This window comes from Tetrao urogallus (genome assembly GCF_951394365.1).
Source record: "Tetrao urogallus genome assembly, chromosome: 4".
Classification (NCBI taxonomy): Eukaryota; Metazoa; Chordata; class Aves; order Galliformes; family Phasianidae; genus Tetrao; species Tetrao urogallus.
This window is the reverse complement of record NC_136817.1, coordinates 19,553,770-19,622,462: the sequence shown is the minus strand read 5'-3', so window position 1 is coordinate 19,622,462 and position 68,693 is coordinate 19,553,770. Positions and strand designations below refer to the sequence as shown.

Below are 68,693 nucleotides of genomic sequence, written 5' to 3'. Positions count from 1 at the left end.
CTTGCAGAGTGCTCCAGAAGAGCAATACATGGAACTCTTCATATTCTAATACTCATTTTTATTTTCTCAACTTTTGGTAGAGACGAACAAAACTAACACACAGTCATTTACTGTTGTGCAAAGAAAGCAGATTGTAAGGCTCTTTACAACTACATGAGAGAAGTAAAGAAGAATATTAAAAGTTAATTACGAATGGAGAAAACTAATTGCTAAAATAAAAAATATTTTTTGTACAAAGGGCTACTTCTGTAAAATTCTCTGAGTATCTGAATGTCTATAAATGAGGTATAATGGTCCAGAATAAAAGTGAATGATAGCCATTTCTTTTGACTATTAAGTGATACAGACACATTTGTACAGTAGAAAACCAGCAGTGGTCATTTCTAATGGACTGCAGATGAAATTTGAGTACTTCATGTTGATGGGGCCCTGGCAATGACTCCTTTTTAGCAAAGGATGACAGTACTTGTTCGGCGGGTGTACAAAGGTGTTGCTGAGGGTAAACAAGCAGCTGAGAGGAGCAGTGTGTGGCAGTCCACCTCACCTACAAGATCGGCGTTTCCATTTGCTCTGCGAATTAGTGTGTCCATCAGATTATTTTTTTTTAATGTTGTATGTTTGTATGCATCTTGTATGTGTGAGTTGCAGGCATAACTGAGTTGAAGCTTTCTTGAAAACGTAGAAAAGTCTGCGTGATTTGTCAAGGATGTTTTTGTGCTTTTCTAACTCTTGGTACCTAAGGGAAGTGAGCGATTGCTGCACTACTCTTGTAGTGATGGTGTGGGAGTGTTTTGCAAAACAGCTGCCCAAGAGTAATTTCTAACAGTATTTTTGTTAGAGAGCTTTTTTTTTTTTTCTTTTTTAAACTTTTGTGCCTGTGATTCATCCCTTTCAGAACCCGAGTTGCTCAGACAATGTGCATTATACTGTTCAGCTTCTCTATGCCTCAGACTTAGATATCAAGATAGCTTTCTGCCTCATCTCACACGGTTTAATGGATTCAATTAAATGTACTTAAAAGTTTCTGATTCTTAAAGGTGGCATTGTTTGGTGAGCTGCTCAAATGCTTTAGGTACAGACATAGGTATGAAACATCTTTTGTTCTCTTCTATCTGTGGTCTTGTGAGAGAAAGATGGGATGAATTCTTGATTAAAATAAAGCTAAAATGCAGCTATAGAATTTATTCTTATACTGTCTCGTATGGGGTTTTACCTGTGGAAATGTTTATCTATTAAGTTACTCAGAAGTATTGGCTAGACTAAAGATTAGAACTGTTTAAAAACTTCCCGAGAACTATTCAGGTTACCAGGTGTATCAGTTGTTTTATAAAGATATTGTGAAGTACATAAGGATGTAGCAAATTAAATGCAAGTAGATAAGAGGAATATTCTTTCTGTTAATGAAAATTACAGTAATTACACCTGAGGTTTTATTACTTAGTCCCTGGTTATGCAAAAATCAATGTGATTTTTTTTCCAGCTTAGTCAACCCCCCTTCCAATTCTTCCTAGCACAGACTTTCCAGTGCAGTATTCTTTTCAAAGTTTGTCTAATTCTCTCTCTACTAAAATTACTGATTTTTCTTCATGTTCCAAAGGTATTGATTCAAAAATAATAATCTCGTGTTTCAGAAGCTCATCCATTCTGTCCCTGAAAAGCCAACATTCATCTTTACAATTAATCTGAGCGCTAGGTCTCAATGAATATTTAATTAAATCACTTTCTCTTGCTGTTTCTAAAATGCTATCCATGAGATTTTCATGGCTATCTGATAAGGCATTAGGAAAAGACTCACTTCTTTCAGACAGGAATCTTTTTCCAGTCTGTTATGTTAGATGAGTTGTTTATTTCTTATTGTGGTGCTGGTTGCTTTATTGCATGTAGCTCCCCTCCCCCCCAGATCTGTGTGTTCCAGTTAAATGATGGTCGTTCAGGCAAATCATACTCTAGGCTTTCCATTTATGTACTTTTGTAGAGGAGCAGTCGTGTGGATTAAAACATTCCTTGAATCTATGTGGGTCACCTCGAAAGTAATGCCTCCTATTTATTTCCATGGAAACTCTAACAGACACAAAGAGCACAATAACACTGTCTGATAGAGCAAATTCTCAGCTACAGGGCACAGAACTACCTTGCTCTGGACTGATGCTTTTATTTCCTATCATATGTCTGTTTTGCTTTTGCTTTTCAACCTGGCTGTACTCTCTGTGCAGCTCCGTGCTGTGTAGTTGGCACTTGTGAGGACAAACTGTCATCACCTTGGTGATCTCTGCTGTATGCTCAACTCTGACATTGAAATACCTATGATTTAACTCATTTGTTACATAAGTCTACTTCTACAGAATGCAATATTATTTACTAGAATATTTTAAACGTACAAAATATCGCACAGCTAATAATTTGTCAATTATTACTTAGTTTTTTCCACAGTATTTGCCTTTTTACCATCCTTACCTTTCCAGTCTTTTAATAGATAAAATCTTTGGAAAGATCAAAGAAGCAGAAAAACAACAACAAAAAAAGTTAGAAAAAGAGCCAGTTGAACCAGGACAGATTGCTGGAGCCTGATGAAATCTGGAGTCTCCCTTTTGGCCTGGGAGATACTCTTCGTGTCCTTAAAACAGGGAGTTCCCTGTGACATTTTTATATAGCTGCAAATTCTGTAACAAAATAAGGTTTCTACTATGGGAGTCTGTAACAAATATTTATGTTTATTTTATTTTGGATCTAATATACACCATGTTAACTGCTCATTCAGGCAAATCAGACTTTCAAGCAGTGAAAGCTGGTATAAAATTGCTCAGGTAAGAACTATTGCAAAGCAGAAGGGAATGAATGGAGTTTCCTACTTCAGTTCAATGAGGACTCTAGTGGTCTTTGAGCACAAAGGCAAATGAAATAAAAGGAGCTGCCAGTGGAAGTTATTTGATGAAGACTTGTGGTTAATGGCCATGTCTGAGAGTGTGCTTACTGCAGTCTACTTGTATTTGTGTTAAAATGGATCCCACAGGCCCAGCAGAGATTGGATGCCCATTGCACTAAAACTGAAAAGAGCACCTTCTAATATTTTAATCTAGTATTTGTCGTGCTTCAAGAAAACATGTTTTTCTCCTGAAATTTTGAAGCCTAACAGAAATATTTAGAACACAAGATAGAAACGGATCATAACTTGCTGAACTGAATGTATGAGCAAACTAAGATTTGTATCCTTTTTACCACATTGTTCACTTAGGAGTGCAGGGGGGGAATGAAGTCAGATTTGTCAGGCATGTTCTTTGTCAAGAATTAATCATAAAAAAAAAAGATGCAGAAAACACTTTATCAGATAGATGTTAGTCAGAATATTCTTAGGATCTATTTTTGACTATGCCATTTTATTGGTTAACTTTTTGTGTATACAGCATCTTTGTTATTCAAATCCATAGCTTTAAATACTGATTATATGGCCTGGAAGCCATAAAGCCTCCTTAGGCTGCAAGACAAATGTCACTTTTTTTTTCCCTTCATTAATTACTATTAAATATTTTTAGAAACAATTCCATAAACCTGTAGCTTGAAGAAGCTTATCGTCCTTCAACGAGAAATGTCCACAGGTAAGTATTCAGTTCCATCCTTAATGCACATCTATTTCCAAAATGTCATGAGCTTTTGAGAATAGGCTGTTATATTTCAGATAACATTAAGACTTCTCTGTGAACAACCGTTGCATATCAGAAAGACTTTCCTCTTTCAGCAGATTACAAAATTTGAATAGTTTAGAGGAAATAATTAAACTCTCATTAACAATTGGATACTAGAATTGCTTTTGTGTTTAACCTTTTTCTTGTTCCCCTTTAGAAATTTTTCTGTAACCTATAGCTATATAATTATAGCAAGTTTTCAATTTCTGTGTAAATGAGTGCTCTGGGAGCAAACCTGAGAAAAATCTTGCCTTCTGCTTTCTTGCTTGTATCTGAATGAATAAAAACGAAACTGTAATGAAAATATTGTTATTTTTGCTGAGAAGCAGATCTTGCTCAGTTATGTGGGAGAGCAGCCAGCACAACGTAATGAACTTTGTTGCGTGCAATTAAAAGTAATACATTATTTGGTCATAGATGCGCTCTTACAGATCATCTTGTGAATTCAGTGTTAACTTTGCAAGGAGAGAGAAGGAACTGTATTTTTCCAGTGAGAGAACGAAGAGACATTTTGAAAGCTTTATATGGTAATTTTATTAGCAAACCTGTTTTCATCTGCCTGTCACTTCTTGTATTACATGTTTTTTTTAAGCTGCATGTGAAGCATGCAGCACAGTGAGTCTAGCTGCATGGCGAGAAATCAGGCAATGCTGCTAATGTGAGGGAAACAAGTACAATGTTTTTATGTTAAGATTATAAAATAATTTTTCTCATACTTCCATCTGTGAGGTGAGCTGTTAATTCCCTGTTGCAGTTTTCAATTACTTGTTTATCCAAGCACACAGTTTTAGGTATAAAAAGGAGCGTCGCTGTTAAGTATTTTTGGAGTTCCTATTGTTTTTCTGTACTGGAAGGATACCAGTATGTTTAGTTCAATAGTGTTTGGCTGTAGAAGGCTGGGGAGTGGTGGTGGGGAAAGCTTTATTGGCAATTGTAGAAAGTCAAGTTAAAAAGACATTTGATCCTTATTTATGCCTTTTTTTCCTGTTTCTAGTAAAAGCTTTCGTGGTGTGTTCATTGAGGAAAATGGTGAGCTCTAAAAATTGTACACTTATCAATTTCTGCGTCTCAGAGAATGAAAGTTCAGTGTCAGAACAAGCAAGATGAATGCCTTTTTTCTACCCTTTTCGACTTTTTGTTTTTTTTTTTTAAGGTCTTTGAAACAATAAAAAGTCAAAGACATTTAGATTAATCATTTCAGGGCACAATGTACTTCTGGGAGAAAAACAATATAGATGCATAATAGCAATCATCAGCTGCTTTTTCTTATTAGGTACCGAGGTATCTTCTGTATATCTCAACTTTTAAGATCATGAGCTCACTCCTGTTCCCATCTGGCTGCTTGAGCCAAGACTTGTTACAGAGAAGAAGAGCTGGAGACTAGTGTTTTTCAGTTAGTGGCCTTACTGTAAAGCACTCTTCTTATTTAAGTCGCAAACTCAGTAGGACCACTTTCAGGCTTCTTTACAAATAGTGTCTTCATATAGTAGCCAATAAGAAGAGCAAGGAAAAAAAAACTGGAGAGCATGTGGAATTTATGGCAAAACATGAAACTAATAGCATTTGATCTTTTGGAGGAAAAAAATGGAAACTTGGATATTGGCAAGGAACTGTATTTTATCACTTCCCTATGCTACAATACTTTGATTTAATGAAGCACTCATGAAACTGTGAAAGGAGAAGATTGCAAAACACACTATTGATTATTAATCTCATGGTAAAACCTGGTCCTGTGCATAAGTTGCTTGTTATAACAAAGTCATTACAAATGCTAATTTAATTTGTGTGCACAGTCCTGGGTCTTCAAAAGCACACAGCTGGTACTCAGCTGCGGTAAGTGGCAGCTGCTTGCAGGATTGTGATATCCCTTGTAAGAGCTGGTCCCAGCATAGGCAGAAAAATTGCGTTCCTCTTCAGCATAACTAAATGTATGCCAGAAGAGCTGGCATGTGAAGCTTCCTATTAGTTCAGGAAGGATCTCTACAGCATCACTTAAAAAACGAGGGGGGGGGGGGGGGGCAGAAAGAAGAGAGGCATTGAGAATTGTTAGCATCTCTATGGCTGAGAACACCAGTTAGATGAGTTTGCTTGTAGTTTGCTTGGCTGTCTGCCAGAGAGAAGTTCAGCCTTGGGCAGAGTTCTGCACGTTGTGAATCGGTGCTCTGTAGCATGTAAGCTCCTCGCAGTGCAGCCTGGAGAGATGCATTAGAATTGATATCGTTGGTGTTCCCCAATGCTACGCGTCTCCATTGTTTGCCATGGGCAGCTCTTTCCAGAATTTGAAATCTGTGACTGAGTGGCGAAGGATCGCTTCTTATTCCGATCCATTATATTCTGTTTTGCTGTACCTTCACCTTCAGGTAGGTGATCTTATGGAGTTAACAGGTACAGCATATGCTGTGCCTCCTCTGCAAAGTTAAATTGGTGTTTGACCTTAATTCCTAATGGCTCTGGCAGTGATTGGATCAACTAAAGACAGCACTATGTCACTTAAAGCATCAAGAGCTGTCCTAATGTGCCCAGAAACACATGATGGCTGGTGTAAGAGGACATTACTTTCATTTCTGCGTTCATTTACTCCTAAAGCCAAGGGCTCCTAGATGCTTTGGTATGTGACCCAGAAGCTCTTCTGTCCTCTCAAAAGAATTAAAGCTTTTCTGTGGTAGTCAACTATCAGGCCACATATATCCAGCAGAATACAAACATACGAAAGGGTTCTGAAATATGAATTTTAAAAGTAATAGTTTAATAATAACTCATGTTGTGGACTGTAACTACCCATCCATTTGCTGGCTTTCATTGTCCAATGTCATTCACAATTCAGTCTCTCTGTTCATGCCTGTGGGCATATCCTCAGCCTATTTGTCTGTTTTCCTAGTTCCTGTATATCCTCCAATTGTTGGGTAATTTGTACTCTATTTCTCATTAGTTTTGGAATGCAAGGTTTTAAAAGGAAAGCACTAAGTAATGAGGTGCATACAACCGGGTTATCAGGCAAATTAGTTAAATCCTCCTGAGCTGTGAGCTTACAGCTTGTATGGAGATGTAACAAGCAGACTTCCAGTTGATCTTACTATTGTACTGAGTGAAGTTATGTTGTCTGGGAGTGGGATGTTTGTAAGTTAGCTAGGTCTCTTGAACGCTGCTTTCTGCAGAAACTCACATTAGCCCAGACAGACTGCTTTACTACAACTTCATTAAAGGTGAATTCCCCATCAGCCAGCCTGATACTTAACAATGCAGGCCATCAGTGCTCAGGCTGTTTGAAGACGTGCTACCTTCAAAGATAAGTAGCAGAATCGTGTGAGAACCTTTTACAGGCTCTTGGACTTGTCTGATAATTATTTTTATTAGCTGTTTACGGTATTTTATTTCTAGTTTAATACATTTATTTTAAAATGTTTCATATGTGCTAAAATGCTTGCAGTTTGTTGTTTCCAAACCATTTGAATTACTGCTTTTTATGTTCATCGTAGGTGTTCTTTTGCACAACAGAGGTGTGAAAAGATGCTCCTAATAAGCCTGTAGACATATAATAATTGATGCCAAAATTCAGAGCATTATTTGTTTGTGAATTCAGTGTTCAGATGACAAATAATGTAACTTCTAAGAGGTAGGGTGATTATTTTTCCATGTTTGCAAAAATACTAGTGAAACTCTGAGTTGACAAATTCTGTTTATCAGTCTAATTTACTTATAACTGCTAAATCTGGGCTCAGAATATGGGCTGTTGTGTTAGATGTCAAGCATGTTCAAATAGGATTTTGTCAGGAAATTAACTGCTACACAGCTGCTGATTTTTTCTATATATTTTTCTAAGGATGAGATATTTCAACTAAATAATCACTTTAGTTGATACTCAGTGACTAAATTTTTATGCTGTTTACTTAAACGCATTGAAAAAGTGTTCCCACCTGTCAACCTTTCAGAACCTGACTTGTTGATTTGGGTCTATGTTATTTTACCTCATTTTTTGGCTACTCTAAGTGCCAAGGCAGAATACATTGTGGTAGTTTTCTACCTCGATTTTTGGCATTTCGGGGCTGAAGAGACTGTTTGCACATGTTGAGAGTATTACCTTACCTGTTTGAGAGTATTTTTGAATTTCTGTACAAGGCATGGAAGGTGCTAGTATAATTAGAGAGATTGCAGAATAGATGAACAAGCTGATAACTAAACAAGCTAATAACTAAACTTACAAATGATGTCTATTTTAAAACTGTTTACCTGAATAATTATTTCTGAATGTTCATTTACTGTCTCTGTGGGATCTCTCTTCCATGAGATTTAAAGCAGCTCTATCTCTTCCTTGGTCGATGTTAAGCACCTGCAAAAGCAATGAGGCTATGGCTGCACTGATTGTAGGTATACTGTAAAGTCAAACGTATAGTATCATCATAGTACAACATATCAGTGGCCTGTAGTTTCTTTGGTGAAAGCTTATTCTGTCTTTCAATGATGCCTGATCCATGGTGCTGATGAGGAAGTGCTAAAAGAGGTTATTTGACCAGTGGCACCAAACAGATGTTATGAGGGCTGACCTCATTTGTGACTGGGGAATGTCTGCTGTCTCTGGAGACCCTCCAAAGTTCCAAATGGCAGAGTGCTCTGATCACGTTAACATGAGAAACACAGAGAAGCTGGGTTATGTTAAGTGAGCAGAGGTTACCTCAAAGAAGAGGCAGCCCGCTCAGTGCCTGCTATTTGTGTCTCATGAGCAGGCAAAATGAAGGGAATGGGAGCTGGGATCTTAGGTTAATATGCAGAAACCACTGAGGAACCAAAGAATCTAGTAGAAAAAAAGAGTTACAACAGCTTACTGTGAGAAGAAATATGTCTCCTTTATGTGACAGAAGTTCACAGTAATTTGGCTTTCCCTGATTATTCGAGTTGTTCAGCCAAGGAGAAGATCATAGAATCATAGAATCACCAAGGTTGGAAAAGACCTAAGAGATCATCCAGTCCAACCGTTCACCTATTCCCAATAGCTCCCACTAAACCATGTCCCTCAGCACAACATCCAGTCTTTCCTTGAACACCCCCAGGCTCGGTGACTCCACCACCTCCCTGGGCAGGCCATTCCAGTGCCTGACCACCCTTTCTGAAAAGTAATACTTCCTCATGTCCAGCCTGAATCTCCCCTGCCGTAGCTTGAAGCCATTCCCTCTGGTCCTATCACTAATGACACGAGAGAAGAGGCCGACCCCCAGCTCACTACAACCTCCCTTCAGGAAGTTATAGAGAGCAATGAGGTCTCCCCTGAGCCTCCTCTTCTCCAGGCTGAACATTCCCAGCTCCTTCAGCCTCTCCTCATATGGCCTGTGCTCCAGACCCCTCACCAGCTTTGTTGCCCTCCTTTGAACACGTTCCAGGGCCTCAATATCTTTCTTGCAGTGAGGGGCCCAAAACTGGACACAGTACTCGAGGTGCGGCCTCACTAGTGCTGAATATAGGGGAACAATCACCTCTCTGCTCCTGCTGGCAACACTGTTTTTGATGCAAGCCAGGATGCCATTGGCCTTCTTGGCCACCTGGGCACACTGTCGGCTCATGTTCAGCCGAGCATCAATCAATACCCCCAGGTCCGTTTCCTCTACGCAGTCCTCCAGCCACACCGCCCCAAGCCTGTAGCGTCGCCTGGGGTTGTTGTAGCCGAAGTGCAGGACCCGGCATTTGGCCTTGTTGAAACTCATCCCATTGGCTTCGGCCCAGCTCTCCAGCCTGTCCAGATCCCTCTGTAGGGCCTTGCTACCCCCAGGCAGATCCGCTTCCAGCCAATTTGGTGTCATCTGCGAATTTACTGAGATATTCGATTGTGTTTGAAAAGGGCAATTTCAAGGTTTCATTTGTTGTTTTTGGTATGTCCCATTCACTTGCAGATCATGCTGCAGTGATCCTCTTTGTGTGAACCTCCTTGGGCTCAGGGTGATCTGGAGGCAGACAAAGAGGAAGTGTTTCGTGTAAGAAGTGTGTGATGAGCATTTTTTGAAAGAGATTTGCTAAAATGGCACTAGAGAAGTGGAATTGGAAATGTTTGAGAGCATGGCAGGTGGTAGAACTGACTTTTTTTCCTTATACATTAGGATAATAAATGCTTTGTAACGTGGACTTAGCTACATGAACTCTGTGCATATGTGTGTGATTCTGAATATTGGAAATAGTATGGTAATTTTGTTTTCCTGTGATTATTTGATAGCTTGGTAATTTCAAGGTGAATTTTAGCCATTGCAGAGCCCTACACTGGCATGTCTGTGCTGTTTTTTGTACCTAAGCAATCTGCTGCTTACTGTGAAATGTTTTTAGATCCTACTGGTTTGAGGAAGATTGAAATCCTGGCAGCCTACTAGTAGTGTTGGATCCAGGGACAAACTGCTTGGCTTTCTGTCTCTTCTGGTTCCAGACTCAAACAGAAAGTGAACATGTTAGACATATTTTGTAACACAAAGCTTCCTTCATCTACTGTAAAGCTCTACTGAGTAGAGATGCAATGATCGGGTCAAGGAGATGCAATGCCTTTGATCCTTATATTTTTCTAGTTGCAGTTTGTTTGCAGTTAGCATCCAAGGGGTGGGTTTCAGTACTGCAAACGGAGCAGAGCTGCTCTTTGGGCTGCTCTGTAAAGTGCTTTGACACTGGAACCTTTCCATTCCTTTGGCTTGTCAGACCTCATATCACAGAACCTCTGCATGACGCTCCTCAGGAAATCTCCCTTCCATGGGAAAAGAAGCTTACCTGAAAGTTTTATGTGTATTGTATCTACAGATGTGGGCCAGTTATTAATATAACTTGCGTATGAGTTTGTGAGCAATATTGTAGAAAACCTGCTGAGTATTTCAATTGTAACATTGGTTTGCAGTGTTCACTTACTGAATGCTTACTGATTAAATCAGTCATGGGTTGTTTTTTTTAAATATTCTTAAGCACATAGGTGTAAACAAGCTGGGCAATACGAATTTTCAAAATGAATGAGTTTTACAAATACAATTAATGTGACTGATGTTGCTGCCCCTGCATGTTTGCATCAGAAATATTGCAGTGAAGAATATACAGCTGGGAAACTCTTGGAAATAGTGATTCTATAGGCAGTGTTACTGAGTGCTTATAATGGGCAAGCGTGGTATTTTTAAATGTAATGATTTGCTTTGGGAAATCTGATTCTAGCTGTGATTCAGTGGGTACATTTCAGTGTTATAGCAAGGAGGGGTGTTGACATGTGGAATAAAGAGCAGTTCAATGAGGCAGTAACAGTACACCATGTTATATAAGTAGCCATCTGAAGCAGTATGAATTTAAGTACTTAGCGCAACTGCTCATGGACTGATAAAGAATTGTCCTTCAAGGACTCAACAGATCATTTTGAATAATGAGAACAGAACCGTTTCAGTTGTCTCAAGAACAGGAAGAGCCTTACTGAACTATATGAGCTAGTTAATGCCAGGAACTCAATCGACTTGTAAGCAGATTGTTTACTATTGCCACAGAAATTCACTTCTATTAAAAAAGAAATACCCATGTCCAAAACATACCCAAATGTTTTTATCTGTACTAAAAAAAGATGGCATCTAAAGCTTGAGTTTTGCTCTTCTTTGTGCAAGATCTTGTACACTATTTTTGGAAAATGTGCACTAGCAGTGGTTAGTGAATTTTCTCAACGGACAAAGTTAGGAGATATAAATGTGCCATGAACAGCTCATGTTCTGCTCTACCAATTCAGCCAAATATTTCAATAAAACTTAAGTGGATTGAGAGGGCAGCTGTTGAAGAAATCTGGCCAAATAGCTGCATGCTGCAATCTGCCAAAGACATCCTACATAAGTAGCCTGAGCATTCTTTGAGTTCAGTTTTTGTCTCAACATCATGCTTTCATGTGGAGGACTTGTGGTAAAGATGTGATAAGTATCAGGGGAGACTTGAGAGCAGCCTTTCAATATCTAAAGGGGAGCTGTAAGAAGAAAGGGGACAGACAGCAGGATCTGTTGTGGTAGGACAAGGGGAAATGGTTTCAAACTAAGAGGAGAGATTTAGACTGGACATGAAGAAGAAGTGTTTTACACTAAGGGTGATGAGGCACTGGTGCAGGTTGCCCATAGAGCTGGTGGATGCCCCATCCCTGGAGACAGCCAAGGTCAGGCTGGAGGGGCTCTGAGCACCTGATGGAGCTGTAGGTGTCCCTGTTCAGTGCAGTGGGTTAGCCCAGATAGCCTTCAAGGTCCCTTCCAACTCAAATGGTGAAAAGAATTCTCAAGCTTTGTGTTTAAAGTCAGTTGTGCTTAGGGTTGTGGGTTTGGTTCTTTTTTTTCTTGGTTTTTTTTTTTTTTTTTTTTTTTTTTTTTGTTTGGTTTGGTTTGTTTTTTTTTTTTTTTAAATCACATTGGCTTTTTTTAAAAATGAAAGCATAGTCAGTGTCAAAGGAATGGCAGAGAAAACTGATGTGGAAGATACTGTCTCTGGAGATCGAAGAGTTAAATGTCAGATAAACATTTTAAGAGGCAGACTCTGAAAGAAGCCTGGGCTGAAATACTAGGAGCTGTTTGCATGAGTACTCATGTCTTAGAACACATTGAAGATCAGAAAATCTTTCCTGTTGCTGTTGAATTTTAGCTGCCTTTATAGTACTATTATGCCCCTTTCAGGAGGAAGCTAGCTCTGTATCTGCTGGTTTACCTCTCAGCAGAAGTAAAGAATGAGAATTGAAGCCTGGAGCACAGAGGAGAAACTGTATCAGCAGCCGCATGGAGGGGCATGCACTGCATGCAGGCTTCTATTTTGAGCAATATTATTGACACAACCTTAAAATGATCTGACGACTCTACTGTTAGTGAAGGGTATTGGGAGGCCTATAATAAATGTTATAGGGAGCAGGGCATTTGCTGAAAATATTTTCTCAGAAATGGTTATTAAAATGCAGTCTGCTCTGCTGTCAGTCACAGTTTTTGCTGTCCTAGTGGTTTAACTCTATAATGTTTCGTGCTTTTAGAGGTAGAGGCTGGGAACTGGATTAGTACTATATGCAAATGTCAAAAAAACAACAAAAAAAACTGCTGATGAGCATGGGCTTCTTCATTTGTTGAGTACCACAGTATTCTTTCACTACAGGATCCACAGGAATGCTGAGGATGTTCTTGGATATGGCCATCCATGTATAAGGAGATTATCAGTAAATTAGTTGTCTGTAGGTCACATCCTAAAGCACTTGAAGAAGCTGTTTCTCTGTTACTTCATTAAAAAGAAAAGGGGGGCGGAGAAAAAAGAAGTGAGAAAGCTGTCATTTCTTCCTAATTATTCATCAGTCAAGGATCATAAAACTTAGGTGTGATGTTTTGTACGTGAAGTAAGCTCAATACAGTCATATCATTCGAACTTACATTCATATATTGATTTTTATCAACGCTGGTTTTGTAATAGATGCAGTTAGAAAAGATGGAGTGTAACAATTGCATGGTGTGGGTGAATCACAATACAGATGTGATTCTAATTATTAGTCACTATCTCTGCTCACCACAGTGATGGTGGGCATCTCCTATTGCTGGAAAAGCATATATGGGTTGAAGCTCAAGCCTTGCATTCTTAAAAGTTCTCTGTATTTGCTCATCATTTATACTGTGTAGGTATCAGCCACGTGTACACTCCCACAACGCTGTCTGTGACTCAGGAAGACATTCACAGTGTTTTCATTAAGTTTTGATTAACTACTTGAGGGCCAGTGTTTGCACAACCAGTTGATCCATGCAACTGATTCAGCCATTAATGCAACCAAGCCCACGGTCATTTAGGTAAAACTGAGACTGCACTCTGGTCATCTTTGAGTTAGGATCAACTTTCTTTGCAACAGTTGTTGTCAGTCATTCCCTAAATTCCTAAATTTCTTGTTACAGATAGAGATGAACTTCATCTTGTCTACTTGCATGGGGATAAAATTAAAAAATAAAACAACTGAGTAGATTTGTGTCTCATTACATCTTTATTGTAAAGAAATATTTCAGATCTTAGATAGCTTTGTTATTGTCAAATTAATGCACTCAAGACAGAAGACCACCTGAAGTTCATTGAATGAAGGAACTTGTTACATTTCAGTAAATGTCACAGGTCAGAAGCCGAAACAATGGGTTTTGTGCCTTTAAGTTGTTTCAGGCAATCCTTACAAACAGTGCTGTATATGAGGTGTAACCATGCTTTTGGACTAACGAATAAGTATGTCTGCAAATTCCTCTTTCTCTCCAAAGCACAAAATAAGGTGGTATTAACAGTTTCATGATACCTGTAGCTGAGGTTCGACAGTTGAAAATATTTTTGTTCTCCTGGGGAATTAACATCTAGTTCCATAGTAAGTGAGCGTTGAGTCTTGCATGTCCAGTGTCTCACAAGTGTCACCAAGAAATGCTTAGGAATAATCATCTCCTGCTGTGTACAGTGAACTGACGAAACTTGAGGCTGTGGAGACAGCCTTGGAATTCCTCCGTGAACAGCCATTGAAACTTGTATTCCTTGGAGCTGCTTTTTTCTTGCGACTGGGATGGGAGTTGTCTCCATCATTGGTGTCGAGCACTACTGTTGTGCTGGACTCCATTCTGGACACAGCATATAGACTGCTTTGCCGGGTGGGATGAAACCTGGCAGCCTTGAGCTCTAGTTCATCATGACTGGACAACTCAATGAAGGGGCACCAGCGGAAAGCTCTCTTGAAGCCAGCTCGGAACCTGCGAAAAAAGGTACTTGGTGAGAGACTGTGCATGTGAGAGCCAGCCATGAGCCTTCGTCTGAAAACATGTACGGTACTGCCTTAACATAGGGACTCCGCTGATTTCTTTGCTCCTAGCAATGTCTGTGGGGAGGTCACTGGAAGTTCCCTTGGCTAAGATCAAGGTAGGAAAAAATGAAAGTGATAACAGCTGTTTTTTGTTTCTGATATTATTTATTTTCCCTGCTTTGTGACATTTTCCTGATAATCAATTTCTCTTCCTTTGCCATACATAAAAATAAGGATGTAAACAATTAAATGTCAGCTTTCTTAAAGCTGTCTTCATAGAAATTGATCTGATTGACTTGTAATGAAACCCACGCCTGTATTTTGTCTTTCCTCAGCAGAAACTTTGCAGCATCCTATCCCTTGCTCTAAAACAACAATTCAGCTTCAAGATTCCACTATTTCTGTTGTTTCCTTCTATCTTAGAGAGGCTTGAATGAGATTTATGTAACGACTGATAATGATTCACATAAAATATTTGGAAAGTCATTTGCAAAGTCAAGATCCGAGAAAGCCTGAAAACTGAATGTGAATGATGTAGAAGCAGGAAAGAATGTTAAGGCTTTAGCACATTGGTTCTTGCAGCATTCATATGTGAGTGCTTTTTATCAGTTCAAATCATAGACAGAGATTAAATAGCAGGACCATTATAATTTTTTGGGTGTAAGCCGTTGCATCATAGAAATGAGATACCAGAAAACAAAACAAAACCAATTCACAGTGTATTTGTGTAACCTGAAAAAGAGCATCTTTTCACCTAGACCTAAAACATAATGGACTTCTTTCGCTTCTGCTGGTTTTATTTCAACAGTGTTTCTGTGTTGCTTATTGTCTGTAAGCTTTTTGTAGCAAATGGTTCTGCTACCACAGTGATAACTACAGATAAAAACATCTATGAATTTTTCAGTGAAAACTGATCTCCCAGAACTAATTACCCTTCCTCCTCAGTTTTTCAGATGCAGATAAATATATAAATCAAAAATTGTTTTTCCATACTTTGGTACGGAGTTGTCACATGATTACAAATGACCATGTAGCATGCTATTCATCATTCCACTGATTATATGCAGTCCAAATGTAGAGGTAGTAGCAAAGTAAAGAATAAACCCCTAATGTAAATAGGTTTAGTGTAGTAAGCTGTAAAACCCAAATATCTTTAGACTGTATTTTTTCATTGCACTTTCTATCCTCTTTCATATTTAGGGTTTGGTTTTCTCCCTCTTGAAATACTGCTATCTTTAGGTACATTAGTAATGTCCTAGCATGGAAGGTGAGGCTGGGGATAGCTATTATAACCGTGTCTGATACCAGATCCAGCAGAGGTAACAAACACTGCTGTGTGAATAGACCTGACTCCCAGCAACAGGGTTTCCTTTTCCTACTGTATGAAAAAGCAGCGAACATTCAGGCTTCTTAATTTAAATACAAAATTTAGTCATAATTAAACTGTCACCAATTTGGCATTCTTGCATTGAATATTGAACTAGGATATCTTTATTGTGTCTCAGAATTGCAAAGAATTTTGGTGGATTTGCATTCTTTAGTCTAGGTGAACAATTTTGCAGTGTACAAGTGTCAACATATACTTAAACCACATAATCAGTATTATTTTTTATTAATAATGTCTTCTGTAGCTGCCACCAGTGTTTTTGAAGTAAACGGTAGTGTTTTAGAGATGATGTGGTAGTAAATAAGAAAATTTGAGACCTGGTTCTTTGGCTTTGTTTTTATGGACACTAGATGTCTTGTGATGTCTGGTCTCCATTTAAAGAAATGGGAAATTTTCTATTTGAATTAGAATTTTGGTCTGGGATGCTAAATAGTTAGTTCTTGTTTAAACAATTGTAAGCATATGTGATTAAAAAGGATCAGAAAGCTTTAAGAAATCAGGCATTGATATTTCAAAGGACGGAATGTTAAGCATTGTAGGCTACTCCTGATTATGAAAAATGGTTACTTATTCAAAGGAAATTTGAAATAATCTTTAAGATTACTTATTTAATACTGATTCATGCTGACTTTGTTGACTATTTGATTGTTCTTAATGGTCTCTATTCAGTAAGACTAGAAGAAACACTGAACAATAGGACAGCTGGGATGTTGCTTGGTTGGATCCTGGTCCTTCAGGATGAAATGAAGAACAGGAACTGGTTCTGCAGACCACTAGTCTTGAATTGCCAAATACCCATAACATTCAACAAGGTCTGTGCCTTTTGAAATTGAAAACATAATGGTACCTGGCATTTCTTGCATCGCCATCAAGCAGTACTGTAATATAGTACAGAGTAACAAAAATATAAATATCTGTTTTGTTAGCCTGCTACAGACCTCGGAGTTCAGTAGAAATCAAATGTTTATGTATAAAATATGTAGTAAGTAGCATTTTGTTATATCCTTCCATCATTGCAAATAAATTTGTTTACAGTGTGGAAGTAAACAGATTGTACTGTACTTCACAAGTAGCTTGCATTATTTCTTTACATTGCAATGTATTTGCAAGCCAAAAAATAGAACACTGCTACAGATGTCAAATATAGCAGTTGAAAACAGAAAACATTAGTCTCTAAATACTGAAGATTCCTCTAAAACTTCATTTAGAGCAACCTGTTTACTGGAAATGTGCACTTGGTTCTTTAGGTTTGTATCTGATAGGAATCCAAAGGAGGATTTTTTCCCCCCAGGAACTGAAAACTGTTGAAGTGAAAATTATTTCTTTTACCACATTTAAGCCATTTGTTTTCTCATAAAATGCATACATACCAACTCTTTTGTAACTGGTTCTTACCTCTTATTAAGGCAGCAGTAAATAATGGGGTTGTACATGGTAGAACTCATGGCAAGCCAAAAACTGGCCAAATAGATTTGCTGAATGTATTTCCACCGATTCAGTTGTTGATAGATCCCAGTAACTATGAAGTAAGTGTGGTAGGGCAGCCAACAGATGGCAAATGTCATCACAACCACAATCATCATTTTTACCACCTGACGGAAAGAAATAAGAATTCTGTTTTATAATATGTTTCACTCTATTAAAAAAAAAAAAAATCTGACTGGAATTTATCTTCAGTTAACTCTTATATTCTTATATTTCTTATATCTTCCTTTTCTTAGACAAAATAATAGGAAAAGTTTCTCCAGCATTATCTCTATTAATTCTTACAATAAATACATTTGCTTGCTTATATTTGGCTATTTAAAATATTACTTGATTCCTTCTTAAGATCTTGGAAAAGGTCACAGGTTGTTTCACTTAAACACCATACTCTGGCTTTTATTGACCTTGGTGTCATTTTCTATTGTGGTCCACAAGTATATTCCTTGCTCCCAATTAGTAGATGTGATTTATGTAAACACTTGATTGTAGGAAATGAACAACTGCAGCATCCTCTTTAATTTTGGAGGATAACAGTTTCCTTGGCTGGTGCTTACTGCTTGTTGCATTGTAACAATCTATCAGCTTCTGCAGTTCCTGTTAAATAGGAATGAAGAATAGCTCCATTTTGTGCATGGCACACGTGAGGAAAAGTCATCATTATAAATTTCACTACTTCTTCCTCTTTTCAACTTTGCCAACTGCTAGCGCAGCTACTATTTCTGGTGCGATGTGTCACAGTCACACAGCAGATTATCTTTCTATAAATACAATAAAACCAGTCATGAGAGGGTTGTGCTGAGCATCCTCTTGTTCATTTATACTGTGAATACTGTGGAATACCAGAGATTGCTCTCATCAGTTGCTATCATTTCTCTGTACAAGGCACTGTTTTCTGTTGTTAACAGGTTTGTCAGAAGAAAACAACCACCCAAATAAATGGAGACCTGAAATTTCCTGTGCCTACATGTCCTCAGCTGATATACTTAGAAAATATCAGCTATCATGGTTAAATCAGTTTACACAATTATCATGATACATGATAATTGATGATTTCTTATAATCTTGTTGAAAACATAAAGCAATTTAATATCTGGCACCAATTTATAAGCTTCTTTGCAGGCTGAGTCTGTATTGTGCAAGGTAAGAATGTTATTGAATATTGACAACTTTTGCATTTTTAGGTGATGATTGATACATATTTACCTTTGTGCACACATAAAATGACATTTCTAGTTGTTTTTCCCAAACTACTTTTTATCAGGTAGTTGTAAGTCATTACAGAAGGGAGATGAGTGTTTTTATAAAGGAAGGCAATGCAATGTATCACTTTCCTCTTTGAGCATGCATCTGTGTGTCTTTATCTAGGCATGTATAGATGTATATGGGACTACCTGTGAGGTAAAGATGCCAGGATTATTATTATTATTATTATTATTATTATTATTATTATTATTATTATTGTGAGAAGGGAAGAGGATACGACTGTGCATGACTAGACATTTCTGGACTAAATTATGCATCTGAAATGGTCATGAAAATATGCTGTCAGGTCTCAGTCGTAATGCATTAAATGGGATGTCTCTTCTGTCCCTTAAATATAATTCCAGTATTCTTGTGGAATTCCTGTGCCTTGTACCTGTTGCACATGTTAGATAGAAGACCTAATTCCGTTGTTTCATCACAATCCTTGATCACTGTAAATCAGTGCACTGATTTACAGGTGCACTTCATTTGCTTCTGCAATTCTGTATCTGATTAGAAGCATTTGTATTACTTCAATACTGTCCAGGGATTCTTTAATTTCAGAACAGCTGAAAATTTAATTACTTGCCATGACATTTAATCAACAATCTATTCTTATTCTTAATTCTAATTCTTATTCTAAGAATTATTTAACACAGGAAAACCTTAGGTACAAAAGAAAAGTTATTGAGGCATCATTTTTGCCTCAATTTTTTTTCTTAAAAAATAGCAAAAAATAACCACTGCACACCACACTCATCTTTACTAGCAGTAAAATCAGCAAAAATAAAAAAAAAATTAAAAATTCTCCTTTCAGATCAGTCTGTATCAATCTGAGCTTCACTGAAGTGAATGATAATACACTGATATATGTTTGTTTAGGAGAAGCCATGTATTGGGATTACCTTATTCTGTACAGTTTTCTTTCCTAGAAGAAAGAAGTGCCCTTTTTTCAAGCAAGAAAGGGCATTTTACAAAGTTCTTTTTGTTAAAGTCAAAGATAAGTTGCTGTTATTTTGAGTATTTATAGTACGATTGCACTTATTGACATACTGCCTAAGGAGAATATGAGTGAGATGTTACAAGTCTGTGTGGCATAAAATTGTTTGAAACACAGGGAAGTGACACTTGAATTTGAAGTAAACCACAAAAGCTATAAGAGAAATCAAAAAGCCCTTCTCTGTCCTCATTCAGGGTCTAAGAATGTGTGTGTATTTGCAGAAACGTTGGAAAAGAAGGACAAGAGGAACATGAAAGAGGAAAATGATTCACAGATTCTTCTTTCAGAGACAGGCGTGCCCGCTGTGCAGGACAGCGCCTCACAGTTGATAGCTGTAGTTCTTGTCCATCCCTTTGGTCTTTCCAAACAGTATTATGTTCCAGTTCTTGATGATATCAATACTACGAGCAGGAACAGTCTTCCAGGTCTGTAAACTCAGGGCACCCTGATTTCACTTAGTATGTCCTCATGAATGAATGTCAGTAAACAGGCTCAGTTAGGGCAAAGGGAAAAGAAATGAAATGGGTGAGTGTGAATTACCTGCAGCAGTGCGACTGTCTTTGTTCTTTTATATCTCAGAAGCTTCTTTCATATTCTACAGATGAACTTTCAAAGTGAACCTTAACTTTTTGTTTGTGAGGAGTATTTAGACCTGTGCTTCTGACAACATGAAGCAGGAAACATCACTAAAGTAAGCAAACCAGAAAATACCTGAATTCAGTTGTTCTTCTGCTCTCTCTCTCCTGCCAGTGTTGCACAACAGAGCTTTCCAAAACATGTGATGGCAGTGGGTGCCACCAGAGTTCTGGTAGTACTGAGTCCCCCTGGTGCTGTTCAACCACTCCTTGTGTACTGTAGGCAGTATGGCTGGAGGAAAGGGATGTCTTTCTGTTCCAGGACTTCTATTTTCTGTTAATTTTAGTTGCACTCAGTCTTTCAGCCATTGTGCAACCTCTATGGAAGTGTTGAGTCTAGATTTGGAATGTAACAGAAAATCGAAGTGTTTTGTGTTTTTATTTTCATCAACATGTTCTTCCAATGGTGGCATACTTCTGCCTATGTGTAAGAAAAGCCCTTTCTGTAAAAACAAACAAAAAACCCTGTTTTTTAGTGTTGCCTGTTCCTTTGAATTCTTCCATTCTGTGTAAGAAGCATTCTTTCATTAATAAATGTTATGTAATGAGAACAAACTGTATTTAAAAGAGTAGAAAACCCAGAAGTTTATTGGAGTTGGAATTTGTATGTTTGTATTGTGAGACATCTGAAATGGTACAAGTGGGGAAAAATAGAGCTAACTGATCCTATTGCACTCAGAAACATCAGCAAAAATGTTCTTTTCTCCTATTTTTACTTTGCATGAAAAGTAGCTAGAAAAAACGAGTCTGAGATGCAGCACTGAAAATAGCTCTTGCAAGATTAAGAAGGTTCAGATGCTGTAGAGGGAGGTGAGCAAGAACAATTCACTTTACAACACATTGATTTGCCAGTAGTACCTAAGACTTAAGCCAGGGAAGCATTTCCCTTTCAATTTCCTTTGCAACTCTTCGTTGCCTAAGTCATCTTTGATACTGCTGCTTCTTCAAGGTCAGTGGCTTGGCTTCTGATTTCTTTTGCAGTTTCAGATTCTATAACGTCATTGATTTCTGAACTTTTACTTATTCCTGGGTTACATAGATGTAAATGAGAAGCACAGCAAATAATTCAACAACCCATTCCATGCAAGAATCTTCGTTTATCCACTCACTGATATTATTTATTCACAAATACAGCTTAAACCTTATACAGAGATAATCTCTGGGAGTCTTAATGTATTGTTTTTTGTTTTTTTTTCCTGCTCTGTGCTCTTTTGAAAGATGTAAAATTCCAAATTGACACTACACAAATGATTTCCTCAACATATTAGTGTGCAAACAGTAAATCCTCATCCCAGCCTCGGGGGCGTACATGGCATTTGTACATTAAGCATCAAAGAGAAGGGAACACTGTTATGTTTTTTGCTTTTCTGCAACACTTATTTGGAGTATGATACTAATGTTTGGAAAGACAATTAGGATTTAAAAGTAACTACTGGCTTTAGGATGGAGAGTGGACTGTTTTCTGAGATACAAGTGCTGTGAATTCTCAGATAAGCTTTACAAGCTTAGGTATTTCCTCTGCTGTTTTAGAAAGGAGAGATTCTTAATATCTGAAGTAGATGTAGATTCAGAAAGAATAACAGAACTTGAAAATGTAGGAAGCCTTTCAATCGGGTAGTAACCATGTCAGTTCCACTGCTCCAACTGCTCCATAAATCACTTAATTCTTCTGGCTTGTACTGTCCATCAATTTTTTTCTCAGTTTCTTGAAATAAAGAAACTACTTTTCATTTCAGTTTGCAGAATCCCTTGCTTCAGAGAGAACTCTGTCACTTGCTGTGTGATTTAAGCTGTAAAGATGAAAAAGTTTGTCCTTGTACAAAGTAGCTCTGAATCCCATTGCAGTCTTACAGATCATGGAATCACAGAATGGCCTGAGTTGAAAAGAATCGCAGTGATCATCTAGTTTCAACCCCTGCTTTGTGCAGGGTCGCCAACCACCAGACCAGGCTGCCCAGAGCCACATCCAGCCTGGCCTTGAATGCCTGCAGAGATGGGGCATCCACAACCTCCTTGGGCAACCTGCTCCAGTGCATCACCACCTTCTGTGTGAAAAACTTCCTCCTCATATCTAACCTAAACCTCCCGTCTTAGTTTAAAACCATTTCCCCTTGTCCTATCAACCCATGTAAACAGTCGTTCCCTCTCCTGTTCATATGTTCCCTTCAAGTAATGGAAGGCCACAATGAGGTCTCCCCGGAGCCTTCTCTTCTCCAAGCAAAACTAGCCCAGTTCCCTCATGGACCACAGCTTTGTTAAGTGACTGAGAAGGCTGCTAAATCTTTTTGGTTTCTGTTCCTTATTTTTTTATTGTTTGTTTTCCCCTTGAGGAAGGATGACATTCAGGCATCCTCGCCAATGTTACAGAACTCATCTGAATTTTCCGTATTAGTCTTCAAAAAGGTCAGTACATACAAACTTTCTTTGAAATACTACCTCATATTGAACAGTGCAATAATAATTAAGCTGTGCTGAATAATGCTAATGAATTATGCACGTGTCCCTATACTTTGTCTCCTGTTTGTGGTTTCCTCTCAATAGAAACTGCCCTTTTGAATCTAAAGTGAGATAGGTCTCCCTGGCTATCTTTAAAATAGAAACGCAGGCTATTATTTTCTATGGAAAGCCTTTCGGATTGTTTTATTTTTAGTTTATTTGCTTGTAGATGTTAGCATATAAAAGACCAGAAGCGCTCATTTCATTCATTTAGACTGAGAGAGGGATTTGGCTGGAAACATCTGTTGAGGTGACACCAGTGAGAGGTAATAACCAATTAATTAAGCTAACAAAAAGTGCTGGCATAAACAGAGCTGCCCATAAAGAGATTTAGCCTGGAAACCAGGACGCTGGGTGCATAGAAATTTAGAACACTCTCAAGGAGATGTAGCAGTCCAGAAGGCAAAGTGATTTTAAGACGCAGACTGAAGATGATATCAGAATTTTGTTAGGGTCGCCTGTTATGACAGATGTGGGGCCTCGAGGCTTGTTCCCGTTCTACTTTCATTGAACTTTTTGATATTGACAGAGATGAACTGACATCCAGTGAGTAAGTGGAAGGAACCCTGGAAGCTGTTCATTGTCATCCAGTCTTGCAAAGTAGGAATGAGTTTGCTTTGTAGGAGCCTCAGAAGCTGATGTCTGTTTAGTCCCATTCATTTTCTTTTCATAAAGTAAATGAAAATAAAAAAGCTGTTCAACCTCAAAAAAGTCTGCCACTGTAAATACTTATTCATCTATTTACTTCACACTGTTTACCAATACTGCAGGAATTGCAAAGGCTGTCTTCTGTTGTCACTGGTGCTACCTCACCTGCTCTATGACTGTTTTATGACAGCTGAAGTACAAATGAAGCTTTGAAAAGACCTTTTGAGAGGAACGGCTTTGTACTTCCAATTTCACATCTCATAAAACAAAGAATAATTTCCATTGAATACAAACCAATCTAGTGTAGTACATCTGTCCTTTTTATCCCATACAGAAAATACAGGCTGTTGAGCCTGAACAGACCTAGGAATTTCGGAGTTATTTTTGATTGTAGCAACATATGCTTGCATGACTTGTCATAAAGGCCTCATATGTTGAGATATGGTCTGTGATAGCACATCTGAGCAAACAGTCTTGCTTGGGTCATATCACTAGTGAAACTGGCCTACCTCTAATTTCTAATCTTGCTCAGAATGCTTCCTGTTCTTCCCCTCCCTACTCCTCAGCATGCTTTCATATAGTCACTTACAATGGCTTTCCAAAACAGTATTTATTTACAGTGTAACATTTTTGCTTCCATTTTTGACTAAGAAGCTGACTATTTTGGAAATACTTCTGTAGGAGATGCTGATCCTCAAAATAACATCACAGTCAGTATGAAGAATAACCACTAAGTAAAGCATGTGGCAGTCACCTGCTTAGAATAAATTTCAGAAACTCAAGCAATAAGTCATCCATACACTATCAGTAAGACTACATGCTGATAAAATGGAATTTAACTCTTTACCTTCCTCTTCTCTCTTTTTCTGTTCTAACATATTCTTCTTTGTTTTGCTACATTTTGTTTTCATTGCCAATTTCTGTAAGGTCAAAGAGTAAACCCACTTATAGGAGAGGATTACTGATGGATCAGAAATGTACAGATGCATTTATTTTTGGCACGAGGCACATAGTATAGTATATTGGGTTTCTGCACCTCATTACTTCGTGATAGAATGGGTAGGTTGTTTCACTCACCACTCAGAGAAATGTAAAATCAACCAGAATGAAGTAGTCCTTCCCCTTGGAGAATCACCTGTGTCCCTTTTGTGCATGTGTGCTGTTTGCACAGTTCTGGAGCCGGCATTTTGTAAGTATATAAGCAACATGCTACTGCATCACCTTCCCAGTCAATTCTGTCCATGAAGTACAATCACAAATTTGTGAGGTGGAAGTATTTATTCCACATGAAATAATAAGTAGTGGGAAAGGCAAGAAGTCAATGTGTCTTTTCCACAATCTGCTGTTAAACAGCCAGCTTGCATGAGCTGTAACATAGGTGCCATCCTCCTGTACCTGTGCACTCTAGGACTTGATTCTGTGTGTGGTTAATGTACATGAGTGAACATTTAGACAAGTGTGCAACCTTGGCAGGCTACTATCTCAAAAAATTCTGTTAGTGTTTAACTTTTAAAAAATATAGGTGATGATTCAATGCAAATTAAGACATCAGCAGTGAACATGAGGGCTGTCCTTTCAAACAGACAGCACAGAAGTGTGTAGAGCAGTTGATTGCAGCTGCTCTTTAGGATAATCACATTGTAGTGACCTTCTGTTATGTTGAACAATTTAAATGCCTTATGACATTTTGAAAATGGAATATATCATTTATATATATATGAGTTCTTGGAGACTACAATGCTGATCCTCATGTCTTAGGTCTGAACAAATGTCTAGGAAAAAAATGGGTTTTCAAGGTGGTGTTGGAAATAGGGAGTCATGTGAAAGACAATGCCTTTGACCCACAGTATCAAAACCATATATTTTTTTAAATGTTAGAATCCAAACTTTCATGTGCATTTTTGTGAATAGGTCAATAACTAACTAGTCTGTCTGTCTAGTCATAGTGACTGCTTGCTAACAGGGTCTTTGATTTCAGAATTACTTACCAAGAGGTATGAATTCATAGTGTGATATTTTCATCACCTGTTTTTGGCTAATAAATTTTAGGCTATGGGTATGGCCTTGTTTTACGCTCTGTATAAACCTTAGTAGGTGCTCATAATTTCTTCTCTTAGGTACTCTTGCTTCTTACACTCTTTCTTTTTACATGCTTTAAGCTGCTCTCTGACTAGTTTTGTTGAGCACTTCTTAGCTCTTGCATTTCAGGCTATGTTGTTCTTCAACAGTTCTTCAGTCATTTTATCCACCACTGTGAATCTGTAAGCCTAAATCATTTCACCCTTTGGTTTCCTTCTCTCTAAATTGAGAAGTCTGAGCCATTTTAGTCTCTTATCAGAACTGCATCAAAGAAAATAATGGATTAGTTTGATTTACAGTATGTGATTATTTCTTCTTATACATTAGTTAAATTTGGAAGAGGGATTGGAATGTAAGGTTAGATAGAGAAAACAGACTGGGGAGACAACATCTGAGAGTAAGACTACGTATTATTAACTGGGTAGGTCCCTGACACACATGTTCTGTAAAAGAAAAGGGTAAAGAAAATGAAGAGGAAGAAGAATGCAGTTCAAATGCTGGAGCATGAAGTAGTACAGGAAGTTCGTGAAAGCAGGTTGAGATCTGAAGCCACTGGTCTAATGCTTATACCTGAACTGATAGATGATATGAAAAGCAGATAATCTGTTTCTGTCATGAAATACCTTCTCTCAAAATATTTCCTCACACCAGTATTCTCAGCCACTCCCAAATTTCTAAAAATGTCAAGTCTTTGATCTTTAAGTATACTAAGTATGACTTTATGTTGTCCAACCTATAGTGTGTATAATGAAATTCTTAGAATTCCTTATTCTTGGAGGTTGTTTTCAGCAGAATTTGGGGCTCATCATGTTGTTGGATATACCAACTGATGAGAATATCTACTATCAAATTTCTTAAGCTTCAAATCTTTTCTTGCCAAGTATTGTTTCTTTAAAAGGTCTCACATCAACTGTTCACTAGTTTCTTAACACTAAATAGCATTTCAAAGAGCCCTAATCAAACATGCTTTGCATGACGTGAAACATTCTGCCTACTGTTGTTGTTCTCCTTCATAGTAAACACAACCAATACAGTCTTCCCTTGTAGTGAGGTAGCTGCATACTAAATAGCAGGAAAAACAGATGGTTTCGTTGTTTGAATAAAGAGAAAGCAATAGCTTTGTTACCAGAAGCTGGCTGAGGGATAGTTTTATCTGGATTCTAGTCTATTAGTTTATCACTGTGACTGACTGATTATGATTCATTTTTCCAAACATAAATCATTTCATAAATCCTGTTGGAGAGCGCAGCAGTAGAACTGAAGATGTCAATGGAGCTCTGTCGGTTAAGGCACTGATGAAGTTACAAATGTGTCTGCACAAAGTGGGTGCCCATTTTTGCATGTGTTGAAGACGTGAAGTGCTCTCACATTTGAAATGCTTTAATCAAGGATTCCTTTTCTTGCATATAACTAGAGTGCTGTTTTTAAACTATTTGAGTGATTTAATTGAACTCTTCCTAGCATATAGTAGAAGCCAGCTTTTGTCTATAGAAACCTTTGGTGTGTATGAAATGAGGTGTTTAATTTACTCAATTATTATAAGATCTCCTGTTTTTCCAAGTTACTGCTTTAAATAGTTTTTTCGGTGCTTGCTTTTGTAAACCATATCTGCTATACAAGGTCATATGTCACTTTGTCTTCACCCACATATGCTTCCCGGAATACTTCTTCCTTTTTTCTAAGGCTGAAAGGCCTTTATTGATAATAACCCAGTTAACTGACCAGCAAAAACAATTCCTGCTTCTGTTCTGCAGGAAAGAACATCTTATAACTTTGAACATACACCTGTGGGTAAGAAACAACATAAAGTGGGACACTGAATGGATAATGTTAAAGACTGAAATGCTGATGTTTTGAAATGCTTTCAGCATTTCTGGAAACAAATCCAATAATTTAATCTGGAGGCAGATAGTCAAAGCATATTGATTATTTTTCCATTATTTCCCCTCAGTTCACATTCCAGAATATGTTAGAGCTATCACAGTACAATAGCAGTCAAAACATACTCACTTCCTTAAGAGAAGATAACATTTTGCCCTCCTGCAAGAGGTACATAAAGCCCCCCAAAAGCCCCACCTATCTCTGGTGTCATGGGAAGCACTGAATATCAGATACTGTGAAGATGTCTAGGCTTATCTGCCATTCCTAATCTAAAAATTGCAATAAGATTCACTGATTTTTTCAGTAGAGTGAGAATCTGACCCATGGGAAGTTAATGGTTTGCCAGCCCAGTTGTTCAAAACTCAGTATTTTAGGTCTATAAAGGCTAAACAATTCGGTTTAATTTCCTCATATCAAACACACTTACCAGGCACTATATATGGAATAAGAAGTTAACATCCAAATGTTGCCTTTATGTAATGAAGAACAGTGAAGTTAGAGAAAAAAAAAAAAAAAAAAAGAACAACAAGCCAACTGGTGAACTTAAAAGAAAACTTGTCTTTTTTAAAAAAACTGAAGTCAGTCTCATTACTCTGATTTCAAATGCCTTTGTGTTTGTGAAAGAGAATACCACAATACTTTACAGTACAATTACAGGTGATGTTATTAAGAGTCACTTAGTGAGGTTTAATGGAACAGTACCTTTCTCTTAGCTTTGAGCTGCTCATGATATTTGTCCGATGTGTCACCTGGTATTTCTCCTCCCCAGAGGGTAATTCCCACTACAGAATAAGTGATGCCCATGACAAGCAGTGGAAAGCAGTAGACCAGCACAATCACAATGACATGATACCTGCAATGAAAAAGCATTAGGCTGGTAAATGCTTGCAGAGGTGATGGAATGGGCTGCTGGAAGGAGAGTGCTATTGTTACGAGAAGCGTGCTTTATGTTGATGAGGCAGCCCTTGGTGCATTCACTGTCTTTTTCAAGTATCTTGCATATTTATTTACATTCTAATGCAAGTGCCTTTAGGATCTTTAGCTGTGATTCTGAACTTGTTCTAGTAAAATCAAGAATGACTCTACAGTAATACTGATTAATGACTTCAGAATGAGGTATCTTTGTCCATAACTAGCTGAATTGATTTATTTATTGCGTGGTCAAGTGTCCTAAGAGCAAGCGAAGGTTTTTGAGTTCTAATCTGCACCAGAAATGAAAGTAGAAATGCAGTATTTAAATACTGTCTTTATACAAAGGCATCCTTTGTATTTGTACTTCATATGGCCCCTCTGTTGCCTATGAGAAACATAGTCATCTCTGACAATGTGAGCGCTGGGGAAAAAAAAGATAACTTATTTTGCCTCCTGCTAGATCCTTGTTAAATGTCATTGTCACATAAAATCCCACTGAATGATCAGTAAAGAATTCCCAGCTGTCACTGAGAGTGAACTTACTGCCCTGAAGATAAAATACCTGTGGGTGGCTCCTACAGTGATCAAAATCATATATGATCAGAGCCGTTTTCACCTGCCTGAAGGAAGGCAAAAGGTCAAATTTGATGCTGTATGGCTATGCAGGTTTTCAACCTTGGACAGAGAGTTCATCTTAAATACCAATGAGGATCTGAACAGGGACATAATGTTTATATGGCTAGGTAACCACTTATTCCTAATTCTGCCAGAGGGACAAACAAGATACATCCAGTTTAATTGGCTGTTGCTTCACACTTTCAGAATGTGGAAGGAATTACAGATTTTACAGTTTTCTTATTCCAGCTCAGACCTGAGATACGTACTTGTGACAGCGTAACAGGATGAAGTGCAGAAACCTGATCCTTTTTGAATAGAACCAGAGAAGAACAATCTGATTGTGACAAGGAGAGGCTGGAAATACCATTTTACTCATTAAGATAAATGATAAGCTTAGTTTGAATTGTATATTCTGTTCCCATTTCTGACCAACTTTGTTATATAGAAGTAGCCATCTTAAGTGAAGCAGTGATAGTAAACATTGCAGCATGGAATGAAAAACACTCGAGGAAGAGAATATTTTCTTCCAGCTGTCATTTAAATGAACTATCTTCCAAGCTTAGCAATTCTGCTTTGACTTTCTCAGTGCTGTTATACAAAATAACTACTAGTAGTATCCATTTCAAGTATAGGCATCGCCATGCAGAAGTTTAAAAGAAAAATGCTTACATAAAATGCTGTTTTGGACCGCCTGGCCATGCTACATAGCACAGAGTTCTCCCAGGCATCACCTTGGTTATAGAGTAGAGGCACTGGGGAAAGGCCAACAGGAAAGCCAAAATCCATATGCTCCCAATGACCACCTTGGTAGCAGTTGCAGAGAGCCTTGGTTTCAAGGGATCAATAATGGCCATGTATCTGTAAAAGAAAGCAAAAACCCGTACATAAGAAATCTTCAGAGATCTGCATGCATCTAGAATCATCCACAGGTTGGGTCTGAGAGGATAAAAACAGAAATATTTGTCTTTCTGGAGTTCTGATGGCACAATCTGATTGAAGAGCAACAAGGCATCTGGAACCTTTATTACTCTGCTACATAATACAGGATATATCTCTAATTAACAGTTAAGCTCTAAGGATTATTAGAATTCTGTCCAATAGCTACATGAACCCGATAAATTACCATGCATTTTGTTCAATGGGCATTAACTGACTTCAGATCATTGGTCAAAGATCCTGCAGCTGCAACCATTTCAGGAAGGAATCGTACAGGCTTTGCCTCAGTTAATGGAGATATATGTGCATAAAGCATGAAAACATCTCTTTTGCTTTCTCAGTTCCTGTTTCTTGGGAAGGGGTAGCATTCTTCTTATTGCCCTGTAATTGTATTGGCAATCCGTGTATACTGATCATTTTAGAACAATTTGCATAAAATAATTGAAAAGATTACTCTAAGTAATTACAATTTAAAGGCTTAGAAAAGAGAGCAACAGGAAAGCATCAAGACAAACAGTCAGAGAAAAACACATCTTGTTTTCTGCCTTTTGATATCCGAACACATGCAAGGAACTAGGTAGACCCAGAAAGCTCATTTTACTCATTCCATGTCACAAACTTCACACTTTTTACGTTTTCTTATCATGCCACTGCTTTGATTCTGAGACTAACTCCTAAATCAATGTCTTTTCCACCAATTTCCTCGTCTCTCTATTTTGTTTCACTTATCAATGACCAAGTAAAGACCTTCAAAATCCTTAACAATTTTGGTAAATAGGAAGACTGTTTCTAGTTGCTTCCACTATTAGTTGGAATGCTCTTAAGTATCAATCAGAATCACTTTTAAAGGAATTTTTGTCCTGTAAATCCATTGAAATAGTATTTCTTTTTACACATATGCTGATGAAGCTTACTGGATAGCTAACTACATGCTCTTTGATATGACATCCTAATGCTTTCTAATACAGAAAGAAATGTTTTTTACAGTACTGTTTTGTTCCAGATACAACCAAAAGCATGCTAGAAAATTCTTTGATTCAAGATTGAAATGCAGTGCTATTTGCAAGTGAGTAGGAGATGTCAGATGAGCAATTTAAATCAGCAAATCAGAAATTGAATTAATCAGTGTATCTGTGCTTACTCAGGAGACTAAAAATCTGTTCGTCTTTGGCCATTGGTAGTGCTCACATTCTACACAGTGTTTCTGAAATTAGGGTTAAAATAGGGATGTTGTAAGAAGCTTCTCAGGAGTAACTAGAGCAAGAAAAAATAAATGACAAATTTGAACTATTCTTTTCTGGTTTTGTTGTGCTTTTTGTTTTCATATTGTATGAAAACATCTGAAACAGACAGGAAAATGTGATGAATATGAAAGCCAGCTTGAATTTTTATACTACTGACAGTTTTACAGACTTCTTGAGTATACCTGGATTCATTTCAACAGTTGATTACCACTTACAGAGGTTAATACCGATTCTGGAAGAGACAAACTCATTGCCGTAATCACAGCCCATATGTTTCTGCTGTCTTTTACAATACGTTTAATTATCTGATCATTTTTGACGAGATTATTGGAGTATCTCAGTGATTTCCTAATGGTTGTCTTGTTTGTGACTATGTTTTCATTGTAGGTTTCCAATTTACAAATCTCATGACTATGTTACTGTCCCTGTCTGTTTCAGGTTTTAAATGCAGTTTGAAAATCAAACCACAGCTGTTCCTGCCTACAAACAGTGAGAAAAAATTTTCATCACTTTCCAGTACTACTTGTATTGTTGAGTCACTTACACCTTCTAAAGAAATCGCAGTAAGTAAAAGATATACTGTGATTCTTCATCTGCTCTCTCTCTACGTTTCTATCTCATACAAAGATGGATTGGGACAGATCTATAGATTATTTTTCTGAATGGAAAATTATGTAGGCAGTAATAGGCACTGTATGGCAATACTTGTCCTGAAGATATCGTAGTATGGTTAAAAACCATTTGCTGCCTAAGCATTTGTAGACTTTATGCTATTCTTGAGACTTTAGGTATTGCTGTGGGAATTAGAAGTTATAATACCAATTTACACTTACAGATAATAAGGGTAGGTAAGTAAAGATGAATTAGTAGATCCCCTTCCCAAGTGATGTTTATATGTGATTATTGTTGGTTTTTTTGTTTATGTTAGTCCTTCGGGCATTCATAGATCATAAAATTTTCAAAGCTATTTGTGTTGTTTACTTTTTGTACTGTTTCATCTTGGTTTTAGATCATGAAAACCTTTCTTACAGAGTTAGTTGACTGCACGAGTTCCAAATCCATACAGTTTGCTAGATTTTTAACCAGAGTTTGAATTGAAGTCTATCAAACCATCAGACAAGCTGACATTGATTTGAATCAATCTTGTTTTGGATGATAGCTCTGATGTAGTGCAGTTAGAGGGGTAGCACTCATATAAAATAAAGAAAGGTATATGATTTGTTACATCGAACACTGAGGAACTTGCCCACGAGGTTTAGATACAGACATCAGCTAGAAGCCAATAATAACGTTTATAATAGAAACGTTCCTCACAAAAAAAATGTGCAAGTAATCTCTTGCATTTACATTTACCTGATGTGAAAACAAACTTAAATGAAGACATTTCTACTTTGTGAAAATTTTATACTTCAAAGACGCATAATTATAGGATAGATATTTGTTTTAGCAAAAATACCCCTTGTATTTGATGGTCAATCACAAACCAATAAGTCCAACATCTGCTCACATTGTGGCAGTCCCGTTTAGCATTAACAATGCTAATACCTTAAAACATCTAAATGCTGTCAGAAATAGAGACTGATCTGAACCAATTTCAGTTCTGAGTCATCATTTTCTATGTCTAGATTATCAAGCCTATTCTTTTTACATTGATTTTATTGTGTTCAGATATTTTGCCCACAGGGTAATTAATTTCCCTCTCTTTTACCTATTGGTTTTTGTTGGTGGTTTTTTTTTTGTGTGTGTGTGGTTTTTGTTTGTTTGTTTGTTTGTTTTTTTTCCTCCACCTAAAGCCAGACCTTTTGGCATTACATGTCTATGAAATAATTCTATTCTAGTGTTAGGTATAGCAGATCACATGAAAATATACTTTAGCTGGATTGCTACCCTTGTTACCCTCTACCCCCAAGTTCTGTTCTCCAAGGAGTAAGTACAACTTGGACAATGAAGTTAACTTTGTAATCATGAGTCCTGACTTTTACATTGATCTGCCTTGAGGATGGGTTGCCCTATACTGTTCGAAGTGCTGGATGTACTGATAGTATTTGATAACCCACAAACAAGTCATCATTTTCATATGCTTGTGGGAGTCTTAAGGTATCTCCTCTTAGGCTGGAACAATTTCTTTCAATTTTTAGTTTTCTTCAGATTGTAACACTGACATTATTTTATGTGCTACTGTCAGATTTTTATTGTATTCACATTATTCTCATTCCCTGTTACATTATTCTTATTCCCAGTAGGTACCAACAGTATTTCTCTTTGCCTAAGATAAAATTCTGTTGTTATATCTCCCTGTCTGGTGCCTGCCCTTTAAAGTGGTGGATTGTTTGTGTGAAATGACTCATGCAGCTGTGCTAATGGAAACATTAACTGTTGTCTATCTGAATGAAGTAAGGCAAAGAACAAGGATCTTTTCCTTTAAAAAACAACAGCAAAAACCAGCTGCAGGTACTTGTCTTTGTTAATGTAACTTTAGTGATGAACCAGCTACTGGCTTTTGCAGAAAACAGGTTACAGAAGCATAACAGCCAATCATTCTATCAAATGAAGTGCGGAGGAGGTAGTGAAGCCTTGAATATTCTCTCAATACTGCCTTTGTGCAGGATGGACTTCTCTGACAAGAGAGTGTTGACACCTCTCTCTGTTACTGAGCCTTTGACAACAAAACTATCTTATTCTAATTTGCCAGTACACTAATAATTGCAATTAAATATCTGCCATATTTCCTGAGTTGCTTTTCTTAGAAACAAAATTGCTTAATTAACATGCTGAGCTATTGCTTTGTAACTACAATTGTTACACTCCTTCAAATTTTGTCATACAAGTTTGGTAGTATTTTTCTAGGGAAGCCATCACTGCTGTAAACAAGGACAGTGAAAAAGGTACAACTACAGTTACAATTTGAAAACCATCTCAGTAGCCATCTCTAGATATTAATCTCTGTAGAGACTGGTAACCAAAGGATACCAGAAGTTCTTTCCTCTTAGCTGTCATTTGTGAAAGAGGCTTTGCCACTCTTGCCCTTAGTTTTGTTGGCTGATGATGTTGCTTTACCATTACTGGTACTAAGGGTTGTTAGGTGTTCATCTTCTAAAGAAGTGGTAGTTGCTTTTTAAGTGTCACTTGCCTTTGTACCCTGTCCTTTTTATCCTGAGTGTTTCCATCAGGAATGAGAGCTCCTGCTAGCTACAAGCTACAAGCTACAGGTGCCATGCTTATTGCCATGGTTATTGCTCAGAAAATCAGTGAAGGTAAGTGCGGTGTAACGTGTGTGCATGGTGCAGGACATTGCACCTCTACTGTCCAATTACCCATGGCTTTTTCCTTGGTGTAGCTATGTCATTAAGGCTTACTTCCATAGTCTGCATAGTTACTTGTTTTTTATGACAAAATGCTAGTTAAAAGAGGGAACATCAGACATACCTTCTGAAGTGAAAGGTATTGTTTAAGATCTACTAGAAAGAGCATTGTGTGAGTAGGCCAGGAATAAAAGGGAGAATGCTACATACAAGATCTGGAGAAGAAGCCAAGTAATTGAGTTTGGGGAGAGGCTCCTGAACACTAATGTATAAGAATGAAGTGAAATAAGAATGAAAGAAGATTAGTAAGCAGAGAAAAAAAGAACTTGGGTTGGGAAAAGACACTTAAGATGGTAGGCACTTGAGCTGAAAGAAGATTTATGATGACTACAAGCAACTTGTTGCACTGGTGAAACAAGTTGTGTAGCCACACAAACATGATTCAGCGGGGTGCTTTGCCAATTCACTTAGTGGTTATTGGATGTCTGTTGTTCAGTCAGTCCCTGGGCTCAAGAAATGGGACTCCCTGCCAAACAAAGGCTCTGAACCTCTCACTCTGAGGTCTTCAGTTTCAGGATTGGACTTCTGATGCTTTCTCAATCCAGGAGGAGTTGGTGATGATGCCACAGATAGCTTGTTCCACACAACGAAGAGAGAAAGCCAAATCTGAAGTACATGTAAACTGAGAAGACTTATTTGTTTATCACAACAAGCAAAAGCCATGAGTGCCCTATCCAACATAAACACTAACACTTGCAAGGCACTTATAAAACAGAATGTGCACTTTTAGAAATCTAAGGATGTAAAAATGTACAGGTAGAGATTGAAGCCAACACCCGCAAGAATGTGAATTATTCAATATTTGAACTGCATTCTGAGTGTACATAACTGTTCTAAAGAATTTTTAGGTGGCACTAGAATCACTAGCATATAATGTTCAGTTTGCTGTGATCACAGTATATCCCCCTGACATTTCTTTCTTCCAACTGTGACTTGTGGTTAGTCTTTGTCCCTAGCTAATTACTATGGAAGTCAGCAAGAGTCATTCCATTGAACATAATGAGAATCAGTCAGGCTGCAAAATATACTAGCTGGCTCATCATGATGTGCTTGCTGCAGTGCTTTCTCAGACTGTTTTCTTATCTGCTGAGGTTATAATCGATCAAATTTCCTTCTGATCTGCTCAATTTAGCCAGTCCACAGTTTACTGCTTGATACTTGTTTCTTAGATCCATCAAATAATAATAAAAAAAAATAACACCTTGTTTTCTCTGAAACCATAACAGAGACAATCCTCATTTGAATAACAGTGGTGAACTCTTTAAGTCACTGTTTATGGCGACAGTTAATCTTGTAGCTCTCTGATAAAAGTGTCCTGAGTTTATGTCTCATTGTTCTGACAATAGCAAATCCTAACTTAGCTTTTCTGTAAAACGGTATGCATTGGTTAATACAGGCAGGAAAATCTTCATCTTTTAACACGTTATTTAGAAAATTGTTGCAAAAATACTTAGGACATTTGAAAAAAGCTGTGTTGAAAATTGGATCGTACAGATGCCCATCTGGAGGCACAGTTGGAACCCTTTAATTATCCTAAGTGATTTGTTTCACCTGTTTACAGTGTGTTTATAAAATCAAATGGAGAAAAAAGTAATCAATTCAGGGCCAAATTATAACGGGAAATTGGGGTTGAACAAAGGAAGAGGCTGAGAGAAAATCATAATGCTTGCATATAAGTGTCTTGTCAGCTGCAGAAAGCCGAGAGCACTTCCTTCATGAATACACAGATGCTGTTACTCCCTGAAAATAGAAGCTGGTTTTGAAACTTTGTCTCCTAGTATGGATGGCATCAGGTGGTAATTAAGAGATTTTGTTAGGGAAATTGTGATGATTCCCTGCCCCTTCCTTAAAACATAGATGTGAAAAATCCAATTAAATGTCTCTCTTAGGTGGGCACAGTAGATTAAAGGAGGAGGAATGAACTGTGAGGTTGTAGAGGCATTTTTTGATTAATGAAAAACAAATGTTCAATTTTTACATTGTCTTCTGCCTACTTAGTGCAAGGCTCAGTCCTTTCTTGTGCAACAAATCTGTGTTCATTCATTTAAGATGATTTTCTCTGAAGGAAACATAGCTACAGGAGTCTTTTAGGACTGTCTGACTGTTGAACAAGACTGATTTTTTGTTGTCAAAAGGATCTGCAGTGGGTGATGTTGCTATTACGCAGTTTTCACCTTGAAATGAACAGCATAAAGAAAGAGCATATGACAGTGTGAAAGGAAAACAAATACACTGTGCAGTTGAGAGGTCAGTGCTTGTTCCCTGAGGGGATGAGTTGGCATTGATTTACCCAAAGGCACATGTGCTACTCTTAGGGAATGGCTGACTTGGTTTGGGTTTGTTAAATCAGGATGTCCAGAGCTTTGCTTTTCACCACCTCTTATCAGACAATTTAAAACAGAAATATTGAAATTTCACAGTGTGGCTGAATTCTCATAAATTATGCAGTGTTTTCTACTTGAGAAACATTTCAGTTGTCTGCACTGAGCTAGATTTTTGTAACTGTGTTGTTGATTTTACAAAAGGTGTGCTATATTTATGCATATTAATAGAGAAGAGCTAACCATTTTCTTTGGTCTGTCTCATAAATAGGTGGACCCACTTCCCCTGACAGAATGGCTTCTGTTTCTCCTGTTCTTTGGAGTGAGTCCAGATGGCTATCTAGGACCAATCCCTATGCAAAGTCTAAAAAATCTGCTCCATCTGCACAGCCTACAACCCATTCTGTTCTTGCCTACATTTCTGACACTGCTACCTGAATGGCTTTTTTTTTTTTCTTGCTAGGATAAATACCTAGGGCAAATATTGAGATAGATAGTTTACTCCTTCCCCAGTTATAGGTCTGACAGTTCACAATGTCAGATCATACGTAGTTAGTTTACACGTTGGATCATTAACTGACTATAGCAGTTTGGTACTGAATAATCATTTATTATGCACTAAAGTTTTATTTCAGTGGAAGGTATGAAAAAGAAGCCTTCCTTCACAAAACACAGACCTATTACAGCTGCTTGTGCATGAATGTAAGTTCTTTGTGATAAGAAGCTTTCTGCTTTACATTAAGATGACTTCTGCTGGCTAATGCCAAAGGGGAAATGCAAATCATTCACTGATCCCATCAAAATCAGGGGCTTTTCAGGTGGCCAGCAAAAATTATCCTCAGGTAATTTCTTTCTCATGCCTAGTATTGATTTAGAGGCCAATGATAAACTTTACCCAAATGTGAGATTTACTCAGGCTTTTGTCTAGTAAGCTGCATTTGTTCTGAAATAACTTAGTTTTAGCTAGACACAAATATTGTAAATGATACGAATTTGTGTCTTATTTGGAGAATAAATCAGAAATGCATGCCTGTAGATAATAATATTCAAGGAAAAAAAAACCCTCAACACTAAAAACCAAGCCCTCAATTGTATATGGAAAAGCGTTGCTGACTATATTCTTTTGTAAACTACAAATGCATCTTTTAATAGTTTCCTATTAAGCTATGGATAAGAGCACTGAGAAAATGTATTGAAGTCTGGGACATTGTCTGAAATGAACTTGTTCAGTTGAACATACAATTTGAACTTGTCAGATGTTTGTTCATGCTTTGGATGCAAAGACCTGGGTTAGTTAGTTGCTGCTCTAAGTGTTGCTTTTACTTGTAGGCTCATGAGCCTCATTGTTTTCATTCCATCTTTTGAAAACAGCTTGTCAAGTGAAGTACTTACTCAATGCAAAAATAATAATAATTAAAAAAAACAACAGTGATGCCTGTATTTATTCCCAGACTGTCTCAGTATGATATTAGCAATGTGACTGACAATATTTTTTACAAAGAATCCTAGGATTCTCTATAGTTGCTAGATCACTATCAGCTTATACAACAACAAGAAATGGATTATTTTTCTCGTCTCTGACAGTCTGAATCCTGTAGCTTATTGGATCAGGATATTCTGCAGAACATTTCACCTCTTTTCTCAGAAAGAAAGAAAGAAAGTCATCAAACTAAGAAAATCATTTCAGGACCCCAGGCCATGTGGTGAACTTAGAAATGACATTTCAAAATGGAGTCCTTTACGGTTCACCTCTCGATTTTTGATCACTTAATGCTCTTCTGCTCAACATTTTCTCTCAATTTGCCAGGACTAATGTTTTTAGAGAGCAGGCTAGTTACTGGAATCCAGAAATATCTCACGATTCATTGTGAAATATACATTTTTGGAACACAGAATATGGAGAAGGGATTTCCCATTTGGATCCTATTGTTTGATTGGCAACATAGTAATAGTAAAAATAGAAATAATGATGATAATTTTCAGAGCTTATCTTTGCATTTTTCTATATATATATCTTGATCAAGGCTGATACAATGCTATAAAGTGATCCATTGGTTTGGGAAAAAAAAGCTGTGTTGAGCTTTAGTCTAGGGAAAAAGCAGATGGTGTTTTCTGTACAGTTATGAGATATCAGAGGGAGATAAAGCTAATCAACAATCAAATGTGAAAAAAATGATTATGCAAACCAAAACATACAAAAAACAGACTAGTGAGGTTACAGAAGCTCATTTCACTCATCTCTTTGAGTGAACATGTTCCTAGATATAAGGGGGAAGCTGAGGGGAATATCAATTGTAAAGCACAAGAAAGCTGTAAAGAAACTAATCTTACTTTTGTTTTTCTCACTTCTGTGTTCATCTCTCTCTCCCTGATCTTCAGTGCAAATTCTGTTTTCTTATCTCTGTACATGAAAATCATTTGAGATGGAGTTTGCAAGAAGTGAGAGGCCAAAGGCTGCAGTTCTGTTAGGGCTGAGCTCTGTGCAGGCAGTGGCAGCCTGCTGGGCAATATAGTTTTTTACTGCGTAGTAGGGAGCTAAGTCCAAAAAACTTGATACCATGGCCATATTCAAGTTCTCTTACCAATATATGCACTGGTGTACATGGCATGTGCTGATGCTAATACCATAGACCACAACGTGGGGTCAGACCCTCTGTGTTCCGAATGGATTGTGTGTTTATACCTTGTTATACAAGTTTGTTATAAAAGACAATTAGAATACCTGTGACTATGTAGAGGAATTATTGATAACAATCAGTAATTGAGAGATGTTACTGAAAGGTAGAAAACTGACCTATGAATATGTGTACTTCTGCAGATATACTGGAAGTCTAAGAAATAGAGTGGGAAACAAGAGTGACAAGTTTACATAAGGATGTTGGTGAAATAAGCATACTAGAACTAGGAAACTGGGGATTAGGAACATAGCATTGTAATATTACGGTTCATTAAAAAAAGAGATTTGAGTATACAAGAGGAGTAATAACACTTTATTTAAAATATAGTTTAAAATCAAATCAGGTAAAACAAATGTATTTGTAAACGGTATAGGATGTTATGGTTTAAAGCTCCAAGTGTGACTCTGAAAAGGTAAACTTTGAGGTTACACACTCAACTAATGCACAGTAATAATGCTGACATGCCACAGGAAATTAGGCTACAAGGGAAGCTAATGCAATAATAGTAGAAGATAACAGTAACTGCTGTACACATAAAATAAACGTTTGGACAACATTAATGACTCCTCTCCTCTATGGAGCATCTAAAAGGAGAACAACAAAGTAGACAAGGCTTAAGGAAGCTTATTAAAAAGAAGTGCAAAGGATAACCAGAAGGGAGGGGGGACTGTGGTAGGACTCAGTCATAGTCTGAAACAGAGATTCTGTAACTACCCAGTGTTTTATTAGTAAAGGCTGAGTTAATCTGGGGTTTGATGGGAGTTCAGCAGTGTGAGTACTATGGGCCACCAGAAATGAATGCTATTGCACCTAACTCTCAGCGCTACCTTTAATTGCTAAATCCTCCTGAAAATACAGTTGCAAGTACAGTTCTGTGGAATAAGAAAAAGGGCAGCACATTCTATCAGATGGACCAAAAAAGGGGAAAAGATGAAGTTATTATTGAAATGGGACTTTGACACACAGAGTTAAGAAAAATGATTTACTTTGATAAGCTTCTGATTTGAAGTCAACTGTGGGACTGATCCATTATTAATGGTTCACTAAGGCTGCAAATTAAAAAAAAAAAAAAATTATGTAAACACCACATGTAGAGAAACTGGAATCTGATATTTAAAAAGATTAGGTCAAATTAGTGGCTTTCTCCTTCTTTTCCCAACAAATTGTAACGAAAAGTTACTTAGGACTTTCCTTTGATATGAGCACACCATTTTGATACTACAGTGTTGACCTTGTGTTGAGCAGCAGCAATGCAGAATTTTCATGTATTTATATTTGTATGATCTATTGGCATATCTGTAAATCATTCTTTTGAATTGCTTTTGCATGTAAAGAAATTGAATACCTAAGTAATAGTTCTTCAAACAGCAGAAGTTTGTTTATGTACTATGAAGATGTTGTAAGACATGAATCGGATCAGCAACTACTCACTGTTACAGTTAGAACACTTGTTTAATTCCACAGCAGTTGCTTTTACAAATAGTTAAACTTAATGAAATAAAGGAAGCATTATGGAATTGCTGAGAGAACAGTAATTGAGGAAGTCATTCTGTAGATATGCTAATAACAGGAAAAATATTCTACTGATGGCATGATATTTTATGCTGTATTGCTATGGCTCCAAACTTCTGCCTTAACCCTCAGATACCTGCAGAGAATTTGTAGGTCTACACACAGAACTGGTCCTGTAATGAGACAACCTTGGGATTGGACATGAAAAGTTCCTGCATACTATTTCCTGCATGCTAGGAACTACTAGGAAGGGATAGTAGGTTTTCAATGACCAGATCAGGATATCCAGAATTGCACGGACAGACAAAAGTAAACACAGATGACATTCTATGGTCGTGCACTGGCCACAGGCAAGGACATTTTGCCTCCAGAACCATTTAGGTCATCTTAGGAACGTTTTATGGGTTTGCTCCCACATGGTAAAGAAACTGTAATGAGTGCTGGAAGTGAGGTGAGCATGGTACTGTGCAGCTTTGGGCATAGGCTACAGGAATAAAAGAATGCATGTGAAGCAGTGCAGTACAGAATCTCTGCTGCATTTGCCACTTGAGCTGGCTTGTTCAAAGCTGCCTGTGGCAATTCTGCAGTACACTGCAAGCAGCCTGAACAGAAGAAAGAGGAAAAAGATCACCAAGGAGTGGTCAAAAACATGGATAAATCCACACATGTTCAATGGCCAGGAGGTCATACATTGAAGGGAATAGTAATCTTCCATACTTTCATCCTCAACTCCAGAGCCACCACACCCTAGAGCTGGAACTGCCTGCTCCACAGAAGTTCGTGTCAGTTCAGTCATTTCACAGTGCACACATCTTAGACAGTATGGCCTACAGAAACCCCATGCACAAAATCAGATGTGAAAAGGAAAATAGTATTGTCCATGACCTCTGCTCTGTGATGCTTAATGTCACACTGACTCATTTATTCTCTTGAATGTTAATGTGGTCTAAAACGATCAACAGAGGAAATCTTTAGTGAGTTGCAAACCATGACTCTTCAGTATTTTGAGATGTTACAGTTTCTGTTGCAAAATCATCCAACGTGATCCCATTCTTTAACTCAGTTGCTTACTGAGTTAACAAACTCAGTAGCTTAACCCTAGCTTTTTTTTTTTTTTTTTTTTAATGAACAAACATATAACAATGGGTTTATTGGGTTAAAACTAAAGCACAGTCTCCTGTCTGAAGCACTGGTTGAACTTTTGCAGAAAGCAAATAGAAATCAGTGTTTTAAAAAATATCCACCCAACTAATCTGTGCTATCGATTAGGGCAGACTACACATTCAGTGAAATTCTTCAGGATTCACTTATAATTATCAGTTTTCCTCTTGACACTGCAGAGAGGTAGCCAGGAAATGGTTAAAGGTACTCATCACATCAGATGTTATTTGATATAAAAGAAAAAGAATGGCAGTGTGAATCAGGAAGGAGTGACAGACTGCTTTTCTGTTGGCTTTAAACCATGCTCCTTTAGTACCGAAGAGACCTCACCTAAAACAACATCGTAGAGTCATCATTGTTCCTGTTGTTCCCCCAGAGGGCTGAAGGAAGGGGGAACTGTGATTCCCTTGTGCGTTTTTGAGACCAAAAAAAAGAATTAGAGGGAGCAGCAGCAGGAACTAACTCATTACTGAGCATCAAGTGTTTCACACTGTTATAGCAAGGAAAACATTCCAATGCATTTATATCTGACTATTGTGTTTTTAACAGTCAGTGTGGAGCAGCAAAGAATCCTTTCTTTTCCCAAAGAACTGCATATATAAAACATCCTGACCTTCTTTTTTTCAGTTTCTTAGCATATTTAGGAACTTTCAGGATAGTTCTGATACTATATATATGTGGATATTTTAGTCATAAAAATGAAAAAGCCTTCCTCAGAATGTCCTAGTAACTTGGCTCGTCTGGTGACATGGACAGCTGTAGGATTAACAGCATCAATTAAAAAATTTTGTCCTTCTCAGAACCTTAAGCGAGGTGAGTATCTTTAGCTAATCTGAATTGGCAACGCAAGAAATCCTTGCCTGGTTAAAGACATTATCACTGGTTTTATGCTACCTCTCCTTTATGGAAACTAACAGTTGGGAACAAGATGCATCACTGGAAGGAGGAAAGAGCTCTGATCTCCTCCTGTCTTTACATATCTGAAGAGCAAAGAGATAGAGGAGTTGCTTAGACTGCAGTTTCCTCTTGCACTACCAACTTTACAGAACAAATATTCTCAGCATCTGGATGAGAATACCATCCAAAATCCACAACTAGTACAGCCAACAGCAAATCATCCAAAGCACCGAGAACAGTGCAACAACATATTTCCATGTTTTCACCTGGAATCAAGTAATTTCCAAAGCTTAAGAAGATTGAGTGCACCTTACAAAATCTGAACTACTGAAAGTGCTGCAGCTGTGCCACATCAATTCATGCAGGATGCATAACATGATTTTAATATATATGGAAAAGAGTTTTGTGAGCAATTTCACTGCATTGCTAATAGGAAAAAAAATAATGAAGAGAGATTTGAAATACAAAGCAAGCTGCTTTTTAGAATGAAAATCCAGGAAAGTGTTGGTTTTCTGAAGCATGTGTTAAGTTAGCTTGCCAGTACAGCCCACGTGAAATTGATCATAAAGAAAGGAGCATTTCCTATGGGAGAATCACAGCACCTTCTGAGAAAAATGATCCATTAAAGCATCTATGCTGGAAATCTGACAACTGCATCTCCCCCTGTGCTCTACAGAGACTACAGCTGTCCTATTCAATTACTGTCAAGAGCACAAAGGTAAAGTTTTTCACTGTCCTGTTTTCTTTCAGTCTCAGATGCTGCTTTGCTGCAAGTAATCAGAAAAAAAGAAAAACAACCAAGCACTTTGAATCCATGTTCTTACCTGAGCTTTGGGTATGCACAGATGGCAACTTAAATAGTCTCATTAGTTAAAATCAGGAGGAACCAGGCAGCTCAGCTCTTTTTGTGAGAAGAGCCATGAAAAACAGAGCCTGAAGTGATTTCTGAGGAGAAGGAAAATGCTTCTGCCAGCTGCAGAAATACAAAGAGGAGGGAAATTTGAAATGCTCTCCCTTTGCATGAAATCTCTACAACTCCTCATTGATATGAATTAGATGGCATTGGCTGAGGAACAGGTGTTGTTTTTGCAGGTGGGGAAAGCAAAACCCTGAGCAATGACTGCTCTCACAGGATTATTACTAGAAGATGGAGCACAAAGTGCAGCTGGAGTGAGTGAGAGGGAGTGTTCGTTGTAAGAGAAAGCAAGAGAGTAAAACAAATGAAAGGCTGAAGGAGAAAGACCAAAGACAGAGGAAAAAAAAGTGTGTTACGGAGAGACCTTGAAGAAGCACATAAGAGCACAATCGATGAACTACTGAGGACTCTACCTCTCATCACTTAATGGTTGCTATGTCTGAATATTTATTTCAGCAGAGAAGTCTGATTGCTCACCCCTGTGCTTTATCTCTCTTTTCTCACCTGTCCACAGCAATCGCTGTCATGGAGTAGATGCTGGCGAAGACAGCTGTGATGGGGAAGAAGTTGTGGAAACGGCAGTAAGCCTCTCCAAAGTACCACTCGCTGTGCAGTGCATAGATGAAGTTGATGAGCGTATTGAAAGCAGCCATGGAGGCATCAGAGAAGGCCAGGTTCACCAGGAAGTAATTGGTCACGGTCCTCATGCGCTTATGAGCCAGGATGATCCAGATGACAATGAGATTTCCAAAAATGGCCACTGCTACCACACCACCATATGCCAGAGACCACAAAGCGATGCGCCAGGAGGGCTGCACAAACTGGTTGGAGAAGTTGGCTGCAAGAGGGGTAGAAGCATTTCCAGCTGGGACTTCCAGCGCCTGTCCCCAGGGGTCTCCTGCTGCAGCAAGGCTCATGTTCCACCTGCTGCTCATGCTTGCATTCCAGTTGGCTGTGGGGACAGAATTCATCTCGAATGTTGCTCTCCTTTCTTCAGGGAATCTCTCTCCCACCTCCCACCGCCCTATCCTTCAGAATCCCCCCAAAAAGATAAGAAGAGGAAGGAAGGAAAAAAGAAAGTTAGGCAGCACAGCAAGGACTGGGAAGGAGAGAGCTGTCAGAGAAAGCTTTGGCTGTGCTGTTCAAACAGTTAGAAATGCTGTACTAGCTGAGTCAGAAGAGCTATCTCTGGATAAAGAATCTCATTCCTCCTCTGTGCAGCCACCTCTTGCTTTTGGTTTTGCTGAAGGAGAATGGGACTGGGATCTGAGGCACGTTTTATAGGCTTATGAGTTGTCAGCGTCATGAAGGGAGTGGAGTGATAAGCTCCATCGGCTGGTAAGACAACACCTCTTTCTCTCTGTTTTCTCTCCTCCCCTTTTATTTCATTCATTGTCAGCAGCAGCACTTTCAGGAGCTGTGGAGAGCACCATGAGGAATATGAATCCTTCTCTCATTTCTGTTGAGATTTGTTTTATGTTGCCTTTCTTTAGCTTTCATTATTGCACATCTTTTTTAAATAGCCTTTTTGCCCTGTCTGTACAGAGGTTAATTAGCTGGCTTATTTGAACGTCCAAAAGACCAAGACTTTTTTTTAATTGAAATTCTTTCCAGATCTGCTTTTCTGCTACTGTCTTTTCATTTTGTGCATGCTTTCCTTTTAATCATTCTGTTACCTACAGGTTTGTAATAGCGATTTCTTTCAGCTAAAGAAATACATCTCGTTGTGATGCAATCAGTATCACAAAACACTTATAAAACTAAAATGTGACTACTTTTTCTGTACAGTGTTTATATTGGTTCCTGCAGAGCCATTTGCATATTCAGCAGAGACTGTTGAAACAGCCCTAAATATAGATGTACTTATATATGGGTAAGATACTAGTGATTTGTTTTCTTTGAGTGTTTGGGGGAAGAAAAAAAAAAAAAAAAAAAAAAAAACCCACAAAGCATACTTTGACTTGATTTTTCTTATTTGCATTTATTTCACACTTAGCTTAGTACTATTATTATTTTGAGCAAATGATTTTTAGATTCAGTGATTTCTATACTGGTAGAAAAAGGTAAATAAGCAAATGGAACACTTCGTGTTTTCACATGCAAGAAGTCAGATTTCTTTTTAATGTCAGCAGTAGCTGGCATAGAGATTGCATGCTTTGTGCAAGGGTTGACTGCAAGGGACTTCAACTGTCAGGTCTTTGCTAGTTAATTGGCTGCAGTCTTCAAGGAGAAAATGTGTTTTAGTGCAATCCACTCCATGCTTCAACAATTCAGAGCTGCTGCTACTTGTCATCATCTGAGATTTCAGCTGTATAGCAGTGGAAGCAGTTCAGTACCCCATATTAGCAGTCACACATTCTACATATTTTAAAATAAAATATTCACAGAAAAATAAAATAAAATATTCCTGTGTGCCACTTCTTCCCTGCTTTATTTACCCATTGGAAGTGCTGCATATTAGTTGCTGTGTCTTCGGTTTTAATTTGAATGCCTGAAATTGTGGCTATTTCTGTATTTCTAAATTCTTTTGAGGTCTTATCCACTGACATGATCCCAATCAGCAGCCTACGAGAGCTCTGCTGAAATCCACCTTTGCTACAGCATATCTAGAACCTATCCATGCACTGCACATACTTCTCATGGGAAAACCATGGGAGTCAATCCCATAGTTCCCTGTATTGCTTCCTACATCTTTCATCTGCATCAGTCTTCATCCTCTCCTTGGACCTAAGCACGAAGGAGGGAGTAGTAGTTCACACACCATTTCTCTATTACTCCTTGTGTCCTATTCTCACAAGATTCCATAATAAGGAATCTCCAGAACAGCAGAGGCTGTAGTACTGCCATAGTGAATTGAAGCTGCACAGTGAATGGTAAACTAATCTTCTATGCCTTTTCCAATGCATGAGGAATACAGGACTCACTAATTACAGCAGAGATTTCAGCACCCAGCTCTTGACATTAAAATCTTCATCCATGACTCTCACATGGCTTTAAGCCAGAAAGCAGAAACCCAACCCTGTGCCCTGTCTCTTTATACTTTTGTTTCCACCCTAGGAATTCTAGACTGTACCCTTTTTCTAAGTTGAGCTGTTTCCCACCTTTCCACGTGAGATGACCAAGCCCTTGTTCCCCATATGCTTCTGAAAAAGCTCCTGCTACATCCAAAAGACTACACCAAAGAGGTAGGTTGACCTGTCCTTCAGCACATATCTCACTAGCAATTAACTAATGAAGGAAAGAGTTAAGGAATGCAGCAATTGGCTCTTGCTTAAAAGGTCAGTTCACTTGAACAGTGAAGTCGGCTGTGCTTTTCTGTCAAAATTTGTATTGATTATACGTGTACTGATTGAAGTTTCATCAGTTGAAGCTCATGAGCTGTCAGTTTCTCAAGTAAGTTTTACAGCAACTTCGGTGAAAGCATTTGTATTTGGTAACTTATATGTAGCAAAATCTGTCTGACTGGTGAAATTTATTTAAAGGAGCAGTGCAAAGGACCAAGATTATTTTTTTTCCTCATTCTTGCAGAAAAATATGATAGTTGTAGAGCATATTCATTCTGGTATTTTCTTCTGAAACTGTTACAAGCATGTCATTTTTTTGCCCATTCCAGGTTACATATATTCACAGTGGGAATTTTTGTATAGGCAATATACAAATATACGATATATTATAATCAGTTTGAGAGTGTTTTCTCATCATATGCTATTTGCTGTTCTCTTCTGTCCTTTCATTGATAGCTTTGCGCTCACACAGTCCCATGTGGTTGTAGTTGTTATATTTCCCCTTGCCATAGCTTCACAGAATTACTGAGGAAAGTGTAAGAAACATCCAAACTGTGATTAAGAAACTAACCATGATTGTCTGTAGTTCTTCCTTTCCCTTACATTGAAGCTATTTTATCACAGTTCCAACCACAGCTCTCCTGCTGAGCTTGAAGCAGAGGACAAGCTCTTGTCTTAGCATTTTGACTCTAAGGTAGATTTAGAAATTTTTCTGTTCTTTGCTATTTATGGAACTATGATTTCATCTTGTACAGTTCTTCCAATGTAACTTGAAGTTTTCATTTGAAGTCACTCTTCCACTAAATTCACTTGTACAGCACGGGAGAGAGCCAGAGAATATCAACAGCAGTTCGCAAGTAGGGGTTTATAGGAAAACAACATCCTGTACAGCATACTTATGTGGTGTGTGTGCTAACTTGCATTGCTGTAAATTGCAGTTGTCCTCTGTGGTCTTTTTCTTTTGCATACAGCACCAAGAGCACAGCTAAGTTGGCTTTTTTGGGGGATTTGCTTGCTTACGCTTAATTGCATGACCTCCTTTCTCTACCTCCTTACCTAAACCCCTAGCTGAAAGAAGTGATCCTTCATCAGAAATTGTGGTGACCCCAGTTGTTTTCTTCATTGGGGTGTTACTCAGCTGCTTTTGTATCTCTGTACCAATCAGGCAAAATTTTAGTTACTGGAGGAGAATGTTAGCAACTTAAAAGTTTTAACACTGTCCAATTTTTTTTGTGACTGCTTGTTCTCGTTGTGCTGCTGTCATGACAATGTTAGTCTACCCCGATTTTGAACAGTTTTCTTTTATTTATGAGGCTTAAAGCATAGCTAGAAAGCTCAGTTTGAATCTCATTTTTGATTTTTGCATATGAATGCAAAATTTTTCTTGCCATCACCAACTGAAGCTGGTTCAGTAGGATATCAGGCAACTATACAAGCATGTGAGTAAGGCTGCTGAAGCAAAGGCGAGGTCAAACCCAGAAGTATAGCATATGGCTCTTCTTCATAGAGATGGCTAAAAGTCGGGGAACAATCCCATTCACTGCTAGATCATTTAGTTCCCAGGTTCCCTGATCCTTAACCTCCCACCTATGTTTCCCAAAAGCATATGGACTCTGCATGAATGCCCCATTTTTTTGTTGTCCCTATTTTTATAGCAAAAAAACCCCAAACTATTTTTCTTGTAAAATGCCCTATAGGAGAAATGTTACTATTTTCTCTATGTTAAAGAATGAAAGAATCAATAAACTATAGTACAGATTTACTAGCTTGGTAATTAAAATAATGCTTTAATGCAATTATTGGAACTGTGTATTTCCTTTTCATTTGAAGGACTTCCATCGAGGCAGGTGGGTTTCTCCAAGTGATGGCTTTCTCCATACACTGTGGACTGCACCTGGGTGAATACTCTTGATGGGTGAATTATAAATTCATTTAAACATTGAAGTTGTGGGTCAAAATGGCAATTAGTAATTAAATACAGTTAATAGCTGTAGCCAAAAGAATGTAGAGAAATGGGAGATTTTCTAGAGTTAATACTTCTATATGATTAGAAAGAAACTGTTAAACTTTGTTTCAAAATTTGTTTTTGGAAAACAAACAGAATGCTATCCCTTCTTACAAACACACCAATAACATTTAAATCATTAGAAATCTTACTATGGATTTCCATTTTTGATCAGCCTATAAAAAAGGATTGGCCACAAAATGTTTACTTCTGCTGTTGATTTACATTTGTTGCAGTTGTGTCTGAGAATCTACAGTGCTCTCTATATGTATATAGGTCTAGTCAGTGCTTTGAAATGCTTCTTTAAAGCTATTGGATTTTTCCACTGCTTTGTTTTTGTTTTTTTTTTCCTCTCCTCTTAATGTTCTTTTTCTGTTTTTCCCCCCCATCTTTGGTAAATTTATGCCAGCTGCAAACTGGGATGAAGATTTTCCAGCCCTTTCAACCTCTTAAACTAAACACAAGATGAAAATAATTAGAATAAATGATGACTGTCAAATTTTCTAGAATTATGGTTTGTGTATAAAGAAGTACTGAGATAATAGCAATGCCAAGACTCTTATGATCTGCTGGTAGGCATAACTGGTGTGGTATAATAGGATTGCATCTGTTGTTACTTGCTTTTTGAGACTTGGTGTAGAAAGCTATCACTTGTGCCAACCCTTTTTCCTTCTAATTCTAAGAGTAGGTGTAGTAGAACACAAAAATACCAACAAAATAATTGAATATAGAAACTTCACCAGTACAATTAATTGTCAGGTATTTTTGTATTTAGGAGATCAAGAAAACTTGAGATTAGAGGCTTCAGAAAAGGGATGTTATTTAGTGTTATGTAGAACTAATGTGAGTGATGTTGTGGAGCGTCTGTCAGTCTTCAGCAATTGTTCCATTTCTTTTCTCAGTGTGAAATAATTTGTATTTAACTTGATTAGTTCTTGGAGTTAGAAACTGATTGGACATTAGAGTAGACCTAAGGCATTTTGTTGTTTTTTGGCACATTAAAGGCATGGCACCATACTTACTCATCCCTCTTCTCATATATCTGCAACTATTAAATTTATTAATGCATTGGTAGCCAGTTATTTCAAAGGGCAACGCTTGAAAAGATATCTTTTGAAGCAGCATAAAAGATCAGGAATTGAAATATTTTTCCTAGTGTCACGTCCCAGTGAAGCATTTGCCTCATGGCTTTTCGTAGAACTAGTTTCTTTAAAATATGTTGCAAGGAAATGTATTGGCTCTGCCTTTAACTGCCTAGGAGATGAGAAGATTCCTCTCTTGTGAGTGGGAGTATCATAACGCAACAGAGATGCTATCCAATCCTGGTGCTAGAACTTGTGTATGTAAACAAAAGTAGTCTTTTCAGTGGGTATACAATTACTTCCAGACTCAATTTTCCATCACCTTTCAGGTCTACTATATAATAAATACTTTAGAAAACAATGGAAAAACAAGAATAGCCCTTCATATTGTTGCAAAAAATATTACGGCTACTGTTTGGATTCACACCATCAGTTGAATGAGAGGTTCAGATAGCCACTATCCTGTTTTCAGACACTTCTGAAAGAAGAGAAGCCTGTGGTGGGAAAGAATAGGACAGTATAGATCTCAGCTAGATGCTTAATATTTAAAACTGGCTGAAATTCTAAAGTATGGCAATTAATGCAATTTCTTGATGCTTTGTTCACTGTGGTATTTGTGGATGTACTGGTGCAGTTTCTTCTCTCACTGTGGTGTATTTTTGTATTTGTAAGTTCCACAGTCTAGTTATGCATTGTAGGAAAAATTCTTTTATCATTTAAAGTGTTAGACTTCTCATTTCATTGTGTGCTATCCTAAATGTTAGTTTCCTCTTTTTCTTTCACTAAGGAATGTATGAGCTGAGGTTTATATAGTTGAAGAGTTAATGTGCAAAGTTGCTCAATGACCCTGCTGTTCAACATTTCTTTGTTTCTAAGTCTTTTTTCAGCTGTTTTCATTTATTAAAAAAAAAAATAGTTGTCATTGCTGAGCCTTTGCAAGAGATTTTTACAAGAAAAACAATTCCTGATTTGAATTTAATTTTTGTTTTGGGAGAAATAGTTTTCCTTCCCACACTGTTTGTACGTTTACTGGATATGTGAGGCAAAGATTACCATTTGCACTGGGGTTTAAAGGTGCCTGGAATGTAACTACATTCCCAAGCACTGGGATTGCTGCTATTCACAACATCTAGATTTCACATCATGATGTGTGCCATGGAGTGTCGATACCCTGCAATCTTGATCAGAGACAAACTTGAAACATACAGCTGTTTCCTTCTACCTCCTGTACTCAGCTGTGTTTGCAACAAGTCCTGCGTGAAGGAACAGGTGCTCAGTGCCAGGTGTGATTCAGACAGGAGCATGCCTTGCTCTAATAATGAGCTCAGGCTGTCTGAGCCAAAGAATTGATTGAGGCCAACTTTTCTTCTGGAATATTGTACTGAGGTACAGCTACGCTGAAACTGCTTTTAGAATAAAGTAATATTCAGCATGCATGAGGATGAGTTATTTTAGATAGATTAAATAGCAATAAATAAAAATGCAGCCTGTTTTGGATCAGTAGTATATTTGCCTTTTTTTTTTTTTTAATTATTTATTTGGGGGGGGGGGGGGGGGGGAGGGATAACTTTCATTCTTCTTTTATGAAGGAAGTAGTGATCCTACCTCAGCCATTGTGAGTTTTGATCTTCAGATCCTCCCAGTGGTCTAAATGCATTTACTTTTCATTATTACTAGCCTTGCTTAGCCCTCTGTTTTATAACTACTGCACGTGGGATATGACTACAGAAGTGGAATAGCTGGTACAGTAAGGTGCCTGTCTCTGAATGTAATTTGAAATGTACCACTGTTCTGTGAAAAATAATTCTTATCCATTTACTTTCATGGTCAGCTATGGCTTTAAGAGGAAAACATATTATGCAGTGTGCAAAGCTAGAAATTTTTTGAAAGTGCTTAAAATTTTTTGTTTGAAAACATAAAAAGTATTTTAAATATCGTAGATTGATCTGAGGAGTTTTAGCTGATAGCAGTATGTCTGGAGAGAAGGGCAAAGGAGTGAAATGGATTATGGTGCAATAAGCATTGTCTTGGAATATTGTGACTAGATTTCTTTCCTGCCATTATTCTTTTTGTCTTTACATTCTTCAGTGCAGTCCTTGAAACAAATTATTGTGAAGTCTTAACTGAACTAAAATGTTCTTCAATTGCTGTGCTGTATTTTCTCCAGAGGGAGACAAATTATTTGCAACTGTAATTATAGGCATACTTGCCTTTTCCTCCTTTTCCAGCTGCTCAAGTGCCTGTCTGATGTCATAAGTGAGATCAACTAGTGTCTTACTCATGTGCATACTCATACACACTTGTCCTATATCCTTCTTTTCTTTTAAATCATTTCAGTAATGATGTTCTGTTTTTCAAATTTGCATTTAACAACAGAATTATGGAGTCACAGAAATTAGAGATGAAAATTATTTCTATTAGAACTTTCAGGTTTTGAACCTGTGGTCATCAAACCAATGATTAGCTGCTGCTGCAATTTGAAATTCCTCAGGACCTGTTTGTAAGTCATTCAAATATTTCAATCAAAAAGACGCCTACACCAATCAATACATCAATCAAAAAGATACCTAATAGCAACACAGTTTTCTCTGCCTCCTACGGTGCTTTTTCCAGTGCTTACATTCCTTCTAAATATTCAAATTAAGGGGAATTTTACTGGTAACTTTTCTCTCTCTTGGGGTTACTGAAATATATGTCATATATAATAAAATGTGCAAGTGTATTCATACATAATAAAATTCATATTTTAAGCTCTTAGGCAAGATGGAGAGACACAAATGGAATTATAATAACTCAGGGCTGAGTGAAAGCAGGAAATAAGATTTTCAGGTAATTTATCCATGTAATTCATCGAGCATCAATGACCCGTGTGTGTTTCTCTGTTACCTGAAAAGAACAATTTGCTTTTTAACAGGATGCTCCAGAGCTGTTGTCATAGGTTCACATGCTTCTCACCAATAGATAAATTTGCAAATGTCATTTTGGCATCAAAATTTGTGTGGATCAATTGTATATGTAAAGTCTGAAATGACTTGAATATGCTGAATCATACTCATAGTACTTGGCTTCAGGTGTTGTGTGAATTTCAGTTGTCTAGCTGTGGGGCTCTGATTGCAGTTATAACAGTAATGTATGTAGATGTGTCTATGTTGCCCTTTCATTTTTATATTTTGGTAATACATTAAACTATAACAATGTGAAAGAGAATTTAGAAAAGAAAGCAAGAAGAAAAAATTAAGTTCAGATAATAGCAAATTCATAGACTCACTGAATTCTCATAGAATGGCTTGGGTTGGAAGGGACCTCAAAGATTATCAAGTTCCAATTTCTGTGCCACAACCAGGGCTGTGAGCAACTAGATGCAGTACTAGATTAGATTGCCTATGGCCCACCCAGCCTTGCCTTGAAGCCTCTAGGAACAGGGCATCCACAATCTCTTTGAGCAATCTGTTCCAGCACCTCATCATTCTCACAGTAAAAATCTCCCCCCAGCATTTAATGTAAATCTCCCTCCTTTACTTTCAAACCATTCCCCCTTATCCTATCGCTATCTACCCTTGTGAAAAGATGATTTTCCTCACGTTTATAAACTGCCTTTAAATACTAGAAGGCAGCAGTGAGGTCTCACCACAACTCTTCTTTTCCAGACTGAAAAAGCCCAGTTCCTTCAGCCAGTCTTCATAAGAGAGATGCACCACTGGGTGGCCATCCTCTGGATCCTCTCCAAAAGCTCCACATCTTTCTTGTGTTGATGGTCCCAAACATGGATGCAGTACTCCAGATAGGGCCTCACAAAGGCAGAGCAGAGGGAACAGTCCCTTCCCTCAACCTGTTTGCCACCCCTCTCTTGATGCAGTCCAGGATACTGTTGGACTTCCAGGCTGCAAGGGCACACTGCTGGCTCATGTCTGGCCTTCCGTCCATCAGAACCCCCAGGTCTTTCTTTGGCAGAGCTACTGTGAAAGAGTTCTTCTCCCTGTCTGTACTTCTATCTGGGATATTGGTTAAATACAGCTACTTAGTTATGCAATACTGATTTTAGCGTGCCCTCTTATTGAATCCGTTTGTCTTTAATATATACTACTGATATTGATTATAAAGAATAAATAAAGATTTCAGAATTGACCTGACAAGCAGTTTTCCTATTATCTTACTTTCAATATTGTATTAAGAGAATATTCAATGTTAATTGCTTCCTTCATTAGAAAAGGATTTCCATGAATCCTTCTCCATACAGCTTTACAGGCAGTTTACTGATTTGGAATAAGATCTACAGAGTATTTTCTAAAAAGCAGTATAATCTCTTCTATGTTAGAATACTGTCTGATTGGAATGCTTATATATGATAACTCGTGCTGGTAGCACAGCAAGAATTTGTTATTTTTTCTTTGTTGTACAAGGAAAATATGCAAAAGTATAAACTTCCATGTGATTTTACATAATTCTTATCACTTTTATTAAAAAAAAACCAAACAACTTCTAAGTACTGGAACAGTGTATGAGTCAAAGGGCTGGAGCACTTCTCCTATGAAAAAAAGTTAAGGGATCTGGGCTTCTTCAGGATGGAAAAGAGAAGGCTTCGGGAAACCTTGTTACAGCCTTCCAGTGTTTGAAGGGAGCTTATGAGCAGGAGGAGTGACTTCTTACCAGATGTAATAGTGATAGAACAAGGGAGAATGCATGTAAACTAGAAGAGGGGAGATTTAGCTTTGTTGTGAGGAGGAAATTCTTTACTCAGAGGGCTCTGACACTCTGCCCAGAGCTGTGGGTGCCCCATCCCTGGAGGTGCCCAAGGCCAGGTTGGATGGGGCCAGGGCAGCCTGAGCTGGTGGGGGGCACCCAGCCCATGGCAGGAGTTGGGTGGGCGGTGCTTAGGTGATCTTTAAGGCCCCTTCGAATCCAGAACATTTATTATTCTATGATGCTGTGACAAATGAGTCTTGTAATTTCTTTTGCAGGAAATGTACAATAAGTAAATAGAAAATCTGTAGCTGCAAATTCTGTATCAAATATAGGAGAAAGTAGTTTCATAATGTGGCTGATCTTGCATATGAATTGTGTCTTCTTGAAATGGAAATAAAGGTTAAAAAGAAAACAGACTTGGCTACTCTCTCAAATATGGGAAGAGTATTGCTTTTTCCCAATCTGCATTTTGGAAATTAAGATTTGTGACCTGCCTACTTCAGAATTAATTTCTTATTAGGCTGTTGAAGTGCAGATTGAGATGGAATCTGAACTTTTTTTTGCATCCTAAAACAGTGTCACATACTGCATGCTCACTGTAATATCTAGTGCGTTTGCTTCCTTATCTGTCAGTTGGAAAAAAAGCTTTCAAAAGTAATGTATGATGAGTATGGTGTTCTTTAGAAATGCCATTCTATTCCAAAACTGTAGAGTCTCTTTGGCCAAAAGAGACTTTTTTGCTATTTTGCTTGTTTTTAGGAGAAATAGAAAAATTCCAAAATACAATATGATCTGCCTACATAGAGTCTTATGGAACTTGTTATTGAAATGATAATGTCCTAAGGGTTATTATTTTTCAATGAAAGTTAAAGCTCAATGTTTTGGATTTTTTTTTTTTCATTTTATGTCTCTCCCTAATGCTCAGTTAGTTTTCCTGTTTCACAATGCTTCTCCTTTGGGATTGGGATGAAAAAACAAACAATTATGACCAGATTACATACTGAATGTGTGCACTTGGTTGGGGGTGTTCAGCAAGTGTTCAGCAAGTTGCATTGCAGTCCAAAAAATATGAGAAAGTATGACTGAATACAAATCAAGCGGAAGACTCTTGGTCATAGTGACTCCCAAAAAGAGAGTAAAAACTAGTGACTTGTAAAAGTGAAGGAGAGGATGAGAGATGAAGAGGGCAGTTTTGGTGGTTTTCCCTAATGAAAGATATCTGGAAACATGCTATTGTAATTTCATTCCCCTGAGTCCTCCAGACACTGAATATTTTTCCTCCAAGTTTACTGCAAATTGTAGATTGCTCCTCAGTTTCTGTTTGCTCAGTAAAATGCTTTTTAAACCAGTTTTATTTGCAAGGTCAGCAGTTTTCTTCCTCACTTGTTTTTATATTGCTTAGATTTTAAGGGAAAACAGAATAATTACATGTTGAGGCCTTTAGAAAAAGTAAATAATCACATTTAATATCCATTTTTAAAAAAAACAGTTGTAGTGGAGATAATCTAAGGAGAGCAGATATAATCAGATATGAAGTGAGCCATTATTTCTATGTTCATCATAATTCTAGGAATAATTCATAGTGCTGAATATATCTTCCTTGTTTTCACCATCTTGTGTGATAAGGATGTTCTCCCTTTTTGGAGTCTGACTCATTGATCTTTCATTGATCTCTCAGTGACTTCTCCTGCACACTAGAGATGAAGTTCTTTCTGGATTAGGTATGGGAAAGACTTTCAACACAGTTGCAGAGAGTCATTGGAGAATTAGCAGTTAAACCAAATGTTTCGTTACTACCTTTCCTGCTTCTAATATGTCTATTAATGACTAACAAGCTTAACTGTAAGTGACTTCTAATTACAAATTATTTTCAAAAGTATTTCCTGAGGTTTTGCTTCACGTTTTTCATGGGAACAATTTTTTTTCTGGCTTCATCTGGGCCTTGATTGTTCTGTAGAGAGAAGACAAATGAAGGGTAAGAGCAGAAGTATTTCTCACCTTCTGCTTACTTCAGCACAGTGTTTGTTGTATGCTGGTACTGCTTAGTCTGTGGCCAGTCTGTAGTTCTAGGCAGCTTCAGTGTAGAATAGTGCTCCAGTTGCCTCTTTTAATTGCGAGGACATTTTTTGTATGACATCAACTCTGTTGAATATTCTTGACACAAATCAATCAGATTAATTTTATGCTTTTTTTCTAGAGCAGTGACAGGCAAAAGGCAGATTGCTGACTGCTAAGAGTATTGAACTAGAGTTCTGCAGTCCTGCATTGTAGTTTCGCTGCAGCATTAAGTAGCTTGGATAAATCAATTCCTCTCTCAACTTTGCAGTTACTGTCCTTCTAATCTCCTTTGTCATGTGTTGCTGTTAGGGTTGGAAGCCAAGCGTCTGCAATTTTGTCCCATGTTATTGTGTGTATGTCACTCTTTGGGGGAAAAAAAGATCAGATTGTTTTTTTATGTACTGCATCACAAAGCCCTTCTCCTGTTTCAATGTCAGACAGGCTAATTTGGCAGAAAAAGAATCTTACTGCAAATGATCTGACCTTTCTCAATAATCTAGCATGTTCCAGACGCCTTGTGAGGACAACAGAGAAGGTAATTTATTTTCTGAGGTAAAATGATTTAGACAAATTTATTTTTTGTGGATACAAGATATATCATCATATTCAGTTTGAAGAAGCAGTGGCAAAGAATGGGGATGAGAAATGAAAGCAAAAGGTATGAAGTTGTATAATTTGTAATAATTGTAACTTATTTATTTAGATAACCTCTAAACATTAGCATTCACATTTGGCTATCAATTATTTTGGAATACTGTGAAAGGTATTTTGAAGTTTCCAATCAAGTCTTTTTATTTAATCATTATTATTGAATCTAAGGTAATAATGTGACTTTTTTTTTATGATCTAGACTCAGTCTCTTAGCTTATCTTACGTGACGACAGAGCCTGCATGCTCTTAGGCTATACTACACTAGCATGTGTGGTACTATATGATGCTATGCTCAACTATAGCTAATAAAGACAAGAGTTGGTGACAAAATTGCTTTCCTTGAACAGTGTCTAAGGAAACAAGCATCTTTCATTTAAGAGAGTTGTAATTACTATATTGCTTAATCACTGGCAGATGTCTCTATTTACTTGTCCAGCTTACTGACTGACGTTTATTGACTGTGTTTGTAGTCATAAATTATAGTGCAAAGTAGAAACTGTGCCTAGCAAATGCTTTCCTATATTATTTCATAAGCAAGATTTGATCAGACAATTTTTTTTTTTTTTGCAGTCATTTATAGATTTTCTTTTTCTGTGGAAAACTTGCCTTTATAGAAACTGTGCTTCTCTTACTCTTCAGAGAACTGTAGAGTAGAGTCGTAGAATAGAATCAGACGTCAAAGACCACACAGTCCTACTGTCCACCTAACACCAATATTGCCCACTAAACCACGTCCCTAAATACTACATATGCCCTTCCAGAATTCTGCACTGGAAGAGTTCTATCTTCAGACATTTTTTCCTCTGTTGCACCGTAACTATAGAAAATATGAAATAATCTAAGATAGTATTGGGGAAATTTGTGTCACAAATGCAGGTTACTAATCTATTAGTAGTTCTGCAAGCTTTGAATTTATCATTGCACTGTGGAAACCTCATCAGTACCTTTAAGGAAAAAAAAACCCAAACCCACAATTATTTATTTCTGACAATGTTCTTTAACAAAAATATTAATTCGAAGTCCTGAGTGAATCCTTCCTGAACTCATTGACTCATTTCAGTGACTTTTTAAACTGCCCAAATGTTAACAAGATTTGTTGTAATATTGCCACTAGCGAGCATTTGGTTAACAGCAATTACAATCTCACTTGCAAAAAAAAAGTCATTGTTTTTAAGCTAACTAGGAACTGGCAGTTCTCTTATTTGTTTATCATTTGTTGTCTGTTGACTAAGAGGTTTTCACCCTTGCCTTTTCTTTCTATTTTTATATTGACACGAATTCCTGGAAAAGATAACCTTTACAGGTCATCTAGTCCAAGTCCCTTGCAACGAACAGGGACATGCGCAGCTACATCAGGTTGCCCAGGGCCTGATCCAGCCTTGCTTTGATAGTCTTCAGAGATGGGGCATCAACATCTCTACTGATACCTGGCCTTTGTCATTTTACCTAGTCTACTTGATCCTTATCAGCTCCACACACATTATTCTAGAACTCTATTTTGGGAATACGCTTCTGTATGAGTTCTTCTTTTGCACATGTTTTCCAAGAGAAGACTTACACTACTAGATATGCACTGTCAGAGTCATTTTGGAAGTCTCATAACCACTGATGAGGAAAGTTTTTAATGAGGTGTTCTGGCTCCATAGATGAAGTGAGGATAAAAAGTCCTGCCAGGAATAGCCAATACTTAGAGCACCAGGCAAGAGTTCTATGATACTGACTGGGAGAATCAGGGAGTGGGAATACTGGGAGTAATTCTCCTATGAAAGTCTGGAATTACAGACTAATTAATAATAATAATAATAATAATAATAATAATTACAATATCATGTTTCTCAAGATGAGTTGTTGGTTGTTTTTTTGTTTTTGTTTTTTTTTTTAAATGATGTTACTGCCATGAAATGAAGGTGCTCCCCTCTCTGAGGTACTCACTTTGCTACTCATATTTATCCTGAAGATGGCTTAGAAACAGCTGTGCAGCAAGTGATCTGCACACCTGGATGTGATTTGAATAATGAGAAAGATGATCAAGATCTCAAAAAAGATGATTTTTTTTTTTTTAAACTGGTATAAAGTAAGCAGAGTCTTGACATTAGATGTCCAGGTATGTTATGATTAAGAGATGATAAAGGAAACATGAGAAATATTATGGAATTATAGTGAAGCAAGATAGGCTGCTATCCCTTCAAACTGGGTAATGGCGTTAACATTTTGTTGTTATTTATGTTCTGATTGTGCAAATGAAAATAAATATCCCATTAAAATATAGTTTCGTACTTTAGCTCAGTTTTCTTTTTTATTTTCTTTTGCTGAGTGCCTTCTATGAATTTATTAAACCTTCAGGAGAACCTAGCAGATAGTCATTCATTTACTGATTACTGGCTTTTAGTGGGATGTTATGAAAACTCTGAGAAGCAAAGGAAATGGGAAGTTTTCCTCCTGCTGGTTTGACCAACTCCCCTATTGCTTTCTCATCTGCAAAAGATTACAATGAATTCAGCAGTGGACAGGCTTTTATGCACTATGAATATATTCAGTCAGAGAAATTTAATTTTCAATAAAGTTGCCCAGATTTTAGTCAGTCTTAAGGCTTCAGTGAAAGCATCTTGAGACACAAAGGATATTACTTTTACTATATTCTGTGAACAGTTCCTTTTAATCTCTGATATTATAGTATGAGTCATTACCTTGGTAGCTATGTGAAGAAGATATTCTAACCACTGGCAATAGCTCTGTCTTAAAAAGACTAGAAAATTGGATGATACATCCTAAGTAAGAAGGGGAGGGATTTGTCTTTTTTGAAAAAAAACAAAAACAAACCATGTATGTGAAGATAAAATTAACCATCCTTTCATTCTTGAATGATGATGGAGGAGCAATCATAAGAAGTTTACTCCACAACAATAAAAAAACAAAACCACAAAAAACTCCACTCAGAACCAACAACTTTCTATCACTTTCTTGACCCAAGAAAGTGTGAATTGATAAAAAGCAGTGTCTCAGTCTGGCCCTCTGCTCCAACATGTATGTGTATGCATGTGGCATTTTTTTACTTTGCTAGACTGAGTGATGCTGCTTCCTGGGACTATCTTAAAATAGCTTCCAAAAAGTGATTTTACTAAGTACTTTTATTTTAATGTTTTAAATGTTGTCTTGAAAATTTTGATTGTTTGCTTCTTGTTGCTATTGTCTTGCTTTATAAGGAATAAATGTATATAATATATTTTTTGAAAAGGTACTACCAAGTAGATGCATTTAAAATGCTTTCATTTTGTACAGTACAAATAGTACAAGTAGTAGAAAAAGATGAGGTATTTTTGAAAGCAATTTGAAAGAAAACCAAATTTCATATTTTACTGTGGTTTAGTGTTCCATTTCTAGGGAAAGAAAATTTCAGAGAAGAGGGTTTTTTTGTTTGTTTGTTTGTTTTTGTTTTGTTTTCTTTCATTTGAGGGCTGTCTTTGCTCTGAGTATAATGTTAAGGACTCAGTTGTGTTCTAAACCCTCAATCCTCTTTAGCAAGTTCCAGTTAACTGAAAGTCTAATTAGGCTTTTTTAAAACAAGTTTAGTAATCAGTAAACAGAGACAGGATGAAATGTTCCTTTCTATAAGTTTAAGATGTTTGCACCTTAATTGCAGATTTAAATTCCCTTAACTTATTGACTTAAACTTCTATGGCCTAGGTTGGTCTTAAGACTAATTTATTTGTTGAATAGTTCAGGTATTGCTAAGAGCAAGGATAGTTGGAAGAAAAGCTGAAACACTGAGATGAACTTAATGATGAAGAGGCTGGAACAGCTCCATAACAGGCTGCCCAGGGCAGTGGTGGAGCCACCATCCCTGGAGGTGTTCAAGAAAAGTGTAGATGTGGTACTTAGGAATGTGGGTTATTGGACAACACTGGTGGTAGGTGGGTGCTTGGACTAGATGATCTTAGTAGTCTTTTCCAACTGTAATGATTCTATGATTATTATTATAACTTGTAGCTAAAAAACCAACTGATCCTTCTTGTTATTGCTGCATAAGAGAAGCCCTTTCACATGGAAATAATAATGGTGTTAGTAGATAGCACTGCTACACCCTTCCTAGTCATGGGGTCAAGGCTCATAGATGGTCACTGAATTTAACTGCATACATAATCTGGTGTTGCATCTACAACCATGATAGTTGAAATGTCTCACAATTTTTCTAATCATATATGAGAATCATAGGATCATACTACTATGATTCTGTCAAAAGCATTTTTCTCTTCAAAGGATACTGTTCATTTATAGTTACTGGCAGGTAGTAATATTGTGGTAAAAATACCTTTTAGCTGTAGTGGAGTTTTTCTTAACAAAGGTGAAAACCTTTATCTGTCTGTGAAAACAGCAAACCAAATGTCTCACAACCTGGATGTTTTTCACAGAAAATTATCGCCCAAACCTACAGTTCAAAAACTTAAGCAGATACAAACATAAGTGTCCTAAAATAAATTTTTGTACTTTGAATTGTTCCAAAAAGTGACAAATGAAAATGAATTATAGCCCAAACCATTCCATGATTCTCTGATTCTACAGGATTATGAATGTACAAATGAAACTCTACTATTAAAAAAAAAACACACACACACAAAACAATTCATGACACCCTCCCCACATGTACATACAAAGCAAATCAAAACAAAATGGATGCAAAAATCCCAGATGGGATAACTGTTCTTTCCCATGCAATCTTCTATGCGTAGAGCTACAAAAAGGGCTATAAAAAAGAGTTCAGAGTTCTGGGATGTCTAAAATTAAAATGTGAGTCTTCCTTTACTTTCCTGAAGCAGACATGATAAAACAAAATGGGCCTTTTGATTAAATCTCCCATATCCCCTTCAGGCTATTGTTTGAAAAGAATTTCTTTTCATATACATGGCAAGCACGTGGGATTAAATCTGTTTTATAAATCTTCTGCTCTTTTAAAACTGATACAGATGGTGGATGTTGATAAAATGTTTGTTGTCTCACTAAATTGTTCGGATAATTTAATTTTGTCAAGCAGGATTTGTAGTGATAGCAATATGTGTAGAGCTAGCATTTGCAGGCTGAAGAAACTAATTTCTTGTGTTTGACTTGTGTTCAGTGGTATATAATGGATTTTTTTACAGATGATTCTGGCAGAGAAAAGACTCTTCATCACTATCGCTATACAGCATGCACTATTTTCTTTAAAATAATGACAGAGATAAAGAAATCCTGGGCTAACATGTATATTTCAGGTGCATTCTGGCAATGCCCTAATGAGTATCAGTATCCCAGAGGGAAGAGTCTGTGTTCCCTGCTGTTAAGCAGTGTTTCTGACACATCTCTTGTTTCTTTCTGGGGTTCTATATGTGATGCCCAAGAAAGCAAGGCAAAGAGCAGTGGAGCCTGGAGATGAGGGGGCAAGGACAACAGGTAAAATCAGCTGCCATTCTGAACAAAAAGAAAAATAAAAACTGGAGAGAATCAAAATCCAAGGGAAGGACAAAATGGAAAAAGAGAAATCAATAAGAAGAAAGGAAACAGGAAATTGGAAGGGGAATACTGGAGATAAATGGAAGTTGAAGCAAAATGGTTTATGGAGGTTGAGTGAAAGGACTGGAAAATGAACTGCCTGTGCCTGCAGATTAATGCTTGTCTAACAATGCATTTTGTCTGTCTTCCATTGGAACACCTAAAAATACGGCTGTTTTACCTGTGTTTAGACTCTGGCAGGATTTTCTGCAGCCTCCATTACCACAGACTTTAGATGCCTTACACGTTTCCAAACCTCAGCCCAATGTAATGAAAGAGTTTGACTTGCAGACTGCTGAAATGGTTGCTTTTGTGAAATGTGGCAAAGTATTTAGTTGGGTGAACTTTTTAAATTCTGAACTGATGCAATTTCCACTTAGGGAAAAAAAAAAGTCATCTCAAGCTCTATGTTTATGTTTTTCCCTTGATTCAGGACCAAAATACATATTAAAATTTCTTGTGGCTGTACAGTGCATTCTGACTTCTTGGCATACTGTTCATTTTCTACTGTCCCTTTACAAGCAGTCAAGCCTTAGGGTCAGAAAATCGCAGTTTGATACCCTGGCCAGAAAATAGCATATTTCACTTAAAGACTTTCTTTATCCAGGTACATCTCCCTTATCCTAAATGCCATCAATCTTCAGCAATCAACTGTATTCTTTTCTGCTGTCATGTCTTATCTGAAAAGAGCAAACTGTTCTTTCTTAAGTGAAGTGCAACCTGGTATTCCAGGTTTACGTGACTGACAAATTCATATTGATATGCTAATTAATTCGTGTTGTCACCCTTCTGCCAGCCTCTTTCTTGCCAGAATGTTCTCTGTCCCACAGGCTTTGTGTTTTTCAAGACTCTTCACTAATGTGATTTACCAGCTAATTCAGTAACCATCTCCCATCCCAGAGAACTGAAAGAATCTTTTTTTGGCAGAATGTGCTCTGCGTCTTTTGTCTGTGATGGAACTATATACTGTCAGATAGATGTAAAATGTATCATTAGAAATAATTACCAACGTTAGCTCAAAATCCTGTGGAAATTTGCCCTAGTGTATGCATATCTTTTTAAGCTTGTTTATCTTTACTACTGACTTCACTAGCCATCAGTCAAGTGGAAACCCTTTCTGTTTTATGATGTTAAGTTTGGAAAGTGCAAAGATCCAAAAACTATATAGGGTATTTCTTGGTCATCACAAAATTGTAGAACTACATTCAGTGATAAAATTCTTCAACTTTTAAGACAAAGGAAGAAATGAAGTAAAATACTCTCTTGAATTCCCATTGCAGTGAAGATTGTTTTCATTAGTCACTGAGAGTTTTATATAGAGTAATATCCCTACTATTTTTTCATCTAATCAAAGAGGCTTCTGTAGTTCCAGGTGAGTAGGAAGTTTATTGTTGGTCCTTAAACAGTACCAGCTCTCATTTTTTTCCAGTGTCTTTCTTTAATCCTTATGTTACAGTAAATGCATATGGTATCCAAAGAGTTTTTGACCTCTTGTTCTACATATCGTTATTTTTTATTTTTATGCGTATTTATTTCTTTGATTTCTTTTATTCTTGTGGATTCTTACATGTTGGTTAGTTGTTCCCAGGAAAATGCATTGTGTTTAAATCACATTAATTCAAATCACTTTGGACGTATCTGGATGTGATTGGACCACATCCTGAACGCAAGTGCTAGGAGTGGCACCAGGATCATGTTGCATATACTCAGGTTATTTCTTTTTAATGACATCCTCTTTGTTGTTGTAAATTGACCCAAGAATAAACATATGTGGTAGCTGTTGGTAGAAGGGTATATTATATCCGTATGACATGAGTATTTAGTATCTGGTCACAGGTAAGGACTGTACAGTAAAGGAAGGACTTTGAAGGATTTCTGAAACATTTAGATGTAGTAACAGAGAACAACAAAAGAGAAAGCACTGCTGTTAAATACCAGAGAAGAATTAAAGAAATCATGTTTAAAAACAATTACTCTTTTGGGAAATTATAATTTATTTTAGGATGGGAGAAGACATTTTACCATAAAAGCTGATCAGTTTTTCACCAACTCAGATATACTTTGTGTTATAATATCCCATTAAACTCCAGTATATCTGAGCCAACACCAACAAGCTATTAATAATGACTTACCTTTAGTTTAGACAAGTTTTATATACTGTTATTATTGGGAACCTGCTATGTTCTCAGAATGGAAAGCTCTTATTAATTTAGAAATCCAGGGTAGACTCAGGCTTCTGCATTAAAGAGCAGCTCTTAAAAAAAGTTATGCTTGTCCAGAACACAAAAGATTATGTGCTCCAAATTTATTTTTCTTTATTGTGAAAGATCCTTAGTACAAAACTATTCATCAAACATAAGTGCATATTTAGCATGCTGATTTTCCACACCTTTATATATCTTCAAAACAATCTGATTAACTAATCAAACGTAACTGTGAATCAAAACTCCCTTTGAGTATCTCTATAATAATGAAACAGTAAACAGGAACAAATGAAACATACTTCTTTCGATAATATAAATAGGAAGGACTAGGACAACTTTATCTTGAGAGATAATTGATATGGTTGTTCTTGTGTTAGACTTGAAAGGGGTGAATGGCCAAGCAGACAGGATAGGTCAGGCCTGCTGTAGAAATCTTTGAAGGAGCCACCCCTTGGGGTAAAACACAGATTAGAATAAACAAGACTAAGAAACCGCTCTGTTAGAAGATAGGACTTCAGATAGTGAATTCCTATTAGAATTGTTTTTGTTTCAACCACTCAGATGCCTGAAGTCATTTTTTGTTGTTGTTGCACGAGTTGGTAGTTTATATGACTTTATCAGTTTATATTTTCCTTGAATATTAACAGAAAATGGTAGGCATTCCTATAGGACTTTGTAAAAAATAAAAATTGATATAGCATTATAGAAACCACTAGATGTAGAAGATAACTACTGAATAATATAGGTAGGTTTAAGGTTTCCAGAGGAAGATGATCACTGTATGTAAAATGCATAGATGCTACTTCTAAGGAATATGCAATATGGTGGATGAAAAGCAAATGAAAAGGTAGTAAGAAGTTCTCCAGTAGGTAGGACTATAGATTATAAATGGAGAACTGTATTTTTTGTCTGACAAATTGAGCATCAGAAAAAGAAAAAGAGACAAAACGTACTTCCTCATTGGTATAACTAGGCTTGTTGATTCATTTGATTTTCTAATCTGCCATGTATCTGAAAAACAAAGTCTTGCCGGAAACACCTTGATTGCATAACTAAATGTCATTCTCTTGGGATAAAAAATTTATGCTGGCGCAAGAGAAAACTAAAGACAGCGTTAAGTGACAAGGGAAAAAGAACTAGAATTTACTTCGAAAAGGCAGGAGAGTGTTTAAATTTATGCCTGTCAAAAGTAATCCTTAAATGTCAATACAGTTTCTTTTTTAGAAAGCAATAAATGGAATAGTATAACAATAAGACATCAAACAGTGTAACAAAATACATTCTGTCATGAAAGAAGAATGGTGACATTTTGCTATAGGTATTGTGGGAGTCAATGGAAAACATTGAAGAATACTTGCAAACATTAACAAAAGTTAGTGGATTTAGTTAAGTATGTATCCTTTTGTTCAGGAAAAAGAAAGTATTTAAAATTCAGTCATGGCATTTGGGTCTCCACTTTGATTTAGAGAGGATGAGATAATGCTGTGTTCTTTTTCAGCCCAGCTAGTTCAGTAGAAGCTAACAAAGCATGCAAGGAACTTTTTGGGATCAGTCTTTGCATCTGAGCCCAGAGTAAAGCAGAATTATTAATATTTACTTGAAGACAATTATTCAGTCAATCACAAAACTAAACTGAGGTACATAATCATACAACTTGAAAGGCAGTGGCACATGTTGGGTAATTAAATGTCTTGAGTTTGTTCTTCTGTATTTACACCCTGGGGAAGCTCTCCCTAGTCCTTCCTTTGGAGCTGACTTGACTCTCTGTGGGTAAGGAAGCCTGTGAACAAATTGTGCCTTCATAACTCTTACAATGACTTGTGTGTAGTGCCTCCCTAACGGAAGCAGACATCTTCAACTCAGGAGAACTGAGAAAAGTTAAGGGTGCTTGGCTTCAGGAAGAAGCAGCTAGTGGATAGATAGAAGCACTGAGGGCAGAACTCACTGTGTAGTTACTGTGCATTAAGGCAAGCCTCTATAAAAACAGCAAAATTAATTTTGAAGAAATTAATCTCCACCCTCCTCCCACCCCCAACCAAACTTACTATTTTAGTCAAGCCATATTTTAATTAAATGTTATTCAAGCTATTTTTTCTCTATTGAGAAACTGGCAGTATCATCTTCTGTAAATACAATGTTATGGAGATATTTTGGTGGCTGAGTGCTGTCAGAAAGAACGGAAACAGCTCCTTTAGCTGTTAAGTAAGGGCTAACGTGGTGTCTAATTGCCTGTGCTTAGAAATGTAAGGTGCAGTGTTTGTCTTTTGATGCTATCTGAACATAAAGCCTTTAGATTACCGGAAAATCTTTTCAAATAAGGTTAGGCAAGCTACCTATTAAAATGTTCACTTCTGCAGTAAATTAGAAAAATAAACCACCAAATGATAATTCACAGTAATTATCCAAATGATTTTCCAGCAGAGACTTATGTTGGATGTGTGTAGAAGTCAAAGCATGACACAGGTTAGAGAAAATGCCTCCAGACCGTGTTGTTTATGTATTTACCTCATAATCGCTTCCTTTGAAAGGGTGTTTTGTGAATCAAATAGCTAGTATTTCTAAAGCTATTTGTAAAAAGTAAGTAGAAACACTGTGCAAATGCTCACTATTATTACTACATATGAATAATTCAATTAAGATCAACTATCATTTAGCTCCCCATGTTTTTGATGGCATGAATTTCCTATAGGCTAATGAGTAGGCCAAAGAAGTTGGGTTTTCTGTTGATTAGGAAGAAAAATATATCATTTCCCAACATTATAATTATATACAGAGTCTCCAATGTGAGCTCCAAGACTTTATGTATAATAGTTGGTCCGGTGGGTATTATTTGCTCAATAGTGCCTTTTGTATATCATCCCACATCACAGCATTTGAGAATTTTAAATAAGCATTGTGTTTGCAGTGTTGGATTACAGAAGATGATACTTTAAAAAAGATTTTTCAATGTACTGCATTCTGATGGATGTCACCAGCAAAACTGCTCTGTTCACACCTCCCATATTTCTCCAGCTAAAAGCTAACAGAGTGCTTCTCAGACTTACCAGCTCATTACAGTAACATTTGATTTCTGTTTGGTATATGTAACTGTGCCTTGTACTTTCTTTTATTAGCAGGCAAGTTTGTTTTTCTTTATAAATGTGCAAGTAATCAGATGGCTCTTAGCTACAGCATTTTTTAGCACTCTTGAACTGAATATGTAGCATTACTTTAGCCCTGTGGCAAAACCAGACAAAATGTTTGTGATTTAGGTGTTTATTCCAAGAGCATTACATGTTGTTTCCCTTCATGGTGTAGCATAGAAGAGCAGTAAAAACTGCTCAGCTGCGTGTTTCATTTAGCTACGATGTCAGTAGACACTCGGAG

The 68,693-nt window shown here is 37.3% G+C and overlaps 1 protein-coding gene across 1 annotated transcript; it reads right to left on the bottom strand.

Moving 5' to 3' along the window:
• Positions 1 to 14,061: 14,061 nt before the first annotated feature.
• TACR3 (tachykinin receptor 3) lies at positions 14,062 to 44,808 on the bottom strand (the record flags this gene model as incomplete). The annotated part of the gene is made up of 5 exons (XM_079534825.1): positions 14,062 to 14,377; positions 17,210 to 17,406; positions 27,983 to 28,133; positions 29,480 to 29,668; positions 44,342 to 44,808. 5 exons carry the CDS (start codon positions 44,806 to 44,808, stop codon positions 14,062 to 14,064), a joined length of 1,320 nt encoding a protein of 439 aa, XP_079390951.1.
• Between the last annotated feature and the right edge of the window lie 23,885 nt (positions 44,809 to 68,693).